General features: G+C 35.8%; 2 protein-coding genes across 3 annotated transcripts; both read left to right on the top strand.

The window, feature by feature from the left end:
- The first annotated feature begins 17,498 nt into the window (after nt 1-17,498).
- Nucleotides 17,499-67,291, top strand: LOC136031109 (zinc finger protein 62 homolog). 2 transcript variants are annotated; one of them, XM_065710418.1, is made up of 3 exons: nt 17,499-17,617; nt 21,085-21,275; nt 64,263-67,291. In XM_065710418.1, the coding sequence occupies exon 3, from the start codon at nt 64,785-64,787 to the stop codon at nt 67,023-67,025; it is 2,241 nt and encodes a 746-aa protein (XP_065566490.1). In that variant the 5' UTR covers nt 17,499-17,617; nt 21,085-21,275; nt 64,263-64,784; the 3' UTR covers nt 67,026-67,291. The 2 variants fall into 2 exon arrangements, with proteins under 2 accessions (XP_065566490.1, XP_065566491.1); XM_065710419.1 differs by having other exon boundaries at nt 17,506-17,524.
- Nucleotides 34,562-68,490, top strand: LOC136030782 (uncharacterized). The gene is made up of 7 exons (XM_065709826.1): nt 34,562-35,873; nt 43,057-43,257; nt 45,256-45,729; nt 46,366-46,864; nt 50,701-51,800; nt 52,380-52,392; nt 67,292-68,490. Exons 1-7 carry the CDS (start codon nt 35,035-35,037, stop codon nt 68,039-68,041), a joined length of 3,876 nt encoding a protein of 1,291 aa, XP_065565898.1. The 5' UTR covers nt 34,562-35,034; the 3' UTR covers nt 68,042-68,490.
- Nucleotides 68,491-72,089: the final 3,599 nt, after the last annotated feature.

Genomic DNA, 72,089 nt, shown 5'->3' with positions numbered 1-72,089 from the left:
CAATAAGTGAACGATAAAAAAAGAAAGATAATTTAAATTAGATAAAGTTTAGATTTTTTGGTATATTCAGGTGAGGTGGTTGTACGTCCGGGAAGGGAGGGAGGAACCCTATAGTTGATTTTAAAAAAAATTATAATGAGGAGGCCTGTGGTTGTGTCGAAGAGTGAAGTGGGAGCCGTAATGCATGCTAGTGAAGAATCTTTTATGTTTATGGGTCTCAACGTGAGTTTTGTCACAGAGCAGTGTACTTTAAGTTTAGTTATTTCCTTTTTTAATTAAACCCGACTGAACCTTGAACCTTGATTGAACCTTGAACCTTGTTGATGGGAGTTTTGAGCTAAATCATAATATATTGTGTGTATATGGGTTGTCAATGGGGTTTAACTCAGGAAAGACTGAATTTTGAATTCTCAGGAAATGATAAGGGAGATGATCTATTAACCAAAGACGCAATATTTTCACGCTACTACTACTGCAACTACTGCTGCTTCTACTGCTACTACAAGCACTGTGACTACTACCACTACTGCAAATAAAACTACTACTTCTTTAGTTAATACTTCTAAGGCTGAGAATATTGAAAAAAATATATGAGGAAGAGTTGAGAGATTAGTTGAACTAAATCAAAATATATTATGCGTATACAGATTGCTGCTACGGGCGTATCAGCAATAACTTTGGAACTGCTTATCATATCAAGGGCAAACTTCAGGGGCATCATTAATGTGATGTTCAGTTGACCAAAAGGCAGAATGTACCTGTTACTACTACTATAAATAATGCTGTTACTACTATTACTACTAATAATTATACACTATTACCGCTACTACTGTTCCTACTACTACCACTACTTCTTTGATACTAGTACAATTAAGTTTAAACGTATGAAGGAGAAAATTTGAAAGAATATCGAGGGGGAATTCGAAGTAAATCCAAACACACTATGCAAATGCAGATTGTCAGAAGGGCGTATCTCAAGAATAGATTCGGGTAATAAGTGCAAACATACAGAGAATACTTAAAAGGGAAGCTCAATTGCCAAAAAGGTAATATATGCATGTCGCAACTAACACTAATTCCACTGCTACTTTTTCTTATGATGCTACTACTACTAAACTACTCCAGATACTGCCTCAATCGCAACATCTTTAAGGCTTAGAGGATTAAGGTGAAAAAGGTGTAAAAACGCCCCTTCTAAAGTTTATACCAGTTACCTCCGTTTTTCCATGGCGCTTAGGAGTTTTGCCAACTCTACATGCATCATTACATGTTCTTTTGGCTTGCATAATTTCAATCAGATGCGTTTGGTGAAAAGACCGGTTGTCAGTGAAGAAAGGGGTGGGGGACTAAATGCCCTCTATCACTTTTTACGCCTAAAAAGGAACTCAAATATACATTTTTTAACCAAGTGGACCTCTTCTAAAGTTAAACAACCATCTCCTCCGTATAAAAACTTAAGTGGCCTAGGATCTGTTGGTATGTATCAACCCCAAAAGACTTGTTTTATAATTGTTGGACTATTTTGAACAAAATAACAGTCTCAAAATTTTTTAGTCGATGTATTTTGGGATAAAACAGACATATTGGGGGGGAGAGGGTAGCTGCCTTCTGATCACTTTAACTCTTAAAAAGGGCACTATAAATTCAGATTGCCAATGCAATGAGCCCGCTTCCAAAGTATATACCACCACCCTTTTATAAAGACCTTATAGGCCCCTGGGGAATACCTTACAACCCTTGCCCTGTAAGATGAACAAACGTTGAACAAAATCATTATCTCAAAATTTTGATTGGATGTGTTAGAGGAAATGGTGGGTGTGGGAGGGAGATTTTTTGCCTTCCAATCGCATATGATTATTAAAAACAGCATTAGCTCTTACAATTTCCAATCAAATGAGCCCTTTTCTGCAACACCTCCTTCGATACAAAGTTCCCTGGTCAAAGACAAACTAAACAAACCAAAAAAATAATAATAATAATAATGTATTGTGCCGACATCCTTCTCTACTTAGGGAGTACTGTTGCGCTGCCTATGATGAGTATTAAATATTTGGAACCAAAGGGCAAATTTTAGGGTAAAGAGCGTGGTATTGACGAGAGAGAAACCCTCTCATATTCGTAATTTCGGTTCTTTTTAAAACTTAATGTTGCTCCTTACTTATCAGTTGAACAAAACTCGTTTTTTTTTATTTGATTAAGAATAGGAATAAATCATTTAGCAACACTAAATAGAGAATGATTGATGGATCTCATGTGTGGGGGAGGAGGTGATATCCCTATAGCCTTGAAAATTAAAATCTTATGCCGACATTCTTTAGCTCTTAATGATCCTAGAGGCAAATACTGAAAGAAATTAGGGACGCAGAAAGGAGGTTGCGGAGTGATATGCACGGTACTTTTCATTTAAAAAATACTAAAAACAATCTCAAAAAGACTAAAAAAAATTATGTATCAAACAATTCGTCGTAACGAACTGTAAGTAAGGAGCCACCAAGCTAAATAGTTATCAAAACTCATAATAACAAAATTTTGATACCAATAGATGCACAAAAAAAATCCAACTATCAGATTCAGCGTATCGGAGAAACCTGCTGCAGAGGTTTCAAGCTTCTGTCTACAAAAATGTGGAATTTTGTATTTTTTGCCAGAAGAAAGATCATGGATACGTTTTATTTGTTCTTTTGTTTGTTTTTTCCCAGGGGTGATCGTATCGACCAACTGATCCTAGAATATCGTGAGAGGGCTTATTTGAATATAAACTAAGAATTATGATGTCCTTTTAAGTGAACCAAAATATTAGAGGACAACTAGGCCCCCTCCTAAGCTCATTTTTTCCAGTTACTAGATCACATTTTGATATAGCCATAATGTTCAGTATAGTCGAAAAATATAATAACTATATCTTTAGTTGTAAAAAGATCTCCCCGGGAGTGGGGCTGAAAGTTGTGAACTTTGCCCATTGTTTACATGTAGTGTTTGTTATTGGGAAGTATACAACCATTTTTCAGGAGGGGGGTTATGCATATGGTGGATTTCTATGAGGAGGGTCTTCTTTGGGGAGGGATATTCCTGGGGAGTGAATATCCCAGGTGAAATGTTACACTCGGGGGGAGGGGTAGACAGATGTATTATACGAAACTATTTTTAATTGCCTTACATTATCTTTGCCGAATTTTTTATGTGGAAATGTTCCAGGTGAATTATCCTGGGGATTTTTTCCGTAATTTCGTTTTCCGGGAAATAACTTTCACGGAAAGAGTCATTTCTGGACTGATCGAGAAACCGATTAGAGATTAAAGTCTTATTCAAATTAAAGAATGCTAAGGAGAATTTACTGGGAGGGGGAATTCACTGCGAGGATGGACCTGTCTGGAGGAAATTTGAGGGGAGTGGTGCAATTTTTCCTGGTTGAAATTTCCATGGTGGAGTTTTGCGTCAAGGGGAGGGGTATTTTTCTTAGAGGATGAGCCAGATTTATTGGCATTATTTGACAAAAGAAGAGAAATTATGCCATCTATAAAGGGTTGCCCCCTCCTAAATACCTCACTCTTTACACTAATTATTCCGTATGTGATTGGGGCTGCCCCCTCATCAACGCTTCACTCTTAACGCTAAAGTTTCTATTGTTTTAAAAAGTAGAGTTTGTGACAAAGGGTCAAACCTTAGGGTAGAGAGCAAGGCGTTTAGGAGGGGACAGTCCCTTTCAGATACGGAGTAATTTCTGTTCGTTTGAAGTTTTAATGCTGCTCCTTACTTTCAGTTAAAAAAGAATTCTATATTTAATATCATAAGAAATCACAATCGTATTCTTACCGGTAAACAAGACAGAAAGATATAGAGATGTAGCATACTTTTGAATATTTTTGGAGAATATACTTGGGTTGTAGGAGGAGGCGGTGCCCCTGTAGCAGTGAAAAATAAATCTTATGCCCAAATTTTTTAGCTTTTAGATAGCTTTTAGTGAGTCTAAAGACAAATGCTGAACGAGATTAGGGACAGGGACAGAAATTAATATGCAATCCAAGTTTAATAGCAATAGTTTATTATGAAAACAAATTTATGGGAATTTTGAAAAAGAACTAGAAACACCTTACAATAGAATTGGGTGAAAATAAAATCTGTATTATTGGAATCACCACGGTCAAAATTTACATAGCAGAACTACACCCCCCTCCCACCTTGAAAAAAAAGGGAAATCTTTTTTTTAATGGGAAACAATGATGTTTCCTGTTTTCTGTTCTTTTTTTCTTGGGGTGATCGTACCGAACCAGTGGTCGTAGAATGCTGGGAGAGAGTAATTAGTAAGCAAATTGGCATATCCAGTACTCTTTTTAAGTAACAACAGAGACCTTGCCACAAAAAAGTGGTGTTTTCTTCCATTGTGTGCCACCAAACACCAATTTTTGCCCAAAGAGGGCCAAAACACCAGAGAATGAAAATTCTAATAAAGTCCATTAACTTTTCAGAGTCTAAAACCCTAAACAGAAGATTTTGAGTCCCTATCTTCTAAAACAGCTCTAAATTGTGACGCGAACGCCCTAATGAGCTCTGCGTTTATCCCGCCACCTGATAACGATTTGAACGCTGAAGTGATTACTTGGGTTTGTGTGAAATGTTCAGTATAAGATGACCTTTTTAATTGATTAAATTAAAAAAAAAGTTTTTTTAACTGAAAATAAGGATTAAGATTAAAACGAAATGAAATCATTCCATATATGAGGTAGCTTGTCTTTTTCTCAGTAGCTCACTCTTCACACTAAAGGATTTTGGAAATTTTAAAAAAGCTTCTTATTCTAATTTAACAGCCCTTGTGTTCCAGGACTCTTTCTTAAGGAATTGGGACAAAAAGTCAAACTTTACTGTAAAGAGCGAAGTAATGAGGAGGGGTAACGCCTCATATACAAAATAATTTCTTTGTGTCTTAAGTTTTGATATTGCACCCTACTTGCAGTTGAAAACTTATTTTGTTATCTAATTTCAATTCGTTTTAAAAATAATACCTGGAAATCCAGCTCCTCTCCATGCAAAATATCTTCCCCTGTTAGAAAATTGCTCAAAGCAAAGTTTATACCACCAAAAATACCCATCTAAAAACTTCCCCAGACAATTCCATCTTTGCTGAAAATAGTCCAAGAACTTGTCTTACGAACAACTTCATCTCCGCCTGAAAAATTCTCCTTTGACTACTTTCATTTGAAAAAGAATTCAATTCTAAGTGTTCTTCATATCATGTCGGAAATCGACCCTCCGTGGAAAAATATTCCCCGGAAATCGCCGCAACCCCACTGTAAATTCATTTCCACAAAAATTCCCCCAAGAAGGGTTTCTCCTGTGGATAACCCCCCATGGGAATATCTCCAAATAATACTGATCCTGCTAAAAAATTTCCGTCTGAGCATCTTTACAATGCTAAATTTGGTCGGCAATGACAAAGTAAGACAGTTAAAAAGGATTTCATATAGGAATTCTGGCAAATTCTCCCCAGCGTACAATTTTCCCTAGAAAGCTCAATTCCGAAAACTTTCGACCGGACAACTTTGGGGGAAGAAGGGATACTAGAGGGAGTTTGCTGCCATCCAAACTTGTTTGTCATTTAATAATGGCACTTTAACTTTTTATTTGCGATCACGTGAGCTCTCTCTTATTCTTCTAAGATCACTGGATGTTACTATCACACGTGAAAAAAATAGAACAATAATGAACACGCAACCATAATCTCTGTCTTGGCAAAAAATGCAAAATTCTGCATTTTCTATATTGGAGCTTGAACCTCTTATACGCTGAATCTGATAATGTGATTTTCAGTATGATTGCTCTAAGTTTTGGGGGTGTTTTCTCCCTTCTTCAACCATTAGAAAAATTCACTAAGACTCTAACTTTGATGGGTAACATTAAACTTAACGAACCTTATACATTTTGAATAAGCATCAAAATTTTATAAACAAAAATTAAGTTTTTCAGAGTTTAGGTTACTACTGAGCTGCATCGCTCAACTTCTGGTGAGCGACCGCATTGTTACTATTGAGTTGCCGGAACAACTTTCGCTCATCCATAAACAAGTTTGTGTGTACCAGTCATTAAAAAAAGATTTCATTCAAATCAATATGATTTTGACATGGTAATTAGAAGGCGATTTTGAAGATTCAAAAATTTATTTTGCAACAACATGTAACAACAAAAAATAACGAAAAACACATGGAATAAAAACATCAAGAATCATACTCAGACACTCATGTAGATCAGAGAAAAAGACAAAAGCTTATTCTTTAGATTGTTTTTAGCAGACATAAATATTGGCACTTCAAAAGATTGAGGAGGGCATATATTTAGAGGAACTTTTAAAAAAATTGTCTCGGGTACACATTTGTGCTAATAACAGACTTTGAAGAAAAAAGAATTTATTTTTCCTTAAACTGAAGAGGAGATAATGAGATATTTAAGAAATTGTATGACAGTAGAAAATTGTATGACAGTAGGATTGTTCTGAAACCTCCTTTACGCTGCTGGAAAGAACCAAACAAATTTTTCTGTGAATCTTGGTTGATGTTTCCAAGTCTAATAATGTTTAAATTGTACTTCTGTTCTAAATACTGAACCGTATGAATCACTCCAGAAACCCAAAGACGCCATCCTTCAATGCATTTAATTTTTGGGTTGTTCTTAGTAACAAATTTGATGGTGCTATGCCATTCTAAAGTTTCCAACAAAAAGTTCGAACGCCCAGATTCTGAGGTTATTGGTTTGCAAGAGTTTAACCACTTCTCTAAAAGATGTGCAATTTAAGCAATCAAACAAATCATTGAGGCGTTTTAAGATCTTTGCTGTAGATGTGGCTGTTGGGGATACATTCCCTAAACATAAGCTCATCAGCACAAAACATGGAAGCCAAGATTGAATATTCATTTCATCAAACAATATTACTGACAGTTTGGAGTGTTCTGATAAAGGGGCCAATTTCTCTCTAAGAACTGTAAGTGGGAAAAATGCTTCGGAAGACCTTAAGTCAAACTGGAGAAACAGTCTACATTGTTAGGGCAGCCTGTTTTTCAGCTTCTGAATAACAAAATTCCTTTGGTGTTGTTTTAAGACTCTTCATCTGTTTTACTATTATGGAATATGTAATTATGCAATATTATATATTATGTAATATTCCTTGTAAATCTCGTTTTACGATTTTTATTAAATACGTTTTTTGCTGCTAATTTCTTTCTTTCTGGTTTACTGTTATTAGCTATTTCTCTCAGCCTGTATTTCAGTTCACGGTTTTTATTTATAAGTTGTGCTCTTTTTGGAGTAATAAATTTGTTGGTCAGCTTCTTTTCTTTGGGGTGGTAAAATTCAATTCACATGGAGAAGAATAGTTCCTTAATGTCTAGCGTCTGGCACTAGCATTTTTCAACTCCTACTTCCTGTTAAATCGCCGAAATTTCCAGTCTTATAGTTTCCAGGTTCTTTGGATGCTCTTTGACAAAAACGAAAAGGTGAAGCAATAAGTGAAAAGTGCCATTAACTTTTAAGAAATTAGTTTTGCTATAAAAATTAAGCTGGAGGAAGTTTTTACTATGTTAGCTTTGGCTCTTCAATGTGGTAGGTAAGTTTAACTAAAAATAACAATTTTTTGCATGCAAACTTTCATAAATTTTGAAAGAAATGTTCAAGAATGGCTCTTATTTTATTCATTCAAAGAATTCTGTTTATCAAAAACTTTTCTGTCATAACTAAAAGTTTGAGCCAATAAACTTGCCAATATCTAATAAATAACTATGGATACGGATGGATCGTGAATACTAATATCAATTAAATAACGTTTTAAAATTAATTTTAATCTCTTAAATCTGTGACAAAACCATGGTAAATTCTAGTTTAGCTACTTTTTGCTATCTTGGAAAGGGACTAGGAAGATGAAACTTTCAGAAATGATCTCAGGACTAAAAGCTTACTCTGGTACGGTATTCCAAAACCATAAACGATTCATTTGTTTATTTTTTTCATTCTTTTAAGTCTACCTTGGGTTAATATCTGTGGCGCCACAAGAAGAAACATGTAAATAAATTAAATTTAATAAAATAAAACTTGATAAAATTAATAATATAAAATAAAACTAATATCCTTAGATTCCTTCTTTTACGCTTTCTCCCAATATCATATTCGTGTTGGCGATGATGCACCCAATCTCCATTTCCGTTGGCCCCACAGCTAAGAGACAACAATTATATTTTACTTTATAATACCCTGGGTGTTCGTATTAACGAGATTATCATGTTTCCTTACATTAATATTTACATTTTTAATTCACCTTAAAATATTTATCACTCAGTTCTATTATAGTGACACAGGCATAATGTATTTTTAAGTTACCCGTTGACAATTGCATAAGACACATCACGTGATGAAAAAAACAAAAGAAATAAATTCGGGCAAACTTGAGCATAATATTAAAAAAATATATAAAAGAAGAAATCTAAAGGTAGAGTTTTTTTAAAATGCTTCCTTCTGTGGAGCTACTAATAGCTCCTGCTACCCCAAATTTAGAGCCAATAAAACCGACGATAATTTTACTTTATGAAACAACAACAAAAATATTGAGTTTCATCACAAGAATATTGCAACTCAAAAGCTTTACGTTCCTTTATTGGCAAAAAAAAAAATCACAGAAAACCGCCTACTAGCTGCCATGTCCTTTTTACCCAAGATGTGAGATAGTCAATACATTGAAAATATCATTCAATCAAATGAGTACATGCAACAGCGGATGAAAATGGAGAGGATTAAAAAACATTACTTTAAGTCTGTTGGTGTGTTTTTGTGACGTTTTTTTTTTCTATCAGTCAGTCAAAGTATTCCTTAAGCGCATGTAGGAAAATAAAGCCATATAAGAAAAAAAAAATCCCACCGTTGCGTATACACGTTTTTTCTGTGTCAGATTATGACCCACTAAAAGAGGTTCCACCAGAACAGTTCTTTTGTCCATGATTTTTAGCCAGTAAAAATAATCATAAATTTTTAAGTGACAACATTTGCTACCCTTGTCAATATTTGTTATATTTTCACATCGTTGCTGTTACGCATGAAGCTTTTAGGCTACCCGACATTTTAAAAATTCTGAAATAATTTGTAAAAACCTTTACCTCCGATCAAACTTCAATCCTATTTATCTATATCATTCTGCTGATCCTCCCTTTGAGATGTGCTTAAAAAAAATTTTTGACCGCCACCTCATATGCGAGAGATACGATTTTTAGGAATAACAGCGGTGATAGAAACCCCACTCTCACAGCTAGGTCGGAATTTACTCCTAGAATTGCATATACTAGGGAATGAATTTCTTTTCCACGGCACTGGCAATCATTTGAGGTTCTCGGCTCCTTCAACGTAAAGCAATATCAGAATTTTAATAACTAAAAGTTATTTGTATTTAGTTTTTTTCATAATAATTTGTATCACTTTTATTAGAACGGATTTTTTTATTGGAAGAAAGTTTAGGCTAATTTTATTAGTTTTAAATGGCAGTTTGAGGCAGAGGCTTGAAAAAACAAGAGGCATGCATTTATTGGCTGTTATTATTAAGGAAATAGATATAACCCAATGCATAAGGAATTACTTTTCAAAGTGTCCGTAAAAGTTGAAGTAAAATTTGAAACCCTCAGATAAGTAATTCTTATACAAATAATTATATGACCCATTATAGACTTGTAGACAAGTCAAAATACTTGAATATGAAAACCTAACAATAAAATTGGCCCTACTTCTGGCCCTTAACTATAGGACTATTGTATCACATATACTGTATGTTGTTTAATAAACATTAAATTATGTATAATAAATATGTACCGGGTTGGCTTCCTTGTGATCATTCTAGCCTCTATCTTTATGGTGTTTACCCCCTTTTAAAGAAGTAAGATCTTAAGCACATCCGGTCTTAATATTTTAGGTATCTCAAAATATTACTTTATTTCAACCCTTGGCATAGTGACAGTAAAATAAATACAAGTTAGGAGTGCCTAATGTAACAGCAAAGGTGGTCGTGATGCATGTAGAGGTTTCAGATTCAGCTTTTAACCGATTTATGCCATATCATCCTTTAGTCAATCTCTTTAGTTAATTTCATTGTTGTTGTCCATTCTCTTTTTTTTATGGCACTAGGTATTAACCAAGTGACATATAGCAATCGCACATTCTGTCGGTCTGTCTCTCCCGGTTTTGCTACTTTAGGCACTTTCAGGTAAGCTAGGACAAAGAAATTTGGTAGGCGTATTAGGGACCAGACCAGATCAAATTAGAAATAGTCAATTTCGCGATTTGACCATTGGGGGGGTCGGTTAATTCGGAAAAAATAGAAAAAATGAAGCATTTTTAACTTACGAACGGGGTTGGGAACTTAATGAAATTTTATGTTTGGAAGGATATTGTGTCTCAGAGCTCTTATTTTAAAACCCAACAAGATCCGCTGAAATTGGGGGGAGCTGGGGGAGCCTAAAATCTTGGAAAACGCTTAGAATGAAGGGATAGGAATGAAACTTGCTGGTAAAAATAAGCAGAAGCCCTAGATACGTGATTGGCATAACCGAAACGGATCTGCTCTGTTTGGGAGGTTGGGGGGGGGGGGGGTTAATTCTGGAAATTAGAAAAAATCAGTTATTTTTAACTTACGAAGGAGTGATCGGATCTTAATGAAATTTGAAGTTTGGAAGAATATTGTGTCTCAGAGCTCTTATTTTCAATCCTGACTGGATCTGGTGACATTGGGGGGGAATTGAGGGGGGAACCTAAAATCTCGGAAAACGCTTAGAGTTGAGGGATCAGGATAAAACTTGGCGGGAAAATAAGCACAAGTCCTAGATACGTGACTGACATAACCGGAACGGATCCACTCTCTTTAAAGGAGTTAGGGGGGAGGGTTAATTCTGAAAAATTAGAAAAAATGAGGTATTTTTAAATTACGATGGAGTGATCAGATCTTAATGAAATTTGACGTTTAGAAGGATATCATGTCTCAGAGCTCTTATTTTAAATCCCGACTGGATCCGGTTAAGGGGAAGTTGGGGGGGTGGAACCTACAATCTTGGAAAACGCCTAGAATGGAGGGATCAGGATGAAACTTAGTGGGAAAAATAAGCACAAGTTCTAGATACAGGATTGACAAAACTGGAACGGATCTGCTCTCTTTGGGGGAGTTGGGGGGAGGGTTAATTCTAAAAAATTAGAAAATGACGTATTTTTGACTTACGAAAGAGTGATCGTATCTGAATGAAATTTTATATTTAGAAGGACCTTGGAATTCAGATCTTTTATTTTAAATACCGACCGAATCCAGTGTCATTAGGGGGGGGGTGGAAATTTTAGAAAACGCTTAAAGCGGAGAGATCAGGATGAAACTTGGTGGAAAGAATAAGCACAAGTCCAAGATCAGTGACTGACATAACCGGACTGGATCTGCTCTCTTTGGCGGAGTTGGGGAAGGGAGTAATTCGGAAAAATTAGAAAAAATAAGGTATTTGTAACTTACGAATGGGTGATCAGATCTTGAAATTTTATATCTAGAAGGATTTTGTGCTTTAGAACTCTCGTTTTAAATCTCGACTAGATCCAGTGACATTGAAGGGAGTTGGAGAGGGAAACCAAAATTCTTGTAAAACGTGAAAATCGAGGTATCTTACGAATGAGTGATCGGATCTTAATGAAACTTGATATATAGAAGAGTCTTATGTCTCATATGCTCCATTTTCAATTGTAATCGGATCCGGGGACATAGAGGGTTGGAGGGGAGAAACAGAAATCTTGGAAACCGGAAATCTTCGAAAACCCTTAGAGTGGCGAGATCGGGATGAAACTTGATGGGAAGAATATCTTTCATTTGATAGCAATATCACTACTCCTCTAATCTGTGGATCTTTTTCCATCCCGTCGGTTTTTTCATTTCGGTGGCTGGGAATTAATGTTAGTAAAACTCTAAAATCCTTACGGACTCTCACTGTTGCTGATTGCAAGAAGAAAATCCAATTAAGTTACTCTAAAATTGTTGCTAACCGAGGTAGATACAATAGAAAGTCTCTTGCTAAATTAGACTCGGTTTTTACAGATCATTCGGTTTTGTTTCTTTCTGGTATTTACCCTATTTTTCATAAAAAGATATCAGTTCAATTCGTTCTTATTATTTCCGGTTTTCCCGTTTTCTATTGTATCTGCATCCATGGTATAGGAATAGGAGCCTTATATCTATTTATAGTTTCCCAGATATTGGGTCGAAGCTCACAGAGCTTGATGGCAAAATACCCCAGTCTACTTATAAGTAATTGCCCGCCCACGGAGGCCTTACTCGTTTGCTTTAGTTTCTTGTTTTTTTCTGTTTTGTGTAGTGTTTGTTTTGTTTCTTTTATTGATACTCCGCTTTGATTTTTTTGTAGCGGGTCAAAAATAAATTATTATTATAAGCACTAGTTATAGACACGAGATTGACATAATTGGTATGGATCCGTTCTCTTTGAGGGAGCTGGGGGTTTTTAATTTGGAAAAATCAGAAAAATTATGGTATTTTTAACTTAAGAACGGGTGACCAGATCTTAATGAAATTTAATATTTAGAAGGAGCTCATGTCTCAATGCTCTTATTACAAATTCCAACCAGATCTTTTGACATTGGGGGGAGTTGGAGGGGAAACTGGAAATCTTGGAAAACGCTTATAAATGTCGTAGATACGTGATTGATGCAACCGGACTAAATCTGCTCTCTTTGGTGGAGTTAGGTGGTATGGTTCAGTGCTTTGGTGAGTTTGGTGCTTCCGGACGTGCTAGGACGATGAAAATTGGAAGGCGTGTCAGGGACCTGCAAAAATTGACTTGATGAAGTCATTTTCCCCGATCCGACCATCTGGGGGGCTGAAGAGAGAGGAAAGGCTAAAAAAATTGAGATATTTTTAACTTACGAGTGGGTGATCGGATCTTAATGGATTTTGATATTTAGAATGATATATATATATATATATATATATATATATCAATCTATATTGTAGTTTGCTTCCTCTTTTGAAATAAATCCTGCCATTCAACTGAATCTATGGCCGAATTCTTAAAATTCATTATTGTTAATGTTAGTTCTTATAATAAAACGCCCCTTGCTTTATCGTGGCTATTTTAAAAACAGTCTGTCCAAATTTTTTCTGGTAATTCTACTAAATCATACTAAACATTTCACTTTTGTTTGTTATTGGAAAAAATAAGAAGCATGCTTAGGCTGATTTAATCAATTGCTCCAGCAGACTTGCATCGCTTTAGAAACTCAATATTTCTTGCAAAAAAACAGCAAATCTATTCCTTACCCATAAAAAGAAGATTTCCAAGATTTTTTTTTCCCATTTACTTCACACTCCAAGCTTTTGACGATTCGAAAAACAGTTGCTATGCAGAACTTGATTTTCCTACTAGTATCCCTTTAGTCACGTTTTGGTCTTCAAAATATTTACAAAATTATTCCGACTGATTAATCTCCGGCAATGTAGTCAGGTCTTGAGTAGTCCTTATAACAATTGGATTTTTTCCAATTAAGCTAATGATTGATTTTTATCAATGCAGTTATGATAATCTAAAAAATATATCTTTATGAAAAAAAGAAGAACTGCAAGCAAAAGAAGAAAGCGCCCGCAAACAAGGACGTTTCCATAAATGAGGAACGTTCTCGAAGCTCAAATTTTCAAAGGATCTGCATGCCGTCCGTTGCCGTTGGCTGCAGTAAATCGTGCTATGTTAAAAGAAATTTGAATAAACATAACAGGAAAACTTCATAAAATTAAAACAGTAAAAATATTATTGAACTTCAGTCTTAAAAATTGTTTTAAGATACCTTCTTTGTAAATTCTACTAGTTTTTCTAAAATTTTTAAGTTTAAAATAACTTTTTTTAGTTTATTGTAAAACTAAAATTTTGATACTGATATATTCATTGATCAATTTTATTTATTTATTTATTTATTATTACCAATAGCGGTAAGCATCAATGCTTGCCGTAAAACACAAAAACACAAAATCATAATACTAATCTTGCAACGACAAACTAATCATAAACTGGCAACGACAAACTAAACAACAGAAACTTCTAAATAACACGAAACTACACAATAAAAGAATATAAATAAAAAGGCGTATTTACTAATACACTCTTGAAAACTCGAACACTCTCTGCTTCGACAACCTCGCTTACTTTTCCATGGTCCAACAACTCTAATAACGAAAGATAACAATGCATTCTTCATTCTTGCTAAGGTACCTTTCACAGTATTTCTATCCCTGTGCTAAGTGGTTAAATTACGCTACGTTAAGTATAACCTTTCACATTTGAACAGTTCCTTTAACAGTAATTTAGCGTAAAAATACACAAAACATGATATTTATCCACTACAATTATCATAAGCAAACAATTAAATATTTAAGAATATGGAATAGAAATAGAAATTTAAGCTCTGATATATGTAAAAGGCTTACTGTAAAAATCTTCCTAACTTATTTTCAAAATGTATTAATTGCTGATCAAGAAACTCCATTTGTTGCAAATACGATGACTTTTCATAACTTGGCATAAGCCTGCATAACGTAAAATTCTACATACATCTCGAATCTACTTTGCAATGACTAAATAACTAAAAATTTGTTCCGTAGAATTATAGAACATAATGTAAAATCTAAAAGCATGGTAAGAGTGGAAGGTTCTACAGTTAAGTGTCAAAGCACCACAATGGTGCTATTTAAGTAGATGAATCTGTTCACTTGACAATTTTCTCGTTATGCATCATCCCCTCTTCTTTCTAGTTTATTCAAAATTTAAACAGCCTAGTCATCTTAGTATTAATTTAACCTGCTCTGGTACCATCGACTCTAAGAAGCGAAATTCTTTTTCTTTTTTTCTTTTTTTACTAGTAATGCTATTTATGACAAAAAAAACTTCTGAAAAGATCATCCAATACGTTGCTTCATCAAATCTTACTTGAAAGCTCGTTGGGTAAACACCTTATTTTTGGATATAACCTATCAATAAAGTAAGCTTAAACTTGTATTATTTCCTTATGAATATTCATTGAAAATTCACTCATAATCAGATTATCTTCCTTTGTTCCTTTGTACTGGAGCCATCTGATTTTTTTAGCCTGTTGGTGCGTCGACGGGAAGGGTTGTTAGCTGTAACAAAGCGCCAGAACTTTTTTGGGTTTTTCTTTGACTCATTTGCAATAGATTCTTCATGGTCTTGGATAACTTTTCTTGTCAGGTTTCTCAGCTTGTTTCGGAGTATGGCGAATTTGTTGTGATGGTTGTCACACTTGCATTTTAGGTATTTATTCCATGCTCTATTTTTCTTTCTGATAATTTTCTTAATATTCCTGGGAATGTATGGAAGAGTCTTTGGTTTATCTGACCAATAAACCTTTGTATGCTTCCTACATGCACCTAGTAAAGTAGACTTAAAACGATTCCAACTAGATTCAATGTCTGTCTCATCTGATAATCCCTCATCCCAATTTATATTAGCTAGTTCTTCACGGATTAAAGCATAATTGGTAAAAGTTCTCTTAAGTTTATCATCAAGACTATGGTTAATACTAATATCATTCATTATACATATGTGGTCACTTGCACCAATAGCTGGGAGGTAACAAGTGGAAGTAATCCTCTCAGGGTCATTTGTAATAAGGAGGTCAAGTAATGATGGTTGTTGTGAATGTCTAAATCTAGTGGGTTGCATTATTATCTGAGTTAGGAAGTTGTCAGCAAGGGTTTGGGTGGTTGTGTAGGAGGGGTTATTAGGGGGTGAGTACCCAATACCTTCAAACCAACGAACTTCTGGCATATTAAAATCACCATAAAGCAAAAGTGATGAATTTAGATTACATAAGATCTGTATTACGTTAGAAACTGCTTGGTGAGGTACTAGTTGGTTTGGAGCTGATGGGCTACGGTAAAGCACACCAATATTCACAATTTCAAATCCAATTAGAAGTCTAATAATACATGTTCCACCCAAGTATTAGTAGGTTGAGAAATAGAAAAATCAATTTTATCTACCTTAATTCCAAGCCTAATGTAAATAGCCACTCCTCTTCGACACAGGTTACTATCTAGGTTGCTCAGGAGTAAGTATCCAGGGATTTGAATATGTGCGTCATCCAATTTGGTCAAAGAGTTCTTAGGACACGCCTCACAAACACAGAAAACATCTACATCCTTTTCATAAAGTAACACTTTTAGTTCTGAGAGTTTTGGCACTAAATAATCAATGTTTGTATATAATATTCTTAGTTGCGTCCGTTTTCTTTGGCCGACTGGGCTGTTGCTAGTTCCGGCTTTTGAACTCTGATATGGATTTTCGTCGCCCGAACTAGCAGTGACGTAGTTGGTCTCAGACGAATCAGATGCAGCACTTGATGGAGAGACAGAGCTCAAAACCGAAGCCACGGAAACAAAGGTTGAACTTATAGAAGTCTTTCTGGCTAGGCTTGATGCATTATTTACACTATTTACAAGGGATATGGGTAAGTCTAGTGAACCATCGAGCGAGGGGGGGAAGGACTCCCTCCCCCCGGGGGATCACGTTTTTGACACGATGGCGCCATCACGGATGACAAGGTTTTTTTCACCGGCTGCTGCACGCCTCTTTATCTCTTCAATTAGTTCTTTCCTTCTCTGGCGGTCTTCATTGGATGCATCAGCAAAGAATGAGATACTCCCCCTCCTCTCTCTTGAGGCCTTCAATATATCCATTTTTATTTTGTAATCATTTATAGAAAAAAGGATTGGGTTGGGTATGTCTATGGTACTTGCATTCTTACCATTAGGTAGACGTTTCAAGTTAGTAATAGCTCCGACATTAATTGAGTATTCATCTTTTAAGTAAGTTGAGATGAACTGAGCATCGTTGGTTTGCAGAGGAACGCCATAGGCAATCAGATTAAGTCGTCTTCTGTTTCTGTCTTGCTCTTGTCTCACTATTTTGCGGACGTCTGTTTCGAGACGGGTGGTTATAGAGTTTTCCACAAGTTTCTGCAAATCATCTATGGAAACCTTTGATTGTATAGCCGTCTCAAGCGCTTCCACCTGAGCCCTCACAGTGTCCAAAGAAGTCTGCATATCAGATCTGAAACCAGAAAACATGTCACGCATTTCACTACAATGGGATTCGAGAGTGCTTTTCACTATATTTGGAACATCAGGCCTACTGGAACCTGTTTTACATAATGGGCATGTCCAAATACTTCCAAGTCTTTCATTCATTTTGCAGAAAATGTTGTATTCGGCTGTACTCATTCCTAGACATGTTGCACAGAGCCATTTATCACATTCATCACACTGAATGGCTGGCGAGGACTCACTCAGAACACAACCAGAGACAGCACACTTATCGACTCCTTTTTCGGGTGTTGCGGGTTTTAGGTGTTTTGAGCTATTGGACGCCATAATTTCAGAATGAGCGGCAACGCTGAGCGGAAAAATTCAACACTGATAGCGCTTAATGAAGAACGGGAAGATGTGCAATTCAACCACATGGTATTGTTTTAAAAAGTAGAATTGTGGCAAAGAATCAAACTTTAGCATAAAGAGCAAGGAATTGCAGAGGGGACAACCCATTTCATATACAGAGTAATTTCTGTTTGTTTTAAGTTTTAATATTGCTCCTTACTTTCAGTTTAAAAAACTAGTTTTTTTTTATTTAATTTCAGAATATTTTTGAATTAATGCATTTTTGATTTTGGCTCTCCACACATAAATCATTAAAATGAAATTTGCATATTAATTTTTTTTTGGCTAAACGGCTTTCTCTTAGTTTTGATGAGACAATTTTGAGAAATAAGGGGTGGGGAAGGAGGCCTAGTTGCCTTCCAATTTTTTGGTTACTTAAAAAGGCAACTAGAACTTTTAATTTTTAACAAACGTTTTTATTAGTAAAAAATATACATAACTTAAGAATTAACTTACATAACAAACTTTTATACTCTTATATTTTTTTTATTATGTATATGAGGGGGTTTGTCCCCTTGTTAATACCTTGCCTTTTAAACTAAATGTTAAGTTTTGTCCCAATTCTTTAAGAATGACCCCTGAATCAGAAAGGCTGTGGAATAAATAGTTGAAATTACCACCACTACTACTAGGCCTATATCATCTACAAATAATATACATGATAGCCTGAACCAATCCAAAGATACAAATGGGGCTCCATTATTTTTTCATAAAACTGTCTAAATCATTAACAAACAAGGAGAAAAGCTTTGGGGATAAAGTACATCCTTGTTTCACACCCAAATGAGACATAACTAGTCTAGAAAATTTTCCCATCACCTTTACAACAAACTTCACCCTCCTATACATATCTGCTATTATTGCTACAAAACAAGACGGCAAGCCTATTTCTAACAGGCTTTCAATTAACAACCTCCTATTTACTGAATCAAAAGCACTTCTCAGGTCTAAAAAGATACAAATAACAACCATTTTTCCATCTCAATATTTCCAAAGTAAAAATATGGTCAATAGTGCTGAATGTCAATCTGAATCCCACTTGTACTGGACTCAGTATTTCCTCTTTATCTAACCAATCTCTTAGCCTAAATTCCAAAACCTTATTTGCACAATAGGGGAAGGGGGGGGGGGGGTGCATTATATCAAATACCTAACCTAACCACCTCTATATATAATTTAAATGTAATATTAATTTACACAATATTAATTTAAATGTAATTGCATCATAGTTTGTTTCACAAAAGAACCTAACTTTACTTATTGAGTGTGTTCTGAATAACACATAATTACCTAACAACCATATTGATGCATAGCTTAGATTTTTTTGTTATGCATTGATGTACACAATTCTTCTCAATTCTTATTTTGATAGCAATACATGAGGGTTTGAGTTTCACATTATTTTGCATAATTGCATAGCCTACTAGTTTTGACCCTATTTTCTAATGTAGCAAGAAGTTAGGCCTACTTAAAAAAGAAAAGAATTGTACAGCAAGTGATATCCTGATTCAATGTCTGTAGCTGGGAGTGTTACAAAACATTGATTCTTCATTTGAGTGCAAAAAACATTTGATTCTTCTTAAGTTTTTCTTCTAAATTTCTCCAGGTAGGCTAATCATTATAGCTAGGTGTACTGTGGCTAAGCTTACAGAGTCACACCATTGACCCTTATCCCAACCAAAATAACAGCAACACCAGGCCTTAAACTCCTAAGCTTAGGTTTTCAAGCCTGGAGTAGCCTACAAGAAACTTTGCTAGGAGGGCTCAAATGTATCTATAAATTAATATTAAAAAGTTGTTACAGGCTACCAATAAACTCCAAAGTTTTTTGAAGCACTTCAATGAATTACAGGATTCAATCTAGCCAAGGCTAGCTTAAGTAATTATCATTGAATGTTTTAAATCAGCTTCCAGAGTAACACAGTGTTTCTTTCTGTCAAGTGGGATTGAACTAAGCTTTCTTTGAACTATATACATTTTTTTCTGGACAATTAGACTTATTACTCACTCTAGGCTATGCCATCTCTACAAAACAATTTACCACTGACTTTGGATAGGCTAGCAACTGTCCAAGGATTACTGGAATTTAATTAGAAGCTTCCTAAAGCAAGACCTGAAGACTTCACCCCCAACAAACTATTCAACCAAGCTTCTCTAGATATGCCCAGCAGATCACATTAATGCTTGAACTTTACCAATGAATTTTTTATTAAAAATCATTTTAAGGTCAAAATAAGATTGTTTACCATCACTGATTCTTTGAACAATTGCAGTTCCATTCTCTTCCTTGCATAAAGGCTCATAGTCTTCAAACTTTTGTGTGTTAGCCATCATAACAGTTTTATATTATTGTAGTGATGATAATGATGTTAAGTTACTTAACTAAAGATGCTCTTTAACTATCTTTAGCAAAAGTTACTGAAAAAATTACTTTGAAGTAACTTTTCTGTCGTTCCAGCTGCTAAATAGCCTCAGCTGGAACAGAAAAAGTTACTTTTAGTAACTTTTCCGTAACTTTTAGTTACTTTTTGTCTCAGCTGGAACACGCTCTAAAATTCCTAACTAGCTAGTCTTAAGTAACTGAAATTACTTGTAAGTCAAATTTTCTCTTTACATTTTTGTCTTGACCTTTAAAAGGTCAATATTTAGTAATGCCTTCCTGCAAGGGAAGCCCTGGGCCTAATCATGCAAGAGTAGGCTTAACCTGACATACTACAAATTGCTAATATGGAAGTAAAGTTCATTTGTGATGCAAATGAATATTACTCTTAGATTCAGGATGTAATTCTGGGTATATATATATATTTATATAATGAAAGAAGAAATTAGGTATCCAAGCCTAACCTGTTGTTAAAAAATAAATGCATTAGGAATTTTGAAAAATTTCTGAAACCCTGCAGAAATAGTGTTGGATTAAATTACCTTAAATCGTAAAATTACCTTAAATCACAGCTTGGAGCGATATAAGGATTATCCATCCTTGTGATGCTCCATGAGAAAAAAAAAGAATTCATTTGGTGTAGATTGTGGCTGTTAGATTAGACTCTTGTAGAGGACTCTGCAGCTTCCCAATTGTAAAGGAACTCCTGGCAGAGCCATTCCCTATCAAGGTGGGACTTGAACATGTCAATTGAAGTAGCAGAAACTGTTTCTTCAGAGAGCTGGTTCCACATATTGATGATTCTTTGGCTGAAGAAGTGGCTTCTATGTCTACTCGTGGAACGCTGCAAAGAATGTCCTCTAGTACCAGAATGCAAAGGCTGTGCAAAGAGACTGGGGAGGGTATTTTAGAGAGGATTTTTTTTTGGTTAAAATAATGCCACCTCTTTTCCGTTGGTATGTCAGCATTGGCAGCTTCAAACAATGTAGTCTTTTTTTGTATGGAAATTTATTCATGTTGGTAACCATCTTAGTGGCACAACGCTGGACATCCTCAAGCAACTTCCTATCTTTCTTGAAGAAAGGGGCTGCCAATGACATTCCAACCTCCAGGCGTGGACGTACAAGCGCCTTATATAGCTTCATAAGAACTCTAGGGTGTTGGCTGGAGATGGTTCTTTTTATGATACTGAGGGTTTTATTTGCAGAAGATGAAACAGACTTAGCATGGCTGCTAAACTTTAATTGGTGATCTACAATAACCCCAAGATCTCTTTCATCAGAAACAGCAGAAAGGAAGTTGTCTTGAAGGAAATACTTATGATGCTTGTTATTTTTGCCAAAATGAATTACATGGCATTTGTCAACATTGAAAGTCAGAAGCCACAATAAAGTAAAGGTAAATGTTTATTTTCATCACAAGCTGTCAAAAGTGTGTATTACTGCATATAGCAAGATCCTCATGATTGCATATTGTTTCTTTGTCATTATTTGAGAAGCGCATCCATTGTTTAGCTTTCTAAAATTGGTCAATGTTCCTATTACCTGAAAAATTGCTTAGGGTCATGAAACTATTGTTAATAATTGTATTTTGACTTTTGGAACATCTTTTCTCTCTTGCAAAACTACTGCAAACTCACTGTTATGGAGTTATTCATGCCCAAATATTCTTGTATTTATACATATAGAATTGCAATCTGTAAAATTCTAGTTAACTGACTTCTTGCTATCTTGGAAAGGGTTTAGGTTAGGAAAATGAAAATTACAGGGATGGGTCTACTGGCTAAAGTATGTCTTGGGAAGGTATTTTAAAGAACCCCCCTCCACTCCTTCTCCCTCTATAGGGCCCTGAAATTTGCCTACATGACAGATCTATAGGCTACCTATTAAAATTTTGGCAAAACAACATTTTACCTTAATTTTCAGGTACTAGTTGCTTTTTCTCTGCCTTTAGCTCTGAAAATGCAATTCCTGTTATTAAAATAGAATTTTGAGCCATATCAATGTTTTTTTCAAAATTTGTATTTTGAAAAATAAAATCATATCTTTGAAAAGATATCAATCAATCAATTTATTTATAACCATCTACAAAAAAGAGGGTAGAACATTGACTTTGCCTTAAGGTGATGGTACATATACGGAAGGCACTTTACTATACAAAAATTTACCCCTCTTTTATATGCTTCAAATAAAACTTGGGAAAAAATGCAAGAGTCGAAAGCACAAGCAACATCTAAAGCACAAAGGATAATATGGGATCTACTTCTTTCTGCATCAGCAAGAACATTCATTAAACTAAAAAGGGCATGCTCCCGGCTAATACCTTTTTGGTAACCAAACTGGTGGGGTGAGACATAACATTTAGAAACAATTTCATCCAAAATAACTGAGTCAAACAATTTAAAAATAGTACAAGAAACCATTATAGGTCAGAACAAATTACATGCAGTAAAATCCTTTTTGCCTTTTTTTGGGATAGGGGTTATTTGACCAACTGTAAATTGATAAGGAACAACTCTGTTTTCAATAGACATTTGAAAAAGTAGAGATAAATGATTAAAAAGAAGAGCACTTGCATAATCAAAATGTCTGGCAGTAATTCCATCAACTCCCATGGAATTTCTTTTCTTTAGTTTTTTACAATAAAACGATATCTCACTTAACTTAATTATAAATGTTGAAGGTTTGTGTTTTTTCAGACAAGCACTTAATTCTTTTTCAAATTTTGACTCAAGAGCAGGATTGGGAGAAGAAAACTCATGCTTATAATAATTTATCCACTCAGGCTCAGGAATATTATTTGCACTATTGTGTTCACAAGGGTATTCAAATTTTTTTCAGAGCTTTGAAGGGTTCTCTACAATTTTATGAGTGTTCTTCTCAATAAGATCAACCATATGTTTTCTTAACACTTTAGCAAAAAAACGTTTAGAATGTAGCTGCAAACCATTTATAGTGCCAGACTTAGGTCTGTCGCAATCCTTCCAAATATTCAGCCAAATTTTAGAAGACTTGCTTGCAGAAATAAGGGAAGGGTTTTTTGACCAACCCTGAACTTGAGAGCCTTTCCTAATATACTTGCACAGGACAGCTGAAGCTTCAGCACACTTTAATGCATGGTTAATTTCAGCTAGATAGGTGGTAAGTCAAACGGCTATTTCTTTTTCACTAAGGCCTGAGCATGTGCACAACAAATGAAAGGGCACCTTTATTTTATTTAATATTCTGTCACATGCAAAACAAAACATCTTGCAGTTAACTTCTTTCCAGTCTTTTATATAAAACCACTTTTTATCTGGCTGTTGAGGGGCATGAAATGAAGCATTTATTTTCAACTTTATTGGAAGGTGATCCAAATGAAAGCCATCACAAATTACCTCAACAGTTTCACAGGGGAAAGATGCAATAAAATGATCAAGGTTAGAAGTTGCTGACAGGACACCAATAAACATGAAAGTTTCTGTTTTGGTCAGCAACTGAGTAGGAAGGGGGGAGGGAATTCAGAAGGAGTTGGGTTCTTGGTGATGAACTGTCTGTTAAGTCACAATTAAAGTCTCCTGCAATCAAAACTCAAGCATTTGGACACTTTGAAACTCCCTTCACAAAACTCGCTAGCTTTTTGCAAGCATTTATGAATTTATTCTCTGATTGCAAAGAGCAGTAATTAGTTGGCAGGTAAACGTCTATACAGATTAGGTCCGAAAATTCGGCAGCAATGAAATGGTCATTTGACTCAAGGAAATTGATGGAAAATTGTGAAATGATAGCTAATCCGCCTGAAGGTCGGCCACGGCTCTTATTCATTTTAGCTGGGTGAAATAAGAGATAAGAATTCTGTGAAATACTGAGTAGATTTTTCCTTTCATCAGACAAAAAATGTTCTTGCAGAAAAATTATTTCATTTGTACTTAAAAGTTCAGAGAGGACTAGGCCTTTGTCAACCACTTTGCCATTGATATTCCATGATAAGAGACTTAAGGCTCAAGCCATTATGCTGACTTAACTTTACTTAAAAGTCCTTGGGCGACTGGACATTAGAAGCTGTAACAGGGGTGATCCTGCGATTTCCACAATGCACACTTCTTGGGCCTTTGACAAAGAGATGTTTTGGAGCTTGGTTGACCATGGTCACTGCAGACTGCGCAAATAGCTTCATTTTTGCAGCTACTGGATATATGCCCGTAAGCTTGACACTTGAAACATCTTACCAGGAGGGAGAGATACTCAGCCACTTTGATCCTCCCAGAATCTATGACTGGGGGATTTTCTATGGCATTCATAAGATCAACTTTGGTTTCAAATTTTAGTTGAAACAAACAGGTGTTGCAAATCTGTTTTGAACTGACACATTTAGGAATCAGTGCGCAAAGTTCATCATTATTTATATTGCTGGGAACAAATCGAGCAATACCGAGGTGAGAGGGGCTCCTGATTGTTGCAGAAAGAGATTTATCACCAATCTGAAAGACCCCAACAAGAGTTTCTGCATCAGCCTTGCTAGCTGTAACAACTCGCCAATTATCTTTTCTGGGCTGAACTTCGACAATTTTAGAGCACTCTCTGCCACACATTTTTTGCAAAAAGTCTGTCCTCAAATCTGACTTTGTGAGGTCAGAGGGCAAATTCTTGAGTACCACTGCATATGAGGGCTTTGTTTCAGTAACTGTAGGAACAATTGAGGGGGCGGGAGGGTCCTTATTCATGAAATTGTCTAGCTTATTACAAACTTCTGTAACTTTTCTGGTGATTACCACAGCTATCTCACCAGGACAGATAGGGACCTCGTCAGGTTCAACTATCACAAAGACTGGCAGTCTTTTGTGAGCAATGTTACATTGCTCACAGAGTTCAAGTACCTTTAACTTTTTGTTAATATTGTCTTTGGTACTTTTTTTAATTGACACTCTATTGGTGTAGTGAGCAGAAGACCACAGTATCTCCTTAGCCTTGATTATATCGTCCTTTGTAAAAAAAAACTCGCATGCTTTACGACTTATCTCGTCACTCTTATTTCCAGCTTTTTGAGCACAATTTAAAAAGTTCAAAATCGCATTCCAAACTAATTTCTCTGACATGGCTATCACAGATAATATGTCATTGAAATATATTCAAGTTCTTAAGTCCTTGTACGAAAATCTCTTTACTTAATAAATCACTAAGTCCCAAGGGAATTTGCACTCAAATACCAAAACTATCAATTAGCCAACAAATGAAAATAATTCGATTATGAATGATGTTTCAATAAATGTCAATAGGGAAATCAGACCAGCTTGAGCTTACTGTATTAATAGATTATATCCAAAATAAGGTGTTTACCAAGCGAACTCTCAAATAAGACTTAATATGTATTTGCATATCTTTAAAACCTTATAGAATGGAATTGAGCAAAGTTATGAAGCTGAAAACAATTTGTTGTACTTAAATTAAGCAAAAGATCTATTTTGCAAGGTTTCACATTTATAACACACGTATTTCTAAAGGTCATCAAAGGTCAGGGCCCTCCAGAGGGAGAAGGAGTGGAGTTGGTTGCTTCAAAATACCTTCCCAGGACATAATTTAGTCTGTAGATTCATCCCTGAAAGTTTCATTTTCCTAACTTAAACTTTTTCTGAGATAGCAAGAAGTCAATTAACTAGAATTTTACCTTAGGGTAAAATTTTAGTTAATGTTGCCAAAGTGAATGATATAGCACTTGGTAACATTGAATTCAAGAAGCCAGGCATCAGCCTTTTGACACAGCAGTTGAAGATTGATTGGGTTTGGGTTTGATCTTCACAGGACAATGTTGGTCCAAGAAGCTTCGGGTCGTCTGCATAAAAAGTTGATTTACTGCTGACAATGGAAGGAGCATCGTTGATGAAGATATTAAATAGTGTAGGACCCAAAACACTTCCCTGAGGAGCTCTACTTAGAACATTTATAGAAGACAAAAGAATACAATTACCAGAGTCATCAAATAACTGACCACATTGAGATTGTAACTAAAGAAAAACAAGGATCCAGAGCAGGGATTTCTCTTCAAGCTTGACTACACATGATTTAATTGCAAGTTTCTTGTGACCTGCTTTGTCAAAAGTTTTATAAAAATCAAGCTGAATCATGCAGGCTTCCCCATATCAAGCAACATGGTGATGGGATCATACAATTCAAGAAGATTGGGTTCAACAGATCTTCCTGAACAAAAGTCATGTTGTGAATTCTTTAAAACATTATTTGCTTCAAGGTGTTTAACAACTGCAGAATTGATTATTCTTTCAAGAACCTTAACAGCTGCTGATGTCATGCTAATGGGTTAATCATTTTCAGGAGGGCCCTTTCTGCCTTTTTCAAATATAGGAATGATATGTGCAGTTTTCCAATCCAGGGATAATCTGGAAAGATTTAATTATAATTTTAAACAGCTGGGAAAGAGGCTGACACAAAACTATACAATATTCATTTAGGATACATGGGTGACTGCTGTCAGGACCAGCTGATCTGTTCAGTTTGAGGGACATAAGTTCCTTTAAAACTAATGTATCAGTAATCAGTATTGGTTCCACCTTATATGATATCCTACATAAAGCAGGTGTAAGATAAACAATACAGGTATTAGAGGAAAAAAAAACAACAAGAAATATTGATTGAAAATTACAACTTTCAGCTCAGGATCAGCAACTGAATGACTATTATGCAGGATATCTGGGACTGTGCATCTGCTGCTATATTTTGGAGTGGCATTATGCCAGAAAGATTTAGGGTTATCCTTAATATCCTCAAGCCTTCTATTCAGCTCCATTATTTGATTGGTTGTCTGATTACAAAAAGATTTGAGGACTTGATGATTTTCTGTGGTCTTGTAATTTCTATAGTGATTCCATGTTCAGTGTTTTCTGTTGGATAGTTTGCTTACTTTTGTAGTTAGAAAAGTTAAACTTTTTGCATGAAAATTATGGTGCAAGACTGCTTTATGGAGAATTTCTGTGTTTTACATTTGACCAACTCTCATCAATATTGTTAGTAATAAGCCTTTTCCAGTTGACATTGATAAATTTTCATTAGACAAGTTTGTAGTTTACATATTTTTGTTGCTTAGAAGAAGGTTGTTTTGTAGGCAGACATAAAAAAAAGGTAAAGGATACAGCATTAGGCTTTACGATCTCTACCGGTGGTGCTGATCTCTGTTTCTTGGCCCTTCAACTCCAAATAATTACTTCATGGTTGCTATTACCAACAGTTGTGGCTATTACATTCTTAATAAAATCGTCAGTATTCCTGAGAATAACCAGATCAATAGTGTTAGAGACTTGACCTTTCCTGAAATGAGTTGATTGTGATATTGTTTGGTAGAGGGAATTATCAGAGAGGACAGACAAAAAAAGAGAATCTCTAGTAAAAAAGCCAGAACCATCAATTCATTGGATTTCAGAAAGATTAAATTTCCCCCAGAAAGGCAAGAAAAATTAGACACCACATGAGATAAAATTGCAGCTAAATTAGATTCAAAGTCCAGAACACAGGAAGCACTGGGGCTTTTATTGTTTGATTGTGTATTTTTATCTAAACAGACTCAGTTCTATTAGTAGTCAATGAACTAAAATGAATGAGACTAACCTCTGGTCCATCTCTTGTTTATAAGCACACTCTTCTGTGGCAAAGTCAGGAATTCCAGTTAGAAAAGAGTTGACAACCATTGACTTTGATTTGATCAGGAAATAAGACTGACAAGATGTTTTTGGTGAAACTTCTGTAGTTGCTGTAACATTCACTTCTTCTGATATCATACAAAAGGAAAGTTCAGAAAGCTTATTAGGGAGGCTATTAACATTGAGCTCAGGAACCTAATTCCTTGTGAGGTGGAAATCTGAGAGAATGCAGGACTGGAGTAAGCGGGAACCAATGGACTGGTAAAGTTGTTGGATACAGCATTATAAAATGACAATGAAGAAACAGCAGGTGAACAAGCTGTTTCAGAAGAAACAAAAGAAATGTCAGTATCAGACAGGGAAACATTAATGTGATTGCTACTAGACAGTTCAAGAGACAAAATTTGGTGGTGCAAGTTAAGAAACATTTAAACAATTTACAGAGGTAGAAGGAGACATATATATTAGTGGGACATTGGAGTGGTCAGGGGATTGCTCTAATAAGCCAGTTCTTTTAATGATGGCACCCATACAAATTATCAAATTGACCTCTCCATTAGCTTTTCTGTGTTTCAACTCCTCAACTAGAGCTCTGTGCTTTATTCAATCTTCCTTTGGAGTATCACCGTAGAAACTGATTGCTCCTTTTGTTTCAAAGGATTTCTGCATTATTTGCTTTCTTAATTCAGTTGATGGCACAGAGAAAAGGAGAAGAGGGGCAGCTATTAGGGGCTTGGTGGCTACTTGAAAGTTTTTACTTTGACTGGGATGGGAGGGGGTACTGATGTAAACCCCATAAGTGTGTAACAGATAAATTATATAGAAAAACTGCATCATCAGTCTGGGAAGGATTCCATATACAACAATATTCAAATGTCTTTCAACATTTGTTTCAGTTAGTTGGGCTTCAGGAAGTTTAGACTATTGAGAAGACACTGTAGAAGCCACTAGGTCCTGAACAGTTTAAACAGAGCACACTGATTGTACTGTATTTTCAATGTGTGATACTCTATTGGCAATACCACTAACCTGAGCAGAAATATCATGTTTAATGACAGTTCTCAGTTGGGAAAGTGATTGGGTCAACTGACTAGTGGTGGGAAACTCAATTTTGAGATCTTCCCTGAATTTCAAGGGATTATCCATAACAGAAGCTAGCTTTGCTATCATAGCCTGCTCACTAAAGGAGGAGGGTTGATTTTGCTGGCTGGACATGACCATGATGAAGTAAGTGATTGCATCATCTTGCTTTATAATTAATATTTGCCAGAGGACAGGCCCAGACAATCATCACAAATCCACTTATGACAAATGTCATACTGTATGACTACTACTATTGCTTTTGGGATGCTATGTTAGGGGATGGTTCATTGACCAAAAAGACAATATTTGCATGTTACTACTACCATTGCCACTATTGCTATAACTGATACTATTACTACTATTATAGCTAATACCACTGCAACTACTGCTTCCAAAGCAAGCACTACCAAGGTTGAGAGAATGGAAATGGAAATGTAAGGAAGTGTTGGGGGAAAAGTTGAACAAATTAAAAGATACTATGTGTATACAGATTGTTAAAAGAGAGCATTAGCAACATCTTTACAACAGGCTACCACTTCAACCTGAGACTTCCATGACATTCTGGGGGGATGTTCAACTGGCCAGAAGCCAACATACGTATACTACTACCACTTCAACTACTGCTTCTGAAATTAGTAATACCAAGGTTGAAAGTATTGAAGAGAAAATTTGAGGAACTGTTGAGGGGAAAAGTTGAACTAAATCAGAACATACAATATAGATATAAATTGTCAAATGACTTACCAGCACTATCTTTGGAACAATTTACTATTTCAAGCTGAAACCTCCAGCACATCATAAGAGGAGTTCAACCAGCCAAAAGGCACCATGTGCATACTACTAATGATGTTAATTCTGCTGCTACTGTTGTTACTGCTGCTACTGTTGTTACTACCACTACTACATACAACATTAAAAGTAAAACAGTTCAAAATTGGGATGAAACCTTTTTATTGACAATGAACAGATATAAAATTTAACTGGATATTTCGAACACATATACAGTGTTCATCATCAGCAGTAATACTGCTGATGATGAATACTGTATATGTATTCGAAATATCCAGTTAAATTTTATATCTGTTCACTGTCAATAAAAAGGTTTCATCCCTATTTTGAACTGTTTTACTTTTGTCACGGAAAGGCAGTGTGGTTTTCGAAGTTATCTGATACAACAATACTACTTCTGCTGCTATCACCACTTCTATTGTGATATTAGCACTATTAAGACTAAGTTATGAAGGTGAAAATTTGAGAGAATATAGAGAGAAAATTTGAATTAAATCAGAAGACACTATATGAATGCAAAGTGTCCAAAGGGTTCATCTCCTGAATGGATTAGGGTATTAAGTTGGGGCTTTCAAGGAATGCTTAAAGGGGAAGATCAATTGACCAAAAGGCAGTATTTGCTCACAAACTACTACTATTGCTGCTCCCATTACACCTTCTGCTTCTGTGACAAGGATTGCAAAGATTGAGGATAATGATGTGAAATTTTGAGGAATATATTGAGGGAAACATTTGAACTAAACCAGAAAATAGTATGTGAATAAAGATCAGCAAAAGATTGCATTAGCAATACCAAAAAATTAAAATTGATTAGATTGGAATTGAACATTCTAGTACCCTTTTTAAGAGTCAAAGTGATCGGAGGGTAACCAATACCCCTCCCATGCCCATTAATTTTCTAATCACATCCAATCAAAATTTTGATATAGTCATTTTGTTCAGCATAGCTGAACAATTCAGTAACTTTGTCTATTAGGACGTCAAACCCCAACAGGCCTTATAATCTTGATTATGGTGTTATATATATATATATATATATATATATATATATATATATATATATATATATATATATATATATATATATATTATGTATTATGAGAAACAAGAACATTAAACTCAAAATAAGGATCGCTCTCCCCCCCCCCCCCATTATACCACTAGTGTCATTTGTACTTCACTGAAAGCAAAATATATTTTAAGCAATTTCAAAGCAAAAGTAGCATAAAAAGAATTTTTCCCAAGGAAAACTCAGGGCTGTATTCAGAGTGAAGGGTTTAATGAGCTTCAGCTGCCCCCCTCCTTTCACTCAAAGATTAATTCTACTTCAAAAAGATACAGATATAGTCATTTTGTTCAGCATAGCTGAACAATTCAGTAACTTTGTCTATTAGGACGCCAAACCCCAACAGGCCTTATAATCTTGATTATGGTGTTTATATATATATATATATATATATATATATATATATATATATATATATATATATATATATATATAAACAAGAACATTAAACTCAAAATAAGGATCAGACTTTATACCCCCTTCATGCAAAAAAAGGTAAAGAATATGGCATTGGACTTTTCAGTCCCTACTGGCGGTGCTGGTCACTGTTTCTTGGCCCTTCAGCCAGGAGGTAGAATGGGGGGGGGGCCACACCAGTTTAGGATGGGGGTCTGTTGCGTGAATCTGCAAGCTCAGCCAGAGTCAACCCAGCTCTAAATGGGTACCTGGAGAAATCTGGGGAAGATAAACAGGAAGGGTCTGCGAAAGCACAGGATGGTTGGCCCCCAACCCCCCATTGCACCTCCTGGCTGAAGGGTCAAGAAACGGAGATCAGCACCGCCATTAGGGACTGTAAAATCCAATGCTGTATTTTTACCTTTGTTTTACTTCATGCAAAATATCCAAAACATAGGATCCAGAGTGAAGGTTTTTACCAGGCTTCAACTCCCCCCACCCCTCCTCCACGCCCAAAGGTTCAGTTCTACTTGTAAAAGAGCTACAAAAATACATACAAACAAATTTTGATGTGTGAGGTTGTTTTTGTAAACACCCCTTAGGGTTCAGGGTTTACCTTAACCCCCAAGTGAAGGGTTTATCAGGTTTCAGCCCCCCTCCCCTCCAAAGATTAAATTCTATTTATACAAATTTCAAAAATACAAATAAACACATTTTGATGTGTTTTGTAAAGTCTTTTTCGTAACCTCACTTTTTTGTAATAGAAAATCCAAACGAAAGTATCCAGGGTGAAGAGTGTTACCAGGCTCCAGCTCCCACCCTCCTTTCTCGAAGGTTTACTCGTAAAAAAGCTATAACAATACATATAAACAAATTTTGATGCGTTTTGTAAAGTTGTTTTGTAACCTCCACCCACTCCCTCAAAAAATCATACCCCTCCCCCCAGAGAAATTAGATATGGCCCTCTAAAAATTAAACTGTTTTAAATACATATTGTTTTTAATGAAATATAGTTTAGAGTTTGTAAAAGAAAGTGCAACAATTTTCTTTGCTTAAAGGAAGTTGCAGTTATACCACCTTGTCTTCTTGTGTTTTTCAGTAAGATAATGTTTGAAGTTATTTTTGAAGAATTCATTATTGGAAGGATCGTTTCAAAATACAAATGTCAAAACTGAAATAGGAATTCTCTCCGAGCCTCCCCAAGTGTTAAACATGTAAATATTTAATTTTTTATTAACATTGATTAGTCCTGGGACTTCATTCTTCTTTGTTTTGTTGTTAATGTTATAACAAATAAAAGCCAAATTAATTTTTATATCAAATAATTTTATAATAATTGAAAACTAGAATTCCAGTAACAATCAAGATCAAACAAAAGTAAATATACATGTTTAAAAAAAGACAATTTTATGTCTAAACTCCGTGTATATCGGCACGATGGGACCAGATATATTTTGACAGCTTTTCTTAAACTATTTATTGCTCAATGTTACAATGATAAAAGAGATTTTACTTAAAATATATTTCAGTAAAGCATATTTGACACTTGCACTATAATTGGGGTGCAAGTGGGACGATTTCCCAGTTCATATTACTAGTAATTTCTGTTAGTTTTGTGTTGAATATCAGTTTTATTTTTGGCACATTATAAGTTCATTATTGGTTTCATTTTTTTTAATTAAGTCTAATATCAGTTTCTTTTAACTTTATTATTTGTCTTTTTTTATCTTGTTTTTTTCATTAATTGTAGTTTTTAGTAATTTTTTGTTCGTTTTGAGTTTTTGTTGAATATAAGTTTTATTTTTGGTACATTATAAGTTCATTATTGGTTTCATTTTTTATTAAGGGTTATATATGTTTCTTTTACCTTTTAGTTTATTGTTCATTATAGTTTCTGTTATTTTTTTTTTTTGCTCTGCTCATGACATAGCTTTGCTCTTTACTTTGTTAACTACACTTTTTTTTTATTTGATTAAATTATGAAAAAGCAAGAGTCATGTTATCAAAGAATATAGTTCAAACATGTATAGTGGACTTTATTTATCCATCAGGTGGGAGGGGTAATACACTATTAAGAATGAGGTAGTTTTCAGAATTTTTGTTTTTGGCACCTGTAATATAATAAGGTACAGAATAAAACAGCTCAGAATAAAATTTGTGAAGGAAGCAATTGTTATATCCGCTAAAAACATAAAAAGGTGCATTGGTTGGAGTTTTTAGCTCCTACCACAAGCTATGTAAAAAAAAAAAAAAAATAGAAAGAGCATTGAATTGATATTTTAATAATAATGAGCCGTTTGGACCTCTACAGATTTTGAAATATAATTTGTAAGGAAATAAGTCAAGAGATATTTCTCAGGTGGAGCTTATATTTTGGGGCTATATCTAGGAACTTGAGGCTTGATATTTGAGTCTGTATAGATCATAGAATTACCAAAATTAGGTATAGACGTCAATTATTCAAATATATTCAAGTTCCATTTTATGTCATCATTTTAACTGACTATGTACATAAATTATCAAACTGTTTTTAACAATGGCTATAATAAAGGAAGGAGGATATACTGAAGCCATATTATTCATTTTTGAACCACCTACAAAAATTAGGGAATACTCCTTAAGTAAAAGTTTATTAAAGAGTTTAAAAGCCAGACCTCTTCTGTTTGTTATTGTTGATAGCCCACTCTCTACCTGGAAGAATTTGGGTATTTGTGGTTTTCTGTAGACCAAATATGGATATCTCCTAGCCAAAATTTGTAAACCAAAAACATATTTAATTTTTGGTTGTTTCATATTCGTTTTTTCTCTCGTCGGAATTGAGAGGGGGGACCCTCAGAAGTTGATTTTTGAACCAATTTTGTTCTAATTTTCATGCGCAAATTCCTTGGAAGTTTTCTATTGGATGGTATGATTTCATTGTACATTGTTTTTTTTTTAATATGTTATTCTTCAGTCATGATGCTGTTAAAGTAAGTTAAGAGTAATGGAATTTATTAAGTAAACTGTTTGCCCAATTGAACCTTATCATCTAAATCCTAGATCAAAATATTGACCCGACAATAAGATTAAATTTATTGAATTCATCCTTTCCTTCAAAAGACAGTGTTCACTACTTCCTCCGCCCGCTCTGATCAGTGCTTACACCCATCACCAGAGCTGTCATATGAATTCTTTTGGGACTCCTATTGTCTGCATTATTAATTCATAATGGCCACTGCGTTTGTTTAATGTACTTGTAAAAAAAAGTGGCGTTTAGCCTTGCTTTGGCCAAGATTAGTATTGTTATTTTATTAATAAATGGCCGTGTTTCTGACACATACCCACATATTTTAATGAAAAGAGTGGCCTCATCCCTCCCTCTCATCTTAGTATCATCGTAGAGTACTCCCTAGAAACCTCGTCATATTTTGTTCAAATTGGAATTTTGAATTTTATTGGAATTGGAACAAACATTGGAATTTTATGACGTTAAGGTTCTCTTTTTTTCGGTTTATACATTTGCAGCACTATTGGTAACTATGTGTGCTCAACTTTTTCTTATGTAGTCCAAACATTTTTTCCTCAGACAAACAGAAGTTTGTGGTGCAAACAAATGACTATTTTCTTGTAAAAAATGTATGCAACTCTTGGTTTTTATTACACTGAATTGCAAAATACCTGTCCATCCATAGTTTCTATCTCTATGTCACCAGAGCCTAAGTACTAATTTGAAAAATATATAGCTAATGAGTGTTTCTTGGAGTATGTCCTTTAAAGTGTTAGTTTTAGAAAGCTAACTACTTGTTTCTTCATGGAGATTTTGCAAAAACCTACTGGCTACAGTCAAATTCCTTCTTTTCAGCAACTTCTGCTTCCCTTTGGTTTTCTACATTTGGCATCCAAATTTTCAGTCAGAATTGATTACAAAAGGTTCTTCTCTTTTTTTTTGCTGTGAATTAATTTACAATGGTCCAGCTTCATGTAGAAGGTTTACTTTCCTCAGGTCCTGAATTTTTGAAGGCATCTTTGGGTGCAAATGACTCTGAAATGGTCAGTGGGTTTTGCTTCAAGGCTGAGTCACATGTACACAGTGTCTATGGCACACTTCTTTTCAAATCAAGCAAATTTTATGTAGAACTGCAATGCCAAGACAATGATGCCTCCAAGCTCTGTGATATTGAATGTAAGTGGAAGAAAACGCTAATGGTAAAAACAGAGAAATGGCAACTGATGATAGTGATGAAGATTTTCCATATTTTCTTCAGTCTGATGGTGATAAACCAGTTGAGTTTAGATTTGGAAGTGGGGAGATAAATTTGTCAATGCCTGGCAGCAGTTCTAACATTAATGAAGCAAATCATGAAGCTGTAGACCATATTTTCATTGAAGAACAATTTGTGGAAGACTTAGATTCGAAAAACAATCAAACAAAAAAGATTCATAAACTGGAAAAAGTGGACTTAACCCTTTATAAAGGTGACAAAAAACATCAAATATATGACTGTCAGAAATGCCCAGAAAGCTTTTCTAACAGAAACACTTTTGTCAACCATTGTTCTACCATCCACAGTGTCCCAGTTAATCATGTATTTGATTGTAATATTTGTGGAAAAATTTGTAAAGAGTTGTATATATTAAAAATGCATCAATCTTCTATTCATGGAATTGAAGTGCAGCCAATTACCTGTGACCTATGTCAGCATATATCCCCAACACGTGCTAATCATAACTACCATATGAAAGCAAAACATTCTGAAATTCCCCTTGTCTGTAACTTGTGTGGGAAAAGCTTCTCAGTTAGAAGCTCTTTAAATAGACATATCCGGTCACATGCTGGAGTTAAAGCACCAAAATTATTATATCCAATCTGTGGGGTATGTCTATCAAGGCCTGATTACCTAAAGGCTCATATTAAGGTACATACAGATGGTCCTAATGCACATAAATGTGATGAATGTTGTGCTGTTTTTCCGTCATTTTGGAAATTAAGAAGTCATAGACAACATCACAGATTTGTAAAGGTTTTTAATCACAGTTTTAATGCTGATCCACTTCCATAGCTCCTGCAGGATACTTACCCAGTTACAGAGGTTCAAGAATATTTGAGGCTCATAATGGCATAACTCGGGGCCCAATCAAGAATTAGAGTTTATTTTGTAGTGGTAGAATCACTATACGTAAAGCTTGAACTGTCATATGTTACCTTAGAATTAGGGAGAACTATCTTGTTAAAATGCTATATTTTTCTTCTATAAGAAGTTGAAAAGATGATTCGTCTTTTGTCCCAATATTAAACCGGTAGCTATTATAATTATTTGCTATTTTGTCATAAAAAAGGTCTTTTCTTTTTTTTTCTTTTTTTTTGACTAAGAGAAAAAAAGTTTCAGAATTGGAGAATTATTTAGGAACGGTGACAATATCGTGGATTTTTATTTCTCTTATGAAAGAAATAGCTCAGCAATGTTTACTACTAAGTGAAATTGTCTGCCTTGACTCTATCCTTGATTAATAAAAAGCCACATGACAGTAATCAACTGAGACTTTTGATAAGCGATCTTGATTGTTTTTGGCAAGTAACTGAAAGCATTTGATGGGAGGACATACTCAAATACCTGGTTTTGATTCAGCATCTTGCAAGCTAAGGAGAACAACCTTTTGACAACATTTTATATGGGCTTCTGAAAAAAAAACAGAAGAAACAGATGAAGAGTACAAATAATGTTTTATTCGTCTGCTATTAGTTGATATAGCAGAAGATCAGTCATTTTTCAGTCATAGAATTTCTAATTAGATTGACATCCTGGAAAAGCTTATGCTATACTTTTATGAGCAATATAGAAAGGCACAAATCTTTGCAAAGACAAACGTTTCCTGTTTGTAAAGTTAATTGTATAATTTGGCCTTGTGTTTCACTGGAACTAGATATTTCATCTTAATCCAAACAAGACGAAAAATGAAGAGTATAAAAATAGAGCAATATGCCTGCTTTGTATTTTTAATTTTTCTTCATTCATTTTGTATGGAAGGGGTTCACTTTATAGGCTTCATTCAATTGGAAATTAAAAGTTCCATTGTCATATTTAAATTGAAAGTGAATAGAGGAAAACCAGTCCTCATGATATGTACTCTTTGCTACTTTCTCTGCTGTTTAACTCCCCACCAAACATCTGATCAAAATAATTACCATTTACTATGTATAGCAAACTAAACTGAGTTTTGTCTTTGTGGCTATGAAACTGGATTTTCTCAGCAAAATTCTTGACTGTGTTCTGAACTGAATTGAATCAATTGAATGATGAACAAGTACAAAATATTTAATTAAAATGTACCTGCATTGTAGTTTGTTTCATGAAAGAACCTAACTTCACTTATTGAGTGTGTTCTGAATAATGCAAAAGTACAATTACCAGTGATGACTGGAATCAGTATTTTGAATATAATATCATTCATATTGTACAACCACAACATTCTCTGCTACTTTCTCTGTCGTATACCCCCCCACCCCGCCAAACATCTGATCAAAATAATTACCATTTACTATGCATAGCAAACTAAATTGAGTTTTTCTTTGTGACTATGATTGTGTTCTGATTTGAATTGAATCAAGTGAATAATGAACAAGTACCAAATAACTAATTAAAATGTACCTGCATTGTAGTTTGTTTCATGAAAGAACCTAACTTCACTTATTGAGTTTTGTTTTTGGCATCAGACACACCTAGTAAAGATTACAAAAAGTTGTAATCATGTTTAAAATAAAAGAAAAAAAATAAACAAAAACTGTGAAGTGAAAAAAAAACTGCCATTTCAAGCTGATTCGGGAATGGTAACTATTATTTTGACTGCTCTTGATTGTAAACTTTATTTTAAAACAAAATTATGGAAATTTTTATAAAATATCCTGAAACCAAAAAACAAAAACAAATCTGCTATATATATATATATATATATATATATATATATATATATATATATATATATATATATATATATATATATATATATATAAATCATCACTAGCATTAAATACAAGAGTAAATTGAAATAAGGAAGAACAAAATACCAGACTGGTTTGGATTTCAGCCCCCATTCCCACCCATTAACACCAAAGACAAAGATTTTTAAAAGAAATAGAATTTCCGTAAGATAAATTGTGGGATAAAAACATTGAGAAAACTTGGGATTTTGTTCTTCCTTATTTTGATTTACACTTATATTTAATGATAGTGATGATTCACAGATGAAATTGCCGAGATGGTCCAAACAAGGGAAGTAACATTGTGTTTACAAGACAGCAAGATTGTAGAAAAGTCAACACTTCTTTTTCTGAGTTTGCTGGTCCATCTCTTGGGACAAGATAAGAATTTAGGCATTATATTTTTGGAAATAAAATATCCGTAAGCTAAATTGTGAAATAAAATCATTGAGAAAATTTGAAACTTGGTCCTTGTCCAATTCTATGACTATTTACATGTAATTATTTAATGTATGTTCCATTTTGGTGTTCTCTGAAACACGTCTCTATTTTGGACAAAAATGATCATACTTTAGGACAAATATATATGAAATATATATGTATATATACATATATATATATATATATATATATATATATATATATATATATATATATATATATGTATATATATATATATATATATATATATATATATATATATATATATTTATATATATATATATATACATATTTATATTCATGCGTTAGAAAGTCTGTTGGTTGGTTTTTATTCACTGATTTTATTTGTAGATGTCAAACCCCCTTTTTTCCCCCAAGAGCACACTTAAGTGCTGACACCTCACCATTAAAGTTTTTGATGGGATTCAGCAGATTTCTCAAATTGGATGATAATTTATTTTTACTGAAATTATGATTTTAATTAAAACAAGAGCTAAGAGCTCATATGGCACTTGTGACGAGGCGAGAAGAGCTAAGAGATCATATGGTATGAGCTCTAACAAAATTCGATGAATCAATAGATTGATTTAAAAAGGAAAATAAGAGGCTTAATACCGGTCAGGATTTAAAATAAGAGCTCTGAGTCACGATGTCCTTCTAAATATCAAAATTCATTAAGATCCGATCACCCACTCGTAAGTTATAAATACCTAATTTTTTCTAATTTTTCCTCTCCCTTTAGCCCCCCAGATGGTCGAATCTGGGAAAACGACAATATCAAGTCAAATTGTGCAGCTCCCTGACACGCCTACCAATTTTCATCGTCCTAGCACGTCCAGAAGCACCAAACTCGCCAAATCACTGAACCCCTCCCCCCAACTCCTCCAAAGAGAGCGAATCCAGTACGATTCTGTCAATCACGTATCAAGGACATTTGTTTATTCTATCCACCAAACTTCATCTCGATTCCTCCACTCCAAGTGTTTTTCCAAGATTTCCCCCTCCAACTCCCCCCAATGTCAAAAGATATGGTCGGGATTTGAAATAAGAGCTCTGAGACATGGATTCCTTCTAAAAATCAAATTTCATTAAAATCCAATTATCTATTCATAAGATAAAAATACTCCAATTTTCACGTTTTCCAAGAATTCCGGTTTCCCCCTCCAACTCCCCCCAATGTCACAGGATCTGGTCGGAAATTAAAATTAGAGCTTTAAAGCCCAAGACCCTTCTAAATATCAAATTTCGTAAAGATCTGGTCACCCTTCCGCAAGTTACAAATACCTCAATTTTCAAAATTATCCCCCCCCCCAATTCCACCAAAGAGAGCAGATCTGGTCCGGTTATGTCATTCACGTATCTTAGACAGGTTTCTATTCTCCCCATCCAGTTTCATCCTGATCTCACCGCTTTAAGTATTTTCTAAGATTTCCGGTCCCCCCCCCCAACTGCCCCCTCCCTAATTACGCTTGATCTGGTTGAGATTTAAAATAAGAGATCTGAGTGGCGAGGATCTTCTAAATATGAAGTTTCATGAAGATCTGATCACTCTTTTGTAAGTTAAAAATACGTAATTTTTTCTTATTTTCAGAATTAGCCCCCCCCCCGATAGAGCGGATCCGTTTCAATTATTTAAATCACGTATGTAAGACTTCTGCTTATTTTTCCCAACAAGTTTCATCCCGATCCCTCCAATCTAAGCGTTTTCAATGATTTTAGGTTCCTTCACCCCAAACTTCCCCCAATGTCACCAGATCCAGTCAGGATTTAAATTAAGAGCTTTGTGACACGATATCCTTCTAAATATCAAATTTCATTGAGATCCGATCGCCCGTTCATAAGTTAAAAATACCTCATTTTTTCTAATTTTTCAGAATTAACCCCTCCCCCAACTACCCCAAAGAGAGCGGATCCGTTCCGGTTATGTCAATCATGTATCTAGGACTTGTGCTTATCTTTCCCACCAAGTTTCATCCCGATCCCTCCACTCTAAGTGTTTTCCAAGTTTTAGGTTTCCCCCTCCCAACCCCCCTCAATGTCACCAGATCCGGTCGGGATTTAAAATAAGAGCTCTAAGACACGATATCCTTCTAAATATCAAATTTCATTGAGATCCGATCACCCGTTCGTAAGTTAAAAATACCTCATTTTTTCTAATTTTTCAGAAATAACCCCCCCAACTACCCCAAAGAGAGCGGATCCGTTCCGTTTATGTCAATCATGTATCTAGGACTTGTGTTTATTTTTCCCACCAAGTTTCATCCCGATCCCTCCACTCTAAGTGTTTTTCAAGGTTTAGGTTTCCCCCTCCCAAATCCTCCCCCCAATGTCACCAGATCCAGTCGGGATTTAAAATAAGAGCTCTATGACACGATATCCTTCTAAACATCGAATTTTATTGAGATCCGATCACCCGTTCGTAAGTAAAAAATACCTCATTTTTCTAATTTTTCAGACCCTCCCCCCCACAACTTCCCCAAAGAGAGCGGATCTGTTCCGATTATGTCAGTCATGTATCTGGGACTTGTGCTTATTTTTCCCATCAAGTTTCATCCCGATCCCTCCCCTCTAAGGGTTTTCCAAGATTTTAGGTTTCCCCCCTCCAACTCCCCCTAATGTCATCAGATCTGGTCGGGATTTAAAATTAAAGCTCTGAGACACAATATCATTCCAAACATCAAATTTCATTAATATCCCATCACCCACTCATAAGTTAAAACTACTTCTTTTTTTCTATTTTTTCCGAATTAACCGGCCCCCCACTCCCCCGCCCCCAGATGGACAAATCGGGAAAACGACTATTTCTAATTTAATCTGGTCCGGTCCCTGATACGCTTGCCAAATTTCATCGTCCTAGCTTACCTGGAAGTGCCTAAAGTAGCAAAACCGGGACCGACAGACTGACAGAATTTGCGATTGCAATGTCACTTGGTTAATACCAAGTGCCATTTAAATGAAGTAAAATTGTTTTTTATTGTAACAAATTATTGTGTTTCCTTATAATTTTACAAAGTCTTTCTGTTAAAATAATCCATCAGACATATTTTACTGGGTGTGTAACTCATTTCCCTCACTACCTCTATGAAATCTCAGTGTCTGGCAAATTATCTAAACGTAGCACGTTCCACTTAATATGTATTTGTATTTAAACAGTGCTAAATTAAAAAAGCTTTTGAAAAGGTATGTACTGTTTTTAGGACTAACTTTGATGGTCATGTTTTGGTTTAGGTCAAGTAAAGCTCAGATCCTTAAGAATTATTTTTAATCTCCATTTGTTGGTAAATATTGGACAAGAAAATATTTCCTGTTTTTCCCGAACTTTTGGCATTTGCTGGCTAAGCCTTTTATACCCTTCAAATTCTTTTAACGTATTGACATATAAAACAAAAGAAAGATTAATTATAACACGGAAACATTTTATTATTTCATATCTTTAACAATTTCCCCCATTTTTATAGATCATTTTGATGCTTGCTTTAAGTAATAAAGAAACCAAAACTAATGGAACACTTCCCTGATTTCTCTGGGTTAGAAAAAAAATTACATAGTGACTTCTTGATCATCTTAAACAGTACAGATTAAACTAAATTTGTATGCGTTTTCCATATTTATATCTTTCTACATGAAGAGTAGCAATCTCCATTGTCCATGCAGTATGCTGGAAAACCTCGTCTGTCAGAAAACTCTAAGCAGAGCTATAGTAGTTGAGTTTGTACTGTTGAATGGTCATTGAGAAACGTTTGATGAGGTGAAACAGCAAATAAATTGTTCACCAACTTTTGTGTTTTCAAAGACTATGACTGAAAGATTTTACTAGACGATTATCAGTCTTTGGAAACATGGAATTGGAACAGTCTATGTTGCTCTTAACATTTGGTAATTCAATAGAAATGCAAAAATAAATGAATCAGTGGTATATATGGCCAAGTTTATAATACAACCAGCTGTTAAAATCTAAAAAGAGTATCATTGATTTTAACATAAGATATTTTGATGGAATATACCAATCGCTTAATGCTGGGAAAAGTTAAAATAAAGAAATAAAAACATGTTTCATGTCTTTTGACAAGCATTTTTAAATTAAAACTAATTTGGTATTATTTCTTTAATTCAAGTTTTTCTGAACATTAATTTTTAATCACAAGAAGAAGTTCCTGAGAATTTCAGAAAAGAGCCTAAAGCCCCCCCCCCCCCCGAAAAAATAGGACTAGTTGAAAAAAACACCATTGAAAGTGCCAAAGTCAAAAAGGATTGACGGAGGACTTACAGTCCCCACCTTAAACAAAAGGGGAATATCATTTGTGAATGTTTAGAACTGATGTCTTATTATTTTTCTGCTCTTTTGAAGGGTGATTGTGTTGATCCACTGGTTATATAATATTAGAAGGGGGCTCATTTGAACAGAAATTAAAATGTCTGTTGCTCTTTCATCTTTCAAGCAATCAGTTTTTTCCATAGATAAAGGTTTTAAAAGAAAAATTAAGTGCTACATTAAATCGAAGTTGATCAGAAATGAAGTCAAGTGATGATTCAAGCATCAAACGGGCATAAACCACTATCAAGAAATAAATCGAAAACCAAAAGAACAGAAATTACAATTTATGTCCAAGTCAAACTTAACACGAACAGGAATTACAGCAAACTAGAGTAGGTTTAATGCCCCGTTTCAGTGGTGTTGTTTGGGAGAGAAATTGCCTCCCTCCTAATTATTTTGAGAATAAACTATAATTCATTAAGGAACTCTAAAACCGCCGCTCGTTTTAAGCTTCAAATTCGCTCTTTACTTTGAACATATAATTTTTAATTGATTCTAGCTTAATTTCAGTGTAAAAAACGAGAAAAATAGTGGTACACTGCGATTCCTCATTAATATTTATACAAATATACTGCCTTTGAAGTCTTATCATCAAGGAAATAGGTCATCTACTTCTTACATAAGATCAGCAAAACATGAATCAGGGAGAATTCTGCACTTGTTTGGAGGTCTAGTGCTTGAAATACATTATACTGAGAAACAAGTTCGACTGTAATCAATGTCTAAACTAGATCTACGTTGCATGGGCAACGTGAGGTGTTGCGGCAACCTTTGCTCGGCTTCGCCGAGTAAAGTGTTGCGAGAGCAACACTTTGGTTTTGTTTCCTCGCTGCGACTAAACGCTCAAGTTGTTAATCTGTAAGGATGCTAAAATACATACTAGGTACACCAACTCGCAAAAGTTGCAAACTCCTCATTGCTAAAGATGATTGTAGCCTTACAGCCGATTATTACTTACAAGTCCCTTACATGTCTTACCACTGGAACCAAATTGGTCTTACCATCAAATACAACGGAAACAAAAAATAGGTACACCAACTAGTAAGAGTTGCGAACCCCTCATTGCCGAGGATGATTATGAGCTAACAGCCGACTGTTGCTTACAACTCCCCTATATGTCTCACAATTGGTATCGGCCTATTTTTGGTTTCAGTGTGTACCTTACTACTGAAGTTGTCAACCCCTTTAAACTTTCAAACTGGTATATCTCATGAAGGAATTTTTGTACAAAAAAATGGATGACATATACTTTGATCAGCTCATCAAAAGCTATCGACTGCCGTCGAAAAAAAAATCTATCTGTCTTAGTTCAAAAGTTGACTTTTTTGCCGTAGGCCAACTTTCTAACATCATCACTTAGAAAGGAGCAAAGGATAAACTCTCATTTCTTTAGCAATGAGAGAACTTTTAAAGTTTAAGAGGCACATCTGATACCATTTCTCTACCGCAATCCCAAGTGCGAAAAACCGAATGATAAACTCAGCTGAAATCACGAACAGAAATGGGTAGAAACAATAGATGGCAGCACTTTCGGACCCGTGGGAAAATGCCGCTTTTTTGCTTCTCTAAATTTTTCTATTTATCACTCAAAGAAGATATATTGGCTGTAGGGCAGGGTAACTGTCGCATATATTTAACACTTATAGATTTTAGTCCATCTTCAATTTGAAACTGGTGCCTGCCTGCTTGCCTGCTTGCCTGCTTGCCTGCTTGCCTGCTAGAACGGAGCTTTCCACTCGAAAGCAGAAACTTGGTTTGGATAGTCCTCTCTGACATAGGCTATACAACTCCTCTTCACGTCACACACTATAGGCTCTGGCTCAAGGACAAGCAAAAACCATCCTTTTTGGCCCCAGGCAAGAGTTCTACGAAGCTTTCCAAAATGTAAAGTCATATTCATCAATCCGGCCTAAGGTCCACACTTTCCGTAAAAACCGCAGAGGTTAGACCCTTATCACTTTCTAGGAATAAGCTGAAATCGGGGTGCTAGGAACAAAAAAAAAACCACGACAAAACCAAAGTGTTGCTCTCGCAACACAATTACACGGTAGTATGATAATTTTGCTCTTTAAGCCATATTAAAGAATTATTTGATATTTGGTCTAGACTATCCCATAGGACATTGCCGAAGAGGTCTAAGAGCCTAAAATCCCCAATATGGAACGGTTTTACGATCTTGTCACTATTGAAACTAGTTCCAGTGGCGCCAATCACGGGGGATAAGTGTAGAATTGAGGCTGTTGAGAAGAAAATATATTAAAACAATTATTAGATTTTTTTCATAATGTGTAGAATAATTGTAGTTAATACGTTTTGACTACAGCTGCACTATAGTCCCCCCCCTAGAATGTGAATATATAACCCAAATTGTTTATTTCTCATGTATTTTGCCTTGCGTCACTTGTTTCAACCCGTAAAATTAAAAAACAGATTTTGAATATTTAAGATATTACAGATCAATATTTTAACAAAGGTAGACGTCGTGGGTGTCATGGCACTTTATGACAGCCTTCAAAGCTCAGAATTAGCTAATAAATGCTGTTTCTGCGTTTTTATGGAGTTGAGGCTATAAAAAACAAAAACAATCTAGAAAGAACATCTGTTTTTACTGAAAAACGCGTGAAATGTGTGTTTCTTCTGATATTTAATTTATTTAAGCTGTACTTCACAAACTCCGCCATAACCGGTTACAAGCCCGTGTTGAGATAGGAGGAGGAACCGACAGGGTATGAGAAATGTTGTGCCTGCTACTGCGTCCAAAGTTTCAAGCGACGCGGTCTTGCTCCCCGGAATAGCGGCGAGATCGAAAAGTGCACGAGCTATTTCCTGTGAAATAAATCTACTGAAGGATGAATTCCGAGTCTATAACTGGAATGTGAGGTCGGTAAAGCATGAATCAACAAGGCTAGTGATGGCTATGGAAATGAATCGTTACCAAGCAGACGTTCTTTGTCAATCAGAGACAAGATTAAATGGAGTGTCTGAAGAAACCATACTTGTCAGTAACTCCGATAACTCTTACTTATTCCTCAACTCTGGGGCATATGATGGACCTGGTGACCACGGAGTTAGTTTTATGATAGGCTGTCGTGCACAAAAAGCTCTTCTTGCATGGGATCCAGTGAATCTGAGAATAGCCAGACTAGGACTTAAAGGAAAATTATCCACATCTCCATCATTACGGTCTGCGCACCAACGAGAGTGGCAACGGATGCTGATAAGGACTCCTTCTACGCTGATCTGGAAATCACAATGCACAAATGGCCTAAGCGAGACTTCCTAATTTTAGCGGGTAATTGGAACTCCCATGTTGGCTCAACAGACCCCAATTTTCGCGATATTGTTGGTCCATTCACATAGGGTCAGTAGTGCTCCAATGGGGCTAGTCTACTCCAGCTCGGTCATCTCATAATCTTTTCATCACCAACACCATGTTCCAGTACAAACCCTCTCAAAGGGTAACTTCGTGCCCAAACGATGGCTCCACAGCTGCCCAAACTGACCATATATTATAATGATCTGTCAGCGTTGGCGCTCCTCAGTCATCGATCCTCGAGCTTACAGAGAGGCGTGCACGGGGTCAAAATCTGGAAGTGATCACATGCTTGTAGGTGCAAAAAAACTCCTGAAGTTGAGCGCGAAGAAGAGACAACCCCCAAAAAAGGAAGTTAAAGGTGAAGAAACTGAAAATCCTAACAGTGAAAGAAGACTTTTGCCTGAAGTTACAGAACCAGTTCGAAAGCCTGACAGACTGCTATGAAGACCCTACCACCCAATGGAAACAATTCTGAAACACCACTGAAAAGGTGGCCGCTGAAGTTCTCGGCTACGCTCCTGCAAAGACGAGAAAAAATTATGTCTTGAAGAAAAGTGTAAAGCTCAAGGAAGCGTGGTTCTTGACGTGCAAGGTAAATTTGATCATTGGAAGAATCACTTTAAAGGCCTGCTTAATCCAAATACTGATGGGCAAGATGTAACGCCATTGCTGCCACCAACAGCTGAAAGACCACCAAGGGACAAGGCACTGCATTCAGCTTCAGAGATACTAAACGCGGTCAAACGGTTTAAAAACAATAAGTCGCCTGGAGAAGATGGTCTATCTTCTGAGGTCCTTAAGCCATCACCACCCGTTGTAGTGGAGCAGCTAAAATCCCTCTTCAGTCTGATATGGGAGAAGAAGACCTTTCCGTCTAATTGGAAGGTGTCAGTAATGATCCCAGTATTTAAAAAGGGGGACAAATGCGACAGCCGCAACTACCGCGGAATATCACGCATGGATACGGCTACGCTCAAGGAAGCGTGGTTTCTGACGTGCAAGGTAAACTTGATCATAGGAAGAATCACTTTAGAGACCTGCTTAATCCAATTACTGATGGGGAAGAAGTAACGCCATTGCTGCCACCAACAGCGGAAAGACCACCAAGGAACAAGTCACCGCCTCCAGCTTCAGAGATACTTATCGCGATCAAACGGTTAAAAAACAATAAGTCGCCTTGAGAAGATGGTCTATCTTCCGAGGTCCTTAAGCCATCACCATACCGTTGTAGTGGAGCAGCTAGAATCCGTCTTCAGTCTGATATTGGAGAAGAAGACCTTCCCGTCTGATTGGAAGGCGTCAGTAATAATCCCAGTATTTAAAAAGGGGGACCAATGCGACAGCAGCAACTACCGCGGGATGCCACTCATGGATATGGCTACAAAAGTAATCGTGATGATTTTGTTTAAAAGGTTCAAGGAAGCATGGGATGAGCGGACATGTAAAATCAGTACGGATTTCGAAGAGGCAGAGGTTGCACTGACCATGCTCTTCGCCTTATTCTCCAACAGTGGTAATGCTATAACCTCCCCTTTTTGATTCAGTAACCTACGAAAACCTTTGTTGAATCATGGGAGAATATGGCATGCCGGTTGAATTCGAGGAGCTGTTGAAGGCCTAGTAGGAGCATTGCAAATCGATGTAAGAGCCTTTCAGTGTGGAAAGCTGTGTAAAACAAGGGTGCATATTGTTTCCTGTTTTGTTTAACTACTGTATAGACTAGATTCTAGAAAGAACACTCAAGTTTGGGTGGTGTTGTTATGGGATTGGGCATTAACATCTCTGACCTGGATTAAGCAGATGACATAGACGCTCTTGCTGCTTATCTAGCAACTGCCCAAGCAATGCTAAATGGAATAGCACATTTCTCTCAGCTTCTGGGTTTGAAGATCAATATGGCCAAAATCAAAGTTATGGATCTAAAAATACAGTTCTGTTATCAGCTAGTGCCTTATGGACAAGAATTGGAAAAAGTTGATAGCTTCGCCTATCTTGGCTTAAGAATAGACCCTCGTGGAGGCTGTGACCAAGACGTACAGAACAGAATCAACAAAGCCCAAACCATCTTCTCATAACTCTGCCGCCATTTATGGAATCGGTAAGAGATCAGCACGAAGACAAATTTTCTGTATACGAAGCTTCTGTTAGATCTGTTCTCTTCAATGCTGTCAAAACTTTGCAACTGAAGGTGCTTTATCTCCATGATTTGGAAGTCTTTCACCAACACTGTCTACGAAAATTCTGAAGATTTGATGCTCTGACAGAATCTCAAATATTGATGTACGCCACCACTGCTGTAGCATCGAACGCGCCACCATGATCGTCAAACAGAGAAGACTGCGTTGTCTTCGCCATGTCCTTAGAAAACCAAATAACCGCATCATAAAGCAAGTGTTTCTAGTTACCTCGTTGCCAGATTGGCACAGACAACCTGGTGGTCAATTGAAGAATTGGTGGGCAACTGCCAAAAACCATCTAAACCCCATTGGTGGTTTTCGAAAGTTTGGCAGAGAATGGGGGAGCTGCTGGCTTCGGTTTGCTGAAGAGTTGGCACAAGATCCCGACAAATGGGAGTCAACTATACGCAGTCTTCTAGATGCCGGATGAGGCGTTCATGTCTGGCCCCGCTACAAGTACAAGTACACGGAAGTAAGTACTTCACTGTTCGTACTGCCGCAACACCACGGAGTAAGAAAGATAATTTTTACTTGTACTGTTGGCAAATGAAAGGGAAGTACAAATGGGCCTTGATAAAGTGATAAATATTTTGATATAGAAAAGCATAGACGACTACAGTTTGCGTAACAAGTATGTATGTATTGTAGGTTTTTTTTTATTTGTACACTCGTCTAATTTTTAAGCATCATAAGGTTTGTGTTACAATGTAATATTAGACTTGGAATTATATGTAATAAAACTCCGAGTTATCCTGTATTTTTCTTTTGCTTTATGTGGCCAACTTATTTCAATGCTATATATAAATATAAAGCAGTGAATCCACTACCAAATTGACTTAATAAAAAGTCCTAAGTAATATTTCAATGACTTAAGCATAATAAAAGTTTAGCACAACAAATTTAATGTTACTGATACAAAATCTCTTCAAAATTGCGTTTAATTGAATAGCACAATACACTGTGCTGTTAGAATGGTGTTTTGTTTAACTGTAAGGTAGAGCATCATGTGCTGGGATGGAAGGTTGAAAACTTCCATCAGAAAAAAAAATCATTCATTTATTAGTTTTAGGTGTAAAAAAACAATATTTTAAAGTGTATTAGTTTTTGGGGGTTTGAGGGTTATGACTGAAACCCAAAACTTTATTTTTGAAACTAGTGTTGTTTTGATTATCATGGACAGATTCCTTATAAATCTCAATTTGATAATATGATCTTATTGTTCATTTTTTTCTAATTCCTTTTCACTGGCCAAGATGCTGTTAAAGTAAGGTAGCAGTCTTAATAGTCTGCAAGGGAACTGTCTATTAAATTGAACTTAATCAGTTCAAAATATTGAGTAAAAAAGAGGAATGAATTCAGGGAGTTCATCCTTCCATCCGAAAGGCATCATTCGCACACTCCCTCCATCTGCGCTGGTCAGTGTTAATATCTGTCACAAAAGCCAAACGTTGCCACTCAAATACAGGACAAGCCGTCATTCAATTCTTTTTTACCCCTAAGCGCCAATATTCCTAACTAGTAATGACCTGTGTGTATGTTTAAAAAGCAACTTGTTAAAAGCATTGGCATTTAGTCTGATTTTGACTATGACTGCGATTGTTGTTTTGTCAATAAAAGATTCTTGTTCTGATAGACGCCCATATATTGGAAAAAAGAGCAGAGGCGCCATTTGGGCCAAATCTTGGGGTGGGCATAAACTCCTTTTCGGGCCCCCCAACTTTCAAATAAGAAAAAATGTGAGTTTCGGCAGCACATCGATATAATATTCTAAGAAAAAACTCATTTTCAGCACCCGTGTGTTGCATGGAAATGTACTGTAACCCAACGTGGAACTCAGCCACACTGACCTCTAAGATTAATTATAACATCAAAGATCATAATCAACGAGGTTAAGTGATTAAACTGTAAGTGGAAAATTCAACCAGACTAAAGGCTGGCCCTCCTCAGCGAGAAACTTTCTTATTTAAGTAAACAATACGTCGGTGAAAGTAATAGGCGTGCAGTAATTTCAAATCAATTGGACAGAACGGATTATGTTGGACATAATGGATTGTTATGGCCGGCAAAGGGTTCTTTGTGGTGGAAGATTGGCCCCCCCCCCCTGAAAAATCTGGGGTGGGCATTTGCCCACCCCAGATGAAACCCCAGACTCTGAAAAAGAGTCCTTCTCATTTTAGCATCATTCTGGAAACTTTGTGAAATTATGTTGAACTTACAAAAAATCACAATTTAGGACCAAGGTTCATCTTTTTATCCACATACATTTCGTTTATTTTGATAGCTATGTCCGCTGTACTGTTCCTTATGCAGTTTTCAATATTAAAAAAATGGTATTTCTTGCAAAAATTGAAACTGAATCTTTGCTTTTTATTACCTTTGCAGAACATTTCTCTATCCCTGTATTCTTGCCCTTTTTTTTCAGAACCCAATTGTTAATTTCATAAAAATGTTACTAATGAGTTTTTTTTCTGGAGAATGACCTTCAAAGCCGCAGTTTTAGACAGCCAATTACATGTTTTTTTCATGGAGATTTTTCAAGGGACCCACTGGCTACAGTCAAGTGCCTTTTATTCACTGCTTCACTTGGGTTTTCTGTATTTTGCATCCATGCTTCCATTTAGTATCGATTACAAAAAGCCTTTCTTTTTTGCAGTGAATTAATTTACAATGGTCCAACTACATGTAGAAGGTTTACTTTCCTTAAGTCCTGAAGTTTTGAAAGCAACTTTGGTTGCAAATAAGTCTAAAATGGTATGTGGGCTATGCTTCAAGACTGAGTCTCATGTGCACAGTGTCAATGGTACCATTCTTTTCAACTCAAATGAATGTTGTATAGAACTGCAATGCCAAGACGATGATAATACTACGTTAAGTGATGTTGAATTTAAAGTGGAAGAAAATAATGTGAGTGACAATGAAGCTGTGGCGAGTGATGATAGTGATGACGATTTTCCGTATTTCGTTAAACCTAATGCTGATGAGCCAATTGAATTTAGCTTTCAAACTAGGGAGATAGACTTGTCAATGTCTGCTGGCACTTCTAACATTGATGAAGCAAATCATAAAGCAGTAGACCATATTTCTATTGAAGAACAATTTTCGGAGGATTTGGATCTAAAAAACGACCTACCTAAAAAGATTCATGTGCTAAAAAAAGTGGACTTAACTGTTGACAAAAATGACAAGAAAAATCAAATATATGAGTGTCAGAAATGCCAGGAAAGTTATTCTAACAGAAATGTTTTCATCAACCATTGTGCTACCCACCATGGTATCCCAGCTAGTCGTATATTTGATTGTGATATCTGTGGTAAAACGTGCAAAGGGCCACATCTCTTAAAACTGCATCGATCTTCCATTCATGGAATTGAAGTGCAGCCAATTACCTGTGAGCTGTGTCAGCATATATCCCCAACACACGTTCATCATAACTACCATATGAAAGCAAAACATTGTGAGACACCCCTTGTCTGTCACTTATGTGGGAAAAGCTTTACTATAAGAAGCTCTTTTAACAGACATATCAGGTTGCATAATGGGATTAAAACGCCTAAACGATTATGTCCAATCTGTGGTGTATATATATCAAGGCCTGATTTCCTAAGATCTCACATTAAGTTGCATACAGATGGTCCTAATGCACATAAATGTGATGAATGTGACGCTGTATTCCCGTCATTTCGGAAGTTAAGGAGTCATAGGCAACATCACAGATTTGTGAGGGTTTTTAATTGTAGAAATAATGCTGATCCACTTCCATAGCTCCTGCAAGATACTTACCCAACTGAAAAGGCTCAAGTACATATAAAACGCATCTCAGGCTCATGAAGATTAAGAACAGTGTCCAATTAAGAGTTTAAGTTTTTTGTACTGAGGGATTTGCTATATTCAAAGCTTGAATTGTAAGATGTTGCATTAATTAACATCAGGATTTAATTTCTATTTATTGTAAAATCATCTTCTAAAATATTTAATTACCTGTAAATTGCATGTCCTGTTTTAAGGCCTTTCTGAGTTCTGAATTCTTTTATGTGTCTATAAATTTTGAACAAAAATCAACTACACCTACACTTCTATTCCAATTAGTAAAAAAAAAATTTATACATTTTAAATGTAAACCTTGTATCTAAAAACTCCCACTTTAAAAATTTGGCGTGAAAACACCACCAGTGTCACTTTCAAAGATACAAATTGGCTTCTTATTTCATTTTTATTCCTAGCTAATGGTGAAAAAACTTCGTGGTTTCAAGTTTTAAATTTTCTAGATACGAATCAGCAACTAAACAAGCCTTTTTTTTCTGCCATATGAAGTAGAAACGATCATTTCATTTATTTCCTAGCCTTGAACCACTGGTTATGTCCAATAACTATATTTCTTCTTTTTTTTCTCATATTTTGGTTTTGTGGTAGGAGGTAAAAAAGATCAGTAAAATTTCACCAGTTTAAGATCCTCTTGCGAAGGAAATAGCTCTATAATGTTTACTAAAGAGTGAAAAATAATATTTGGATTAGATAATAATCTGATCCTGGATTAGTAAAAACCGTGTGACATCAGTACTGATTGGGAGTTTTGATAACCAGTTGAAAGCTAGACGACAGCAATTCATGAATTCAGGTCTAGGTACTAAATTCTGACTTGCTGTCCTACAAACTAAGGAAAACGGGCTTTGGGAGCAATTGATAGGACATATTATCAAACACAGGTGCAGAATGCAGAAAATTTTTATTCATGTGCTTCAACCCTTTGTCAAAGTTAAAACTGTTAATTTGGTTAATGTCGTGGAAGAGTATTTTAATGGTACAGTACTAACATTCATACTAACTTATATGAGCAAGAGAGAAAGGCATACAATTTAGTGGAGTGTTTGCCCACTGTAAAACCTAATCCAAATTTTTGCCATTTCATCTCTGGTTCAAGGCATTTATTTTGATCTAAACAATACAAAAATATTAGATGCAGTGCTCTATTACTGCCAGAGCAAACAGCCACATGACTGTAATTTTTTGGGGGTCCTTCAGTTACTTCTTATGGAAGGGATTGCTTTAGAAACTTCTAAGGAAGCTTATTCAATTGTTAGTTAAGTTCTAGTTCACTTTTTATGGCACTTGGTATTAACCAAGTGACATATAGCAATCGCAAATTCTGTCGGTCTGTCGGTCCCTGTTTTGCTACTTTAGGCACTTCCAGGTAAGCTAGGACGATGAAATTTGGCAGGCGTATCAGGGACCGGACCAGATTAAATTAGAAATAGTCATTTTCCCGATTTGACCATCTGGGGGGGGAGTGGTGGGCCCGTTAATTCGGAAAAAAATGAAGTATTTTTAACTTACGAACGGTTGATCAGATCTCAATGAAATTTGATGTTTGGAAGGATATCGTGTCTTAGAGCTGTTATTTTAAATCCCGACCGGATCTGGTGACATTGGGGGGGAGTTGTCTAAAACTTGGAAAACACTTAGAGTGGAGGGATCGGGATGAAATTTGGTGGGAAAAGTAAGCACAAGTTCTAGATACATGATTGACACAACCAGAACGGATCCGCTCTCTTTGGGGTAGTTGGGGGGGGGGGTTAATTCTGAAAAATTAGAAAATGAGGTATTTTTAACTTACGAACGGGTGATCGGATCTCAATGAAATTTGATATTTAGAAGGATATCTTGTCTCAGAGCTCTTATTTTAAATCCCGAACAGATCTGGTGACATTGGGGGAGAGTTGGGAGGGGGAAACTTAAAACGTGGAAAACACTTAAAGTAGAGGGATCGGGATGAAACTTGGTGGGAAAAATAAGCACAAGTCATATATACATGATTGACATAACCGGAATGGATTTGATCTCTTTGGGGCAGTTGGGGGGGGGGGGTTAATTCTGAAAAATTAGAAAAAATGAGGTATTTTTAACTTACGAACGGGTTACCGGATCTCAATGAAATTTGATATTTAGAAGGATATCGTGTCTCAGAGCTCTTATTTTAAATACCGACTGGATCTGGTGACATGGGGGTTGGGGGTTGGGAGGGGGAAACCTAAAACATGGAAAACACTTAGTGGAGGGATCGGGATGAAACTTGGTGGGAAAAATAAGCACAAGTCCTAGATACATGATTGACATAATTGGAACGAATCCCCTCTCTTTAGTGTAGTTGGGGGGGGGGGTTAATTCTGAAAAATAAAAAATGAGGTATTTTTAACTTACGAACGGGTGATCGGATCTCAATGAAATTTGATATTTAGAAGGATATCGTGTCTCAAAGCTCTTTTTTTAAGTCCCGACCGGATCTGCTGACATTGGGGGGAGTTTGGGATGAGGGAACCTAAAATCATGGAAAACGTTTAAGGAGTGATCGGATCTTCATGAAACTTCATATTTAGAAGGACCTCGTGATTCAGATCTCTTATTTTAAATCTGAATCGGATCCAGCGTAATTGAGGGGGGGGGTTGAGGGGAACCGGAAATCCTAGAAAATACTTAAAGCGGTGAGATCAGGATGAAACTGGATGGGAAGAATTAAAACCTATCTAAGACACGTGATTGACATAATCGAACCGGATCTGCTATCTTTGGTGGAGTTGGGGGGGGGGGGGGGTAATTTTGAAAATTGAGGTATTTGTAACTTACGTAAGGGTGACCAGATGTTAATGAAATTTGATATTTAGAAGGGTCTTGCGCTTTAAAGCTCTAATTTTAAATTCAGATCAGATCCTGTGACATTGGGGGGAGTTGGAGGGGAAAACCAGAATTCTTGGAAACCGTGAAAATTGGGGTATTTTTATTTTACAAATAGGTGATCGGATCTTAATGAAATTTGATATTTAGAAGGAATTCATATCTCAGAGCTCTTATTTCAAATCCCGACCAGATCTTTTGACATTGGGGGAGTTGAAGGAAGCAATTTCGGAAAAGGGGGGATCGGAAAATTTTCGGGAATCGGGCTGAAGCTTGGTGGATAGAATAAGCAAATGTCCTTGATACGTGATTGACGGAACAGTACTGGATTCGCTCTCTTTGGTGGTGTTGGGGGAAGGGGTTCCGTGATTTGGTGAGTTTGGTGTTTCTGGACGTGCTAGGACGATGAAAATTGATAGGCGTGGCAGGGAGCTGCACAAATCGACTTGATAAAGTCGTTTTCCCAGATTCGACCATCTGGGGGGGCTAAAGGGAGAGGAAAATTTGAAAAAATTAGGTATTTATAACATACGAGTGGGTGATCGGATATTAATGAATTTTGATATTTAGGAGGGCATCGTGACTCAGAGCTTTATTTTAAATACTGACCGGCATTAAACCTCCTTTTAAATCAGCCTATTGATTCATGGAATTTTGCTAGAGCTCATACCATATGATCTCTTGGCTCTTAGCTCTTCTTGCCTTGTCACAAGTGCCATATGAGCTCTTAGCTCTTGTTAAGAATCAAAAGTGACTGAAGGGTAACGAGCCTCTCTTCCATGTTTTTATTTGCCACCTATCCCTCTAACCCCCCAGGACATCTAATCAAAATTTTTGGGTAGCTCTTTTGTTTAAAATAATTTGATGGTCCTTATTGAAATTAAATAATTAAACTAGTTTTTTAACTGAAAGTAAGGAGCGACATTAAAACTTAAAACGAACAGAAATTGCTCCGTATATAAATGGGTTGTCCCCTCCGCAATCCCTCGCTCTTTACGCTAATGTTTTTAATTGTTTTGAAAAGTAGAATTGTGGCAAAGAGTCAAACTTCTGCGTAAAGAGCGATGGATTGAGGACAACCCATTTCATGTAAGGAGTAATTTCTGTTCATTTTAAGTTTTAATGTCGCTCCTTAATTTCAGTTAAAAAAACTAGTTTTTTTTTATTTCTGAACGTTTTTCAATTAATGCATGTTTGATTTTGGCTCTCCGTACATAAATTATTAAAATGAAATTTGCATATTAATTCTTTTTTGGCTAAATGTCTTTCTCTTAGTTTTGATCAGACGATTTTGAGAAATAAGGGGTGGGGAAGGAGGCCTAGTTGCCCTCCAATTTTTTGGTTACTTAAAAAGGCAAATTTTAACGAACGTTTTATTAGTAAAAAATATACGTAACTTAAGAATTAACTTACGTAACAAACTTTTATATTCTTATACTTTTGATTATATATATGAGGGGGTTTGTCCCCTCGTTAATACCTCGCTCTTCACACTAAATCTTAAGTTTTGTCCCAATTCTTTAAGAATGACCCCTGAATCAGAAAGGCCGTAGAATAAATAGTTGAAAATACTAAAAATACTTTAGAATAAAGAGCGAAGTATTTATCTCCTCCTAAATACCTCGCTTTTTATGCTAAAGTATTTTTAGAACCCCTCATAAGCGTAATAATCTCTGTTCGTTTTAAGTTTTAATGCTACTCCTTACTTTCAATTGAAAAAACTTTTTAATGTTTATATTTTCATTGTTTTTTTTTAATAGTAATGCTAGAAAATCCCGCGCCCTTTTCATTGAATTTCTCTTCCCCCATGAAATATTCCTGCAAGGAAAGATCCTCCCATATAGCCCCCTCCCCTCAACCCCACACCCAAACCAAAAAAATCCCCCTAAAAACGTCGGTACACTTCCCAATAACCATTACTGTATGTAAACAGTGGTCAAAGTTTGTAACTTGCAGCCCCTCCCCCAGGGACTGTGGGGGAGTAAGTCATCCCCATAGACATAGTTATTATGGTGTTCAACTATGCGGAACAAAATGGCTATCTCAAATTTTGATCCGTTGACTTTGGGAAAAAAATGAGCGTGGGAGGGGGCCTAGATGCCCTCCAATTTTTTTGGTCACTTAAAAAGAGCACTGGAACTTTTCATTTCCGTTAGAATGAGCCCTCTTGCAACACTGTAGGACCACTTGGTCGATGCGATGACCCCTGGAAAAAAAACAAAAAAACAAATAAACACGCACCCGTGATCTGTCTTCTGGCAAAAAATACGAAGTTCCACATTTTTGTTGATTGGACCTTAAAATTTTTACTGTAGGGTTCTCTCATACGCTGAATGTGATGGTGTAATTTTCGTTAAGACTTAGGGGGTGACCTATGACTTTTAGGGGGTGTTTCCCCCTATTTTCCAAAATAAGGCAAATTTTCTCAAGATCGTAGCTTTTGATGACAGAGACTAAATTTGATGAAACTTATATATTTAAAATCAGCATAAAAATCCGGTTCTTTTGATATATCTTTTAGCATCGAAGTTCTGTTTTTCAGAGTTTCGTTTACTATTGAGCCGGGTCGCTCTTTACTACAGTTCGTTACCACGAACTGTTTGTTTTGACTTATGGGGAAGGGCAGAGGTAAATCGAAAGAAACCAGGTATTTCGGCTATCAAAATAGCATGTCTTTAACACCTTGGGGAAAACTTGTGAAAGTCAATCCAGAATTTAAAAACTTTGGGGAAAGGAGGTAAGTCATATTTTGCGTTAGAAAGAGAGAGAAAGGATGTGAAGACCAGAAAATATGTGACTAGTATTTATATAACACGAATAAGTAATTTGGCGCAAGAAAACTGTTGTTGCCTGCATATTTTGTTGTATAAGACCTATAATGAGTGTGAATTAGGTCCAATATCTGTTGAAAAGTTTCAAATTTTGACTATTTACATGTTTTCTTGTCTGTTCTGCTGTTATTATGCAGTGGTAGTTTGTTTTTGCTAGGTTTTCTTTATTTTTGTCTGATTGTTTATTTTCTGCTGTATATGTTTGTGTTTCTTCTATATGATATGCCTAGAAGCCTTTTAGAGAGATGTTAAATGTAATAGTTTTATATGTGTTTTAAAATCAACTTCTAATTTGACGACTAACTGCTCATAAGTGCAAATTGTGAGGGTTCATGCTTTGCCCTCAGTACAAGTGAATTATAAAGAAAAATTGTACCAAAGTAAAAAAATCAACGGTCTCCTCTTGAGGAGACCGTAATATAAGAAATGGATAAGAAAAAATTTTAGGGAACAAATCCGATGACTGAAAATAACATTATATTACAAGAGAGATAAGATAAGGACCTTTACTCAGTTCGTGCTCTCCATCTTGTCCTTGTGTCAGGTAAATATTTAAAAAATTAATAATTATTAGTAGACGAAAAAATGGAGTTTATAAGGAAATTGAGGAAAAGATTACATACAGAGAAACTTCGGGACGAAGATAAGTTGTACAAATTTACAAACAAAATAAAATATGTGGAACTACTATTTGATTACTACTACTAGGCTAGCTAGATATGACTTAATAACAGATAGACATAGTGTAAAATTTTAACAAGGTCTTGTATGAAGATCTGACACCTGGGAAACTGAAAATCTGAACATAATTGACGATGTAGATCCATTTGAACAAATGGGTGAGAAAGAATTTTCGTCAGGGAAAAGAATCCACTCATCACCAGATAAAGAAAAACATCCAGACAGATGACTATTTAAAGAAAGTGAAGCGCCCTACAAGAGCTAAATGAGGATCGTGCAACTCAATGCAAATGAGATAGAAAAGTAATAACTGCACTTACAGGTGTACTAATTTTAAGAAAAAAGCGTGATTTAGTCCTTTACAAGTCAGGGGCGGATCTAGAGCAAAATCTTGTACGCCTGTCTGGCGTGCAAGTTGTGAATGAGATTGTTGCTAAACTTGAAAGTAATACATTACCGCGGGCAGGAGGTCAGCATCGCAATACTTCTCCTTCTTCTTCTTCTTATTAAGCAGACGGGCTTTTCAGTTGATACTATTTAGCCCTTTTCCTTTTGGCTCACTCTGTGAGATCGACAGAGCTATGGAGCTGGTTTGTCTTGTATGATTTGTATCTGCTCAGATTTCTTGAAGTATATCTTTTGATACCAGCAGTTGAATTATAAGAGAGTATATATTGATCTCTGTGCTCTGCGGGAGAGTATGGTCAGCAAGACGCTTGGCTGTTAGTGGAATTTTGTGGTGTTTGAAGCATTCTACCATTTTACGTCGCAGGGTATACTGTGCAGACGTCAGCATATTACATTCAAATAGGCAGTGATCTATTGTTTCATTCTTAAGATTACATGACCTGCAAAGGGGGGACGAGGGAACTTCGCCACTTGAATTAGGAATCTGATATGAAAATGCCTGAAAATTTAGCCCATTTGAACCTGACCGAATCCTATGATAAATCTTGGAAAGGTGCTTACTTGGGAAAGGTGATGGGGTAGGATTCTTATTAATTATCAGTACCTCTGTAAATCTCCAGCGGTAAATATCTCTAATGGGGATTGGTCTCCCACTTGGCTGGTCAATATTTAAAGCATTTTTTGCTATTTCATCTGCCTTATGGTTACCTATTATACCTGAGTGGCTTGTTACTTCTCAGTAACATTCTTGTTGTTTTTCTTCTTCTTCTTCTTTTTTTATTTTATTATTTCTTTATTCAAAGCTTGTCACAATATAATGATTTCAACATTAAACTCTGAAGTTTCAAGGTCGTAAAATTCCGCTAACTTGGTATTTCTAAAAGTGTTTTGGTTCTCATCTTCTTCTAAGCTGGCTCGTAACAAACTTTAGAGAGGTGATAGAATGTTCTTGCATGAATTAAATTTTTGGGGAAAAGCCTGGATAGAGTTTTAGATGAAAGAAATGAGCTTTATAAAATACTCCTCAACTTAGATGGCCAGAACTGCGTGTTTTATTCTTTGTCACCCTATTATTCTTGACCTGAAAACAAAGATATATAACTTTTCACATAGCTAACTAAATTTCTTGGAATCGGGTAAAAACCTGACGCCTGCCACGTTTCAGGAGGTACAGATTTGTACTTTATAAGTACAAACTCAATGGCAAAGTCTGGAAAGAACATATAGGATTACAAAAAGACTGACCAGAAATTTTCACTAGATGTTTACTGTCATTGCCTTGAGACACATCTATTTTGTCTAAATAGCTTTCCAGTGCTTGGAACCTCTTCTGTGTGTGCGACTGTAAACATAACTACGTTCTGCGTAGAATCAGTGAGGTATTTCGCCTTTTCATTATCTCGGGAAGCTTACTTACATTTGTCTGCCTTTCCGTTTTTAAATTCATACTTTACAGGTGTTTAGAACATGAGTTTTACTTCTCAATAGCAGTGTAGAACAAGAAAAAAAACCTTTCTAAGAGGGTTAACCCCTTCGCTGCTCCCATGAAGTTTACTATAACACCCCCACACTCTGATCTATACCTTCCCCCTTGATAATAGAAGTGTGAGAAAGTATATGTTTTAAAGTTTCTTTTACTAATCCGTGTGGCTACGTTTAAACTTTTATGGTTTATAGCTCCAGAATTGAAAACTATGTGTGAGTGTGAAAACTATGAAACAATTGAAAACTATGTGAATTTAGTGTCTTGCAAGCTAAGTAAAATTGACTTTTTAGACCAATTAATGTGGGCAATTTTAGTGTAAAGGTACACTCAAAATGAAAAAGTATATGAAAAGCTTCAAAATGATATTCAGTGAAAAGAATTCTATTTTTAAAGGGATGAACATTGGAAATCATTTCTGGAAGAACCTGGTAGACTTATGAAAACTGCAAAAAACAGGCGAATTCTAATGAAATATGAAAAGTGACAGATATTTAAAATTAGGGGAAGGACCAAGCCCATGGTTACATGCTTTAGCTTTGTTGATTCTAGCTTTCCATTGACTATATTTAAGTGTTGTTCAAGAATTTTTTTTTACCGTGACATCTTCTCTAGCCCAAATCTTGCCCGTCTCACATTTTCTTTGTATTATTTTTTTTCTTTTTAATGAGAAAAGTTAGCCTCGTAGATCTTTTATTCAGTGGTTGAATTTACAGAGACATAGTTACTCCATAAAATGTATGCACAGATTTGTGTATCAGGGCAATGCTTTTTATCAAAAACATGGGCTTGATTGAAAATGAAAAACTAGGTTGGTTGAAATCCCACCAACCTAGCTTGAGCTACCCTGCTTTTCCCTTTTTGTAGCAGCTGTGCCAGCCAATCCATTTGACTGCAATAGTCACTTTATATGGTAATTTTTATTATTTTGTAACATGAACGAAAAGTTTAAAATAGGCAAATGTTAATATTAAATATCAGATTACAATATGGTTTTATGTATCAACTTAGTGCTGATATTGTCAATATTCATTTTGACAAATATCACTTTGACATTTGGAAGGACTCTTACCTCTTTTATGTATTTATTTGTTTTTCATAATTCCACACTTGATGCTTTTTAAAGAAGAGAGCTTGGCGCGACTAATACGGGTTGGTCTGGAGGAAATGGGCATTGTCTAACGTATTTCATGTATGACTGGGTAAAAAATTCTCTTAGGGTGTAGAAGTAGTCCTTATTTTGATGTAAGGATTGATAGTATTGTTTTTTTGTGTGTGTATGTTTTCTTGTCAGCTGTGGAACAAAGTTCAATTAAGTGATATGTCATAAAACTTTATATGTGTGAAATTATTAAATTTAAAGCTACTTTCATAAGAAGATTTTCATAATGTTGAAGGAGGGAAAAACATCCTGAAAAAGGGGAGCGATGAGATTTGCACAATCAAATTCAACCAGTCGATGAACTCCTTGAAGGAAGATTAACTCACTCCTTATCTGTTAAAATACCGAATTTTGTATTTTTTCTGGAGAAAGCTTGTTTTAAATGCGTGTTTATTTATTTGTTTTCGGTTGTATCTTTTTCTAGGAAAATTATATTAAACAAGAGGTTGTAGAATATCAAAAGAGGGCTTTTTCAAGCGGAAATAAAAAGTCCTACTGTTTTTTTTTTTGTTTTTTTTTGTAAATAATAAAAAAGATTTTGCTTTAACATACTGCCTTTTTTTTCATGTAAAATAACAGTTTTAGCCTGAATTGGTAGCGAGCTAAAATCACCAGATAGTCACTTGGCTAAAATTTTTCAAACACCTTTGTATGGCACCTTCCGATTGCTCAGGACGGACTGTCGTTCCGTGGCATATTTTTTTCTAAACTTGTGCTGAGTCCATATCGATGCAATAATTTTTATGGACAATTATTTCAGCTCCATTTCGCTTAGTTAATTCATTTCATATTTAATTAACTTATGAATGGTGTTGCATAGTTGCAATTTAAATCTTAAAGGGAGGACATTCAGTGGATATATCTGTGTTGATCAAGTCTAAGTCTACAAAAGTGCATTTTTAAACCCAAAACTTTTCAAATGCCCGTAATTCTTTCAGACCAGTATGGATGTGGAATTGATCTCCTAGCGTATCTTCACATGAAGGAATGTATTTGGACTAGTAGTTCGATATGGATTGTCAGTAAACGATAGCTTCGCTTTCAATGTGGAACGATTTCGAAAGTAAAATGGAATACTACATTGATTTTCTTGCAAATAGGGGAGGTTTGGGTGTATCTTTAAAAATAAAATTTACGGATAAATCCTCCGTCCCCTTGAACAATTTGGATGTTCGGATGTAAACTACATTTTTGTCATTTGACCCTTCCCCAAGAGACCTCTATGTGTCATTTTACGAAATTGACGAATATTGAAAATAGAGAAACTCATCCTCTAAAACATTTTGAGTTGTAGTGATCTCTTTAAAAAGCATAAAAGATTTCGTCTCAACTAATTATTTTCTGGGAGAACACAATTTTGGTCCAAAGAAATTTTGTAAGAATTAAAACATGATAAAATAGCCATTCTGTTTCAGATATTATAAAAACCTTACTAAAAATTGAAAGTTTCCAAGTTCACCTTCCCACTTTGCCGTATTTTTTGCTTTGGAGCCGATTATTGTGCAGTCTACAACTTGATTGAAAAAAGAAACTAGGTAAAAATTAAATAAAAAAGTGGTGTGTTAGTGTCGACACAAAAAAAAAACTATCAACGCCATGTAGATGGCGTTCATAGTTGTTTTTGTCGACACGTGCCACTTCCCACTCTTATAAGTTACCCATTCTCACTGGTCAAATACCTTGAGTATATTAATTTGAAGTTACCTCTAAATGGGTACCTGGAGAAATTTGGGGAAGGGTTTTGGAAAGCACAAGATGGCTGGCTCATTCTGGGTTGCACTTTCTGGTTGAAGGGCCTTGAAACGGAAATCAGCACCGTAGGTTTGGACTTTAAGGGTTTGGTTGCGTATCCTTCCTCCTGCTACCTATTAAAATTTATCAGCGTAAAGAAATTCAGTTAATATTAGAAAAAGGAGGATAAAACCCTTAGAAGGGGTCTGACGTTGACGGAAACTGCAGAATAAAATTTATGCTTCTATGAACCCATTAACGGTCTACAGCCTCTACGTACAAATATAAGTAATTTCCTGAGAACAATTGTAATAGATAAGTGTTTTTTCCCGGGAGAGTTGTATCAAATCAGCCCCTATCGAGCGTTGGAAAAGGGCTCATTTAAGTAGAAACTTGAAGTATCAGTACCCTTTTCAAGTAACACAAGAGAACATGCCTTAGCAATAGGGAATATCTGCCATTTTGGGGGTGCAAAACCAAATCAACTTCATGGCCACTGAATGATATCTTAGCTGGGGAAAAAACGAATTTGATTGATTGTAGACTAGTGTATTTGTACAATACAATTATGGTAGTTATATAATACTAAAATTAGATAGTAATTATGCACAGATCTAGGATAATAAAATCTAAGCTTTGCAGGGACTGAGAAAAGGAGTGTTTCAAATGACAAATTTGAGAGAAGGTGGCGAATGTATTCTGATTTTAGTGCCAAATAAAGTTAACTAAGATCTCAGTCAATAAAATTTAGTTTTTAACCATTTTTGTGTTCACGTAAATCAAAATGAAGAGTTTAAATTTTACGGGTCCATTTTTGAATTTTAATGCCAAATAATGTTTCCTGAAACCTCGACCAGTACAATTTTGTTGATCAGTTTTGTTGTCACGTAAAAAAAGGATTAAGAGCCGCCTTTTCAAGAGAACAGTCGTTGTTTTATTGTTCACCCGAGAAGCTAACTGTTCAGTTGCATTTTAGGTATTTCCGCCGAAATATATGCATTTTCTATATTTTCACTAGCTGTGAATTTTCTCCTTGTTTCATTGTTCTATATGCTCTCCTATACCCTTTCTCCCCTAGTTTTTTTCTTATACCACCACTGTAATAATTTGAAAAGTGTGAAAGGCTAAAGAAGTGGCTCCGGGCTTATGAAGCTACATTGTTGCATATACCAAACACATGTTATCCCATACGTAAGATTAGGACAAGCTACTTGCTTGTTTCATGTCTACAAGGCTATAATTAAACAATTTTTTGTTGCAGGTTAAATATTAAAAATGCGAAGACTCCCTGTTGAAGGCTTTCTTACACTTGATGCCAGTGTTTGGCAGGCAAAATAATCTTCGAGTGTGAGTAAAATAATATGTGCGTTCTGCTTTGAGACTAGAGCTCACGATCATGCTGTGTTTGGGACTCTGCTTGTTAATGAAGTTAGCTGCTCAGTTCAGTTAAAAAGTAAGATACCTAATGCTTCTGATGTTACTTTTAGTGAACATTTTAGCAAAGAAAGAGGAACATCCTTAGATAGCAGCAGAAGTATGAGAACGAAGATGACACAGAAGATTTTGTATTTTGGAGACAAATTCTAATGTCATAGAAAAAAGGCAGTCTCCTGACCAAAATTAGAGGAAATTTCTAAAGAATCTAGTGATACAAATGATAAATTTTCAAATCTTTTTAGCGTAGAAAGTGATTCCCTTATTTAAGAGGATAGTACTGCAAAGTTGTATTGATTGTATCAGTCGGACTGATAAAATTAACATTTCAGTTGTACTGGAAAGTTATATGAGTGTTGGGGAAAGTTGTATTAATATCTCTGAAGAACCAGAAGCAATTAGCATCACTGATGAACAAGAAAAGGAGAATGAGGATAACAATGGCTTTGCAACCGAGTCACGTGGAAATGTCAAAGCTTATAAATGCAAAATATGTTCCAAAACATTTTGTCGGAAATATGATCTAGAAAGGCACATTTCTCTTTCCCGTAATGTGAACGAATGGCCGTATGTTTGTGAGATTTGCACCAGAGGCTTTGGCTATCTGGACAGGTTAAGAAACCACCGAGCGTCAGTTCACGGACTGGATGCAAAACCTGTCCATTGTGAAATATGTAATCATGAATCAGTAACACAAGATCATCATCGCTATCACATAAAAGTTAAACATTGGAGACATTGGAGCATCATGAAAAAATATCATACTGAAGATATCACAATTCAGGCAACTTTTGAAACGGATACTAATGTAGATGAAAATCATCTATTTTCTAATGAAAAATCTGACGAAATTTCAAAGTTGAGAATAGAAATAAGTGAAAATCCGAGTTTTCCTAGTGAAAGAACAGAAAGCAACGTAGTTGGTAATTTTAGCATGACCAGTAAAATGGATGTATCACCATTATCCCAAGATCAAGAAAGTTGCATAAGTATTGATGAAGAATCCCAACTAGTCAGCAATGTCGACGAAAAAAGAGATGGAAGTGTATCCGGTCAATGTTCAAAAAATTTGAAGAAGCTTCAGAAAGCAGAATTTTTAACTGATAATAACAGAGTACATACAAATACTTGTGAAATATGCTACAAAGTGTTTCCTAGGAAACGAGACTTAGAAATGCATGTTTCTGATTGTCATAGCATGCCAGTTGATTTACCATATACATGTGAGATTTTTGGCAAAAATGTATGCTATCCTCAGAGGTTGAGAGGCCACCAAGCTTCAGCTCATGGAATCGACGTAAGACCAATCATTTGTGGAATGTGTAAGCATAAATCAATAACACAAGAAAGTTTATCATCGCGCTATCACATGAAAGTTAAACGTTGCAGGGAAGACACCAGTAAAACAGAAAATAGCAAAGATTTATTGTTTCTGCAAGTGTTTGAGGATGAAAATGACTACTCTGCTGATGAAGAACCCAGCAATACTTTAAAATTGTCTGATGATTTAAGTGGAAAAAAGATAAGTTTTTCTAACAGAAAAAGTGACTCAGATGGAGATAATAATAGCACCAAAGCAAATACAGTTGATTATTTTGACTTGTCCAATGCAATTGAAATATCATTGTCATCTCAAGATCAAGAAAAGCATACTACAATTCCTGAAGAATCAGAATCACTCGATAGAAATCAAAAACATAAAGAAAATTTGTCTGACAATAGTCCAGATGGAAGTGATGATCAAATTATAGAAGGATTGCTATTTAAAGAAAGAAAAACTGAAGCCAATACGCGTGAAATTTGCTCTAAAGTATTTATGCGTAAACGGGACTTCGACAAGCACAATTATGAGTGTCATAATAAGCCACCCGAATCACCTTGTGCGTGTGATATTTGTGGCAAAAATTTATACTATCCAAAAAGGTTAAGAAATCACCGAGCTTCAGTCCATGGAATTGAAATTAAACCAGTCATTTGTGAAATATGCAGTCATGAATCAGTAACACAAGATCACCATGCCTACCATATCAAGTCGAGACATTGTGGGCAAAGCATTCTAAACAAAAATGGCAACGAAGATTTCGGAAATTGGCAAGTGTCTGAAGCGAACAATAAAGTTGATGTAAATCACCAGTTTACCAATAAAGAATCACGTGGAATTTCAAAATTACCCGATGATTTAACTAGAGTAAATGTATGTTTGTCTAACAGAAAAGCTGATCCCCTCTTTACAGAGTTTAGAAAGTCAAACAAAAGTAATGCTGTTAAAGTCATTGTGTCTTCCTCATTTCAAGATCAAGAAATTTCAACCAGTTTGACTAGAGAACCAATAGTGAGGGATATAGGCGAAAAAATAAGGGCGAGAAAAAATTTCCTAGCCATAGCTCAAGGACTATTCATGTACTTAAGAAAACAGAGTTGCCGTTCAAGACTACCAAAATCAAAGCAAATACTTGTGAAATCTGTTGCAAAACATTTCGGCGGAAATGCAATTTTGATGAGCACAACCCTGAGTGCCACAATATTCAAGTTGAATTGCCTTATGTGTGTGAGATTTATGGCAAAAATTTGTACTATCGAAAAAGACTGATTAACCATTTGACTTCAGTTCATGAAGTTGACGCAAAACCGGTCACTTGTGGAACATGTAACCACGAATCACTAACAGAGTATCACCATTCCTATCTCATGAAAATAAAACACGGCAGTCAAAACATCGGAATCTTAAATACCCGCGAAGATTTTGCAACTCTGCAAGTGTCAGAGACGCATTTAAACTTGAATGGAAACCACCAAGCTGATAACGGAAAGCCGTTGGAGTTTCTGCACACATCAAATGATTTAATTAAATAAAACATATGTAACAGAAAAAGTTATTCCCTCTTTGGAGAGCATAGTGCAACTGAAAGTAATGATGGTAAAACTGCTGTGGTACCATCACATCAGAATCAGGAAAACTCTTCTACTGCCACTAAAGAAGCATTGTTAGTTACCAATATAGACGAAAGACAAGGGAAAAATAAGCTTGACTCTAGGTCAAAAACCACTGATAATCATCAGAAAGCAGAATTCTCATTCAAAAATACCAAAATGAAAGCAAATACCTGTGAAATATGCTGCATAACATTTAATCGGAGATACAACTTTGATAAGCACAATTCAGAGTGCTATGATATTCATGTCGAAACGCCCTATGTGTGTTACATTTGTGGTAGAAATTTATATTATCCAAAAAGGCTGATAAACCATCTAATCTCAGCCCACGGAGTTGCGACAAAACCAGTAGCTTGTGAAATATGTAATCATGAATCAGCTACACAAGAACACCATCACTATCACATGAAAGTAAAGCATTATGGACGGAGTTTTAGAAACAAAGAAGGTGTCGAAGGCTTAGAAGCTTTCCAAGTGCCAGAAACAAATGCAAACATTGATGGAAATCACCACTCTGTTGACCAAAAATCAGATGAAGTTTCAAAAGTGCACGAAGATATCAGTGAGGTGAGTGAAGAGTTTTCTAGTAGGCAAACTTCTTCTTTCTTTAGGGTTCATGCCACCATTGGAAGTACTACACTTGAGGACTTTGATATGACTTGTAGAATGTAAGTTTCCTCATTTTCTCAAAATGAAGATGTTTGTACTAGTATCCATAAAGAAGAACAGCTAGTTAAAAGTACTTTCGAAAAACAAAAGGAATTTGGACTTGGTAGTAGCTTAAAAACTGTCGATATGGATTTAAACTTGAATGGAAACCACCAAGCTGATAACGGAAAGCCGTTGGAGTTTCTGCACACATCAAATGATTTAACTAAATAAAACATATGTAACAGAAAGTTATTCCCTCTTTGGAGAGCATAGTGCAACTGAAAGTAATGATGGTAAAACTGCTGTGGTACCATGACATCAGAATCAGGAAAACTCTTCTACTGCCACTAAAGAAGCATTGTTAGTTACCAATATAGACGAAAGACAAGGGAAAAATAAGCTTGACTCTAGGTCAAAAACCACTGATAATCATCAGAAAGCAGAATTCTCATTCAAAAATACCAAAATGAAAGCAAATACCTGTGAAATATGCTGCATAACATTTAATCGGAGATACAACTTTGATAAGCACAATTCAGAGTGCTATGATATTCATGTCGAAACGCCCTATGTGTGTTACATTTGTGGTAGAAATTTATATTATCCAAAAAGGCTGATAAACCATCTAATCTCAGCCCACGGAGTTGCGACAAAACCAGTAGCTTGTGAAATATGTAATCATGAATCAGCTACACAAGAACACCATCACTATCACATGAAAGTAAAGCATTATGGACGGAGTTTTAGAAACAAAGAAGGTGTCGAAGGCTTAGAAGCTTTCCAAGTGCCAGAAACAAATGCAAATATTGATGGAAATCACCACTCTGTTGACCAAAAATCAGATGAAGTTTCAAAAGTGTACGAAGATATCAGTGAGGTGAGTGAAGAGTTTTCTAGTAGGCAAACTTCTTCTTTCTTTAGGGTTCATGCCACCATTGGAAGTACTACACTTGAGGACTTTGATATGACTTGTAGAATGAAAGTTTCCTCATTTTCTCAAAATGAAGATGTTTGTACTAGTATCCATAAAGAAGAACAGCTAGTTAAAAGTACTTTCGAAAAACAAAAGGAATTTGGACTTGGTAGTAGCTTAAAAACTGTCGATATGGATACTTCTTCAGAAAGAAGGAATGATGTATAACGCTGCGAAAAAAAAACAACGCAAATCCATGTAAAATATGTTGTTAGACATTTTCACGGAAACGGTATTTAGAAAAACACAATTCTATTTGCCATAACCTGATTGATTTACCTTATGTCTGTGAGATTTGTGGCAAAGGTTTTCGCTACCCAAATAGGTTAAGAAATCACCGTGCTTGCGCCCATGGAATTGACGTTAAGCCAGTTGATTGTAAACTATGCAATCATAAGTCACTAACACAAGACCACCATCGCTATCACATGGAATCGAAACGCCGGGGACGCAAATTTATGTGTGAGCATTGTGGTAAAAGCTTTAATGTGCTGAGTTCCTTGAAAAGACATTTGAAAGGGTTTTGTACGGCTAGCTTGCCAAATGTGATATGTGATATATGTGGCGTGAGTTTGTCTACCCCAGGTGTACTCATTAGTCATATGAAGATACATAATACGTGTTTTAAGTGTGATAAATGTGATCTTGTCTTCTCTTGCTACAGGAAATTGAGAAATCATAAACCGTCACATAGATTCGCTAAACATTTTAAGCGAAATGGAGGCAGTTCTCAAAAATCTGACTACCAAATTCCTTAGTGGACTTTAAGAATTTGTTCTTCTCTTCTAAACTGTCTGTCCAAACCTGTTCTATTAGATTGCATGTGTATTAGGTGTTATTGTCTACACAGTAATTTTATATATTAGACTGTAGGGTAGAACTTGGTATAACTTTTTTGACACTAGTTGTTTGTCTGCGAAAAGAGTGACATTGAACTACTATAGAATTGTCGTTTAAAAATGGACTTGTGACGCTGTTCAAATTGAGGAACTTATTAACAATTATGAGTATATGCTTTGTTATTTTAGTATTTTCTCACGGCGAACAATTGCTATGGATAGAAAATATTGCCAAGTTTCGTCCAAAAATTCTTTATGAAAGAAAGCTTGTAATGCTTTCTGCCTGAAAAGTTTTTCGAAAATAAATCTTCGGCTTTGTGATGCATGCTCAGTGGTTTATAAAATATACACTGCACAAATAGAACAGGCTAAAACTCAGTGCTCCGTTGTTTTATTATCAAACTCAGTTAGGTATATAATATTATTACATACTAGCTGTTGGGGTGGCGCTTCGCGCCACCCCAACACCCTAGTTGGTGGGGTGCTTCGCGCCCCCCCAAGCCCCCCCGCGCGCGTAAGTCGTTACGCGCCATATTAGTTACGCCCTGTGTCCCTGTGTCCCACCTGTGAATATAGATAGATTTATATATGTGTTTCAAACTACGTAAAAATTGCGAATATACAACATTCTTGGCTTTCCCACTACTGGGAGCTTTCTGTTTCCAATTGCCAGCAATTGATCTGGAAATGTTTGACCAGAGTCATCATTTTGCAATCGGACACGCATATTTGTAGTTAATTTTAATATTTTTACGTGTGCCCATAAATTAGAATTTTTCAGGCAAGCATTCATTTCGTCTGCAGGAGTTAAACTACGTAAAAATTGCGAATATACAACATTCTTGGCTTTCCCATTGTCTGTGCATATACAAAGCCGTATGTACTAATAATGATGTCATATGTAAACGCTCTTTTTACAAACAAACAAACATGCATACACACAACTCGTTTTTATATAGATAGATAGATAGATAGATACAATACAAATTAACTGCGTAAAACTTGCGAATATACAACATTCTTCGCTGTCTAATTGTCGCTGCATATAAATAGATTGTCAGGTTTACCGACCCTCGAACATGCAACGTACAATTGTCCATGGGAAAAACAATCAGTATTAAGATCTATACCACATTTTTCTAATGATTGACCTTGAGCTTTGTTAATGGTGATTGCAAATGCTAATCGAATTGGGAATTGCAATCTTTTAAATTGAAAAGGCAGATCCGTTGGAATCATGGGAAAGTGAGGAATAAGAACAGCCTCACCCTCAAAAGGCCCTGTCAGGATTGTGGCCTCTATTAGGTTTTCCATTGTTTTTTTTACGGCAAGTCGCGTGCCATTGCAAAGTTTTGGTGGGTTGATATTTCTTAAAAGTATTATTGGTACGCCTATTTTTAGTTGTAGCACGTGTGGTGGAAACCCTGAAAGATCTATGGAATTTAAAAATTCAGATGGATAATTAACCGCTTCATTTGGTTCCAAAACTGTGTCGACTGACTTGTAAAGGACTGCCTGGTCTCGAATCTTGGTCAAAACAATATTGTTGATTTCGTGGACGTCTATATTTTTGGGTGCGAGAATCGCTCTTTCACTTAGCCATTTATTATTTTTATAATTTTTTAGAATATTCGGAAATACTTTTTCCATCGATTCATTTTTGGACGTCACTAAATTACAGAAATCAGCAGGTAGTTGTATACGTCCTGAAATTGAGTCTACTGGGAGCTTTCCGTTTCCAATTGCCAGCAATTGATCTGAAAATGTTTGACCAGAGTCATCGTTTTGCAATCGGACACGCATATTTGTAGTTAATTTTAATAATTTTACGTGTGCCCATAAATTAGAATTTTTCAGGCAAGCATTCATTTCGTCTGCAGGAGTTGATCTAGGTATTAGAGGTAATCTTTGCCTGAAATCTCCCGCAAGCAATATTAATGTGCTGCCAAAGGATTTCGACTTCCCTCTCAAATCTTCAAGCATTGATCCAGAGCCTCGAGCGATTTTTTGTGTGCCATTGTGCACTCATCCCAAATAATAAGTTTGCATTGCTGCAATACTTTACCCATCCCAGATGATTTGGAAATATTGCACGTGGGAGTTTCTGTAGAATGCAAATTCAGAGGCAATTTCAAAGCGGAATGAGCAGTTCTTCCACCAGGCAGTTATGTTGCGGCTATTCCGGACGACGCAATTGCCAACGCTATATCTTTTTTTGATCGAATTGATGCCAGAATCAGTTTTATCACAAACATTT

The sequence above is a fragment of the Artemia franciscana genome, chromosome 9, assembly GCF_032884065.1.
Source record: "Artemia franciscana chromosome 9, ASM3288406v1, whole genome shotgun sequence".
NCBI classification, from domain to species: Eukaryota; Metazoa; Arthropoda; class Branchiopoda; order Anostraca; family Artemiidae; genus Artemia; species Artemia franciscana.
Note: the sequence above shows the minus strand (reverse complement) of the source record. Positions and strands in the feature narration are given on the sequence as shown.

Excerpts from the sequence above, each read along its gene's own strand:
- LOC136030782 (XM_065709826.1), top strand. The coding sequence starts at position 35,035 with ATGGCAACTGATGATAGTGATGAAGATTTTCCATATTTTCTTCAGTCT. Across the intron at positions 35,874-43,056 it reads AATGCTGATCCACTTCCATA|TGTAAAAAACGAGAAAAATA; the intron begins GCTCCTGCAGGA and ends GCTTAATTTCAG. Across the intron at positions 43,258-45,255 it reads ACTGAGAAACAAGTTCGACT|GAGGAGGAACCGACAGGGTA; the intron begins GTAATCAATGTC and ends GTGTTGAGATAG.
- LOC136031109 (XM_065710418.1), top strand. The coding sequence starts at position 64,785 with ATGAGTGTTGGGGAAAGTTGTATTAATATCTCTGAAGAACCAGAAGCA.